At 41.9% G+C, this 72,089-nt stretch overlaps 1 protein-coding gene across 4 annotated transcripts; it reads left to right on the top strand.

The window, feature by feature from the left end:
* Positions 1-20,164: 20,164 nt before the first annotated feature.
* Positions 20,165-63,808, top strand: SFXN1 (sideroflexin 1). 4 transcript variants are annotated; one of them, XM_073651292.1, is made up of 11 exons: positions 20,165-20,310; positions 31,568-31,741; positions 38,581-38,751; positions 42,839-42,937; positions 44,384-44,459; positions 46,258-46,343; positions 51,397-51,524; positions 54,059-54,108; positions 54,201-54,250; positions 54,530-54,577; positions 56,086-63,808. In XM_073651292.1, the coding sequence occupies exons 2-11, from the start codon at positions 31,578-31,580 to the stop codon at positions 56,180-56,182; spliced, it is 969 nt and encodes a 322-aa protein (XP_073507393.1). In that variant the 5' UTR covers positions 20,165-20,310; positions 31,568-31,577; the 3' UTR covers positions 56,183-63,808. The 4 variants fall into 4 exon arrangements, with proteins under 4 accessions (XP_073507393.1, XP_073507394.1, XP_073507395.1 ...); XM_073651293.1 differs by lacking the exon at positions 20,165-20,310 and adding an exon at positions 22,212-22,442; XM_073651294.1 differs by lacking the exon at positions 20,165-20,310 and adding an exon at positions 22,600-22,760.
* The last annotated feature ends 8,281 nt before the right edge of the window (positions 63,809-72,089 follow it).

Genomic DNA, 72,089 nt, shown 5'->3' with positions numbered 1-72,089 from the left:
AGAATCAGGAAGTCCAAAAACAGAAAGTGCTCTTCTTGCCAGTAGCTTTTGCCTGAGGATTGTATCCATGAAACATGCTCAGATTGTCTACAAAGTAGGTCTGCATCTCTCCTGTCTGAAGCATTCTCTTTCTTAGGCTGGTTTAAAGATAAGCTTTTAGAGACTTTTCCAAGAATTCAGAAGTTCTTCCAACAAAAAGACTTGTTGGGTATTCTCATGTAAAATGCAGATTACTTCTAGCTTGTCATACTCCTCTAATGATGCAACCACCACTGATACAAATTATCTTTCTATAGACGATCTTTATCTGCACCACAGTGATAAGACTACAATCTCTATTAAAGGAAGTTAAGCATACTGCAGAGTCTGAAAGAGATACTGTAGACAAAACTAAAAAGCAGCGCCTCTTTTATTTTCCTCAAGTTTTTCGTAGACTTCCCATTCTCAACAAATGTCTTCATAAAGAGTGGTTGAAGCTGGATAGAAGACTGACCAGGGGTCTAAATTTAAAACTGTTTATACGTTAGATCCCTAAGATAATTCTGGTCAACCTGGTTGCTGCTAGATTATCTAATAAGCTCGTCTTTCCCTCAGAAAAGTTTATTCAGAAAACATATGGATGGAAAAGTGGGTTCTTTGCTTAAAAGTGTGTATTCTATGGCTGCTTTCACTTCTAACATTGCACTTTCTACAGTTCCGATAGCAAGATCTCTAAGGTTCTAGCTCAGTCAACTATCTTCTGACCTCCAGCAAGGTGTTCCAAGGGAACAGTTTCTTGAAAACCTACCTCTTCTTAAAGCAGCTTAAGATTTTCTGTGTGATTCTCCGGTAGACAGAATAATTTGCTTCCAGATCCTTGGCCGTATCTAATTAAAAGGGTTGTCCAGTACTTTTAAAAATATGCCAATGTATTTTAATGATAAATAGAAGCTTCTTTCTAATTACCTCCTGGTGCTGTTTCTGCCTGTGAGCGGCGCTATCGGTGGCCGCTCATTGGCAGCACGTGATCCCCCGCTGACGTCATGTCTAGTGAGGCCTGACTCAGCGCTGGGGTCCCCGCGGTGGCTGCTGGGTTGTCGGCGGGGTTATTCCCCGCGTCACACCCAGAATCCACCGCACACTTTTCCAATGAATGAGAACAGGCAGAGCGCGCGGTGGATGCCGGGTGTGACACGCGGGGTAACCCCTCCAACAACCCAGCAGCCACCGGTGGAACGCGGAAGACGGACCCTCGGCTGCAGCCTGGACTTGTCGTGACAGCAGCGGATGTCAGAGCCGGCGGCAGCCAGGGAACACGTGCTGCCTGTGAGCGGCCAGTGATAGTGCCGTTCATAGGCAGAAACAGCACCAGGAGGTAATTAGAAGAAGCTTCTATTCATCATTAAAACACATTGCCATATTTTTAAAAGTACTGGACAACCCATTTAAGCAAGAGAGACCCTGGGGCTCAAATAGTGGTCTGGGGACTTTTCGTCTAAGAATCATTTTTGTAGCCTTCCTTTTCAGCCCTCCAGTTTGTTAGGTGCCCAGCTATAATATATTTTAAAATCCATCAGTGAAGGGAAAGTCTACCCTTTCCTCAGACCAGAAGGCAACCTTTTAAATCCTTTCATCCACATTTCAAAAATTCTCCCAAATATTAGAAGCGCTTCTTAAATAGGCTTTCTCAGGTGTTGTCAAGCACATGTTCAGATAACTGGGTAATCTCTGTTATACAGAGGGGTTAATCTTTGGAATTCAGTTAATTTTCTCCACATAGATTCCTCATCAACACTGGTCAGAGCGCCAAAGTTTTCAAACTTGTTCAAGAGTTCATCTCAAAGGGTGCACTAGAACCTGTTCCTCTCCATCAGATGTTTTCAGGGGTGGATTCCTGCATGTTTGCAGTTTCCAAATCCTAGGGCAGAGATCATTTTACCATTGATCTGACTTTCCTAAACATGTTTTTCCTGAAGAAGAAATTCAAAATGGAAACAGGTTGTGTGGTGATCAAACATGTTTTTCCTGAAGAAGAAATTCAAAATGGAAACAGGTTGTGTGGTGATCTCTATCATTTAAGAAGGTGATGCTATGACCTCTATATATTTCTCCAAATGCATAAGTGTATGTCCCAATTCTTCTATCACACAAGAAGTTCCTCAGGGTAGTAGTTCTGATAAATTCTCTGCAGTATTACTTCCAGTTTATATTTCTTCCCTTCGGAATTTCAGTAGTGCCTCATGCCTTCATGAAAGTAGCAGTACTCCTGACAACAGGTCTCGGACTCCAGAATATTTATGTTGTTCCTTATCTGGATGACTGGCTCATCAAATCATTGACAGAGGAAGATCTTCGTCTGCATCTCCAAATTGCTTTGGATGTTCTCTATAGTCATGGATTTTTAACTAACAAAAAGAAGTCTCAGCTCGATCCCTGAAGAGAAATAACCTACAGTGGCGACCAAAAGTTATGCTTTTTTTTTTAAAGTGCTATTACTAGTAGTTGTGATGCCATTTCCCTGGTGATGAATTGAAAGTGCATGAAGTTGTCATCATGGAAGACCTTAATTTTAACCAAAATGCTTTTGACTATAGGTATGGTCATTTAATTAAAGAAAACTGACTGCCAAAAGTTTAACATACACTGTTTATTGATCACAACATAGAGAGTAATTCATTGTTTACAATTCCATAACTTATTATTTTGTTGCTTAACCTCTTGCTTTAATTACTGCACCACACCAACGGGGCATTGAAGCCACTAGGGTATTCAAGAAATATTGAGGGATCTTGCACCATTCCATTTGCAAATCTGCAAACAATTCACCTTTATTGCAATGAGTACAGGCCCCAACTCGTCCTAAAGGTGCTCTATATGGTTTAAATCAGGTGATTGGCTTGGCCATTGCAACAGGCCAACATTTTTCTTTGCTAACCAATTTTTTACTAAATTGGATGTGTGCTTAGGATCACTGTCTTGCTGGAATTTCCATCCATTGCCTACTTTGGTTTTACCATGTGTCGGCATTACATTCTCCAGTATATCCTTGTACATGGTAGCATTCATATTTCCATCAATTCTATGCAGAGGGCCAATGGCAGATTCAGAAAAGCAGCCCCAAACCATGACATTGCCACCACCATGTTTCACTATAGGTGTTTGGTACCTTGGATTCATCCGACCACAACACCTTAGATGAATCTTTCTCTTTCTATTGGCTGTGTTCTTTGGCAAACTCAAGTCGGAACTTTCGGTTCTTGGCAGAGATGAAAGGCTTCTTGACTGGAACTTGTGCATTCAACCCTACTGCTCTTAGCCATCACACCACAGTTTGGCGACTCACTTTGACTCCATATTCTTTGTTCATTTCATGCAAAATCTGTACAGCACTTTTATGGATATCAGATACTGACATTTTCTTAATAGTGTGATCAACTCTGGAGGAAGTTTTCCATGGTTGTCCACTTCTAGGTTTGCCAACTGTTCCATAACCTTCTTTTTCTTTCTTTAACATATGTGACACTTGACTCTGAGAACAGTTGAATTCCATAGCTACCTCTTTTTGGCTTTTGCCTGACTTCTCTCTCAGAATAATAAGCTTCCTGACATCTGGTGATAAATTTGTCTTTGTATTTGACATGTTTTAACCTAAAACACACACATAAAAAAATGTTTTAGGCAAAATTCGACTACCCATGACAAAATAGGCAAAACATTTGGCCCCACAAATGCTGAAAACTAACACATAAAGGGATAAAACAATGTCAAACACAATTTTCGTCCTTCTAGCTAACAATCATTTGCTTATGGTTTACTAAAATAACCAGGAAAATAGCATCACAACAAACAGACAAAAGTAATCACACTTTTAAAAAAAAAATCCAAAACTTTTGGTTGCCACTGTATCTGGGCTTTGTAATCAGCTCCCAAGATGTGTTCCTGAGGTTATCAGACAAAAAAAAATCACAAATTCCTGTTGATATCAGACTTCTGCTCTCCAGTAATCTAGTGATGGTCAGAACTGCGATAAGTCCTGGGCTCCTTGACGTCCTCGCTGGAAGAAGTACCTTAGGCAAGGGCCCACTTCAGAACCCTCTATTCAAATAACCTTTTGTTGTGGGACAGGAGTCCTTCTTCCCTGGATCAGATGATGATCTTACCAACTACACAACAGAGTCTAAAGTGGTGGCTGTCACCAGCTCATCTTTGGAAGGGCAAGTTTTTGAGGCCACAACATACTAAAGTCCTCATAAAAGATGTGTCAAACTCATGTTTGGGTACCCTTGTGGGAACATTTGGCTCCAGGGAAAATGGTCTCTTCTGGAGAAGAGACCATTTTATCCAAATTGTCAGGCTAGCCCTTCTTAACCTGTAGCATCAACCTTTAGCATTGAGACATTATAGTACAAACCAAGAACCTAGCGACTGTCTTCTACATAACAGGTAGGAACAAGGAGTCCATCACTAGCCAGGGAATGTCACCGGCTGTTTGCCTGGGCAGAACTATACAGTGGTGGCCAAAAGTATTGGCAACCCTGCAATTCTGTCAGATAATACTCAGTTTCTTCCTGAAAATGATTGCAATCACAAATTCTTTGGTATTATTATCTTCATTTAATTTGTCTTCAATGAAAAAACACAAAAAGAATTGTCCTAAAGCCAAATTGGATACAATTCCACACCAAGCCTAAAAAAGGGGGTGGACAAAAGTATTGGCACAGTTTGAAAAATCATGTGATGTTTCTCTAATTCGCGTAATTAACAGCACCTGTAACTTACCTGTGGCACCTAACAGATGTTGGCAATAACTAAATCGCACTTGCAGCCAGTTAACATGGATTAAAGTTGACTCAACCTCTGTTCTGTGTCCTTGTGTGTACCACATTGAGCATGGAGAAAAGAAAGAAGACCAAAGAACTGTCTGAGGACTTGAGAAACCAAATTGTGAGGAAGCATAAGCAACCTCAAGGCTACAAGTCCATCTCCAAAGACCTGAATGTTCCTGTGTCTTCCGTGTGCAGTGTCATCAAGAAGTTTAAAGCCCATGGCACTGTGGCTAACCTCCCTAGATGTGGACAGAAAAGAAAAATTGACGAGAGATTTCAATGCAAGATTGTACGGATGGTGGATAAAGAACCTCGACTAACATCCAAACAAGTTCAAGCTGCCCTGCAGTCTGAGGGTACAACAGTGTCTGAATGAAAAGGGACTGTATGGTAGGATACCCAGGAAGACCCCACTTCTTACCCCTAGACATAAAAAAGCCAGGCTGGAGTTTGCCAAAACTTACCTGAGAAAGCCTAAAACGTTTTGGAAGAATGTTCTCTGGTCAGATGAGACAAAAGTAGAGCTTTTTGGCAAAAAGCATCAACATAGAGTGTACAGGGAAAAAAAAGAGGCATTGAAAGAAAAGAACACGGTCCCTACAGTCAAACATGGCGGAGGTTCCCTGATGTTTTGGGGTTGCTTTGCTGCCTCTGGCACGGGACTGCTTGACCGTGTGCATGGCATTATGAAGTCTGAAGACTACCAACATATTTTGCAGCATAATGTAGGGCCCAGTGTGAGAAAGCTGGGTCTCCCTCAGAGGTCATGAGTCTTCCAGCAGGACAATGACCCAAAACACACTTCCAAAAGCACTATAAAATGGTTTGAGAGAAAGCACTGGAGACTTCTAAGGTGGCCAGCAATGAGTCCAGACCTAAATCTCATAGAACACCTGTGGAGAGATCTCAAAATGGCAGTTTGGAGAAGGCATCCTTCAAATATCAGGGACCTGGAGCAGTTTGCCAAAGAAGAATGGTCTACAATTCCAGCAGAGCATTGTAAGAAACTCACTGATGGTTACCGGAAGCGGTTGTTCGCAGTTATTTTGGCTAAAGGTTGTGCAACCAAGTATTAGGCTGAGGGTGCCAATACTTTTGTCTGGCCCATTTTTGGAGTTTTGTGTGAAATGATTAATGATTTGATTTTTGCTTCATTCTCTTTTGTGTTTTTCCTTGCAAGCAAATTAAATGAAGATAATAATACCAAAGAATTTGTGATTGCAATCATTTTCAGGAAGAAACTGAGTATTATCTGACAGAATTACAGGGGTGCCAATACTTTTGGCCACCACTGTATCTCAAGAACATCATAGCTGTCCATATTCAGGACAGCCTCAATATCAGAGCAGACTGGTTAAGTTGGAAGATTCTGGAACAGGAAATCTTTCAGGACAGCTGTACCCGGTTCGGAACTCCACAGATTGACGTGATGTCCACCAGGCAGAATGCGAAAATCCTCATTGTCTGCTCTCTCCAGAAAATACATAGTTTATGTCTCTCCTTCTCCAGTGATCTGGAAAGATCAAGTAGAAGCTATTGCAGTGATTCAATTCTGGTCACACATTGCATGGTTTCCGCTCATGTAGCGCCTATCGAAGGGCAGGTTATGGAACCTTCCTCTTTTTCCAAACATTCAGTCTCAAGGGGCAATTCTTCATTCAGACCTGCGCAATCTCTTCAGCTGACTGCCTGAAGACTGAGTGGCAAAACCTAAATAATCACAGCCTGCATGAAAGGTTAATTGCTCCATGATCAGGATTTATTCTAGAGTTTAGAAAATTTATAACAACTGATCTTCCAGTATTCACTTACTGGCTTCTTGTTTATCTGCAGTTCCTTCAGTCTGGGTTTGATAAAGGTCTCAAGCTTAATACTTTCAAGTCGCAGTTCTCTGCCATTTATTCCCATTTAAATAACTACTTAGCTGGTAACACTTTAATAAGGAGATTATTCAGAGCTGTGAAAATGACTGATCAAACCCAGTGCTGGCACTTGGTACATCATGGTGTGGCCAATCATTTAAATACACCTTCCCACCTGTTCGTTTTCTCTCTGTTTCCACACTCCCTTCTTCTCTAATTGACAGCTCCTACTTCATAGAGCCAGAGATGGGTGGATATAGAAGGAAATCAAGTAGGTGGGAAGGTGTATTTAAATGACTGGCCATGCCATGATGCACTGAGTGACTGTACTTCGCTTGAACAGCACAATGTCTCTTTAAGACTGTCGTTTTATGTACCAATCCCTTCCTGGGACCTTTACCTGGTTCGGCGGCGCTTAGAGCGCAAGCACCCCCCTGCTCTTAAAGTGGCATGTCAGGACTTTGAATATTTTTGATTACATTTTGGCCATTTTTTATCAACAAGAAGAAAAAAAAGAGGTCCAGTATGTTCGCAGTGATCACCCAAAATTCTAAAGATTCATTATAAATATATATATATTTTTATTTCATATCCACAATTGCTTAAGCACCCAAAACAAACCTGAAACACAAGTAAAAAACTCAGTGGCATGAGTCTCCCTGAGTAATGACCCTTTCACTGTACATTTCCTCCCATTTCATAAAGAACATGATGATTTATACCCAAGGGTTGTCTCTGATGGTCAATGCATTATAATCATTGTACAATGTTCCCAAAAAAACATGATTATATAAGAGTTAACATCTATTGCACTTCCCCTGAATACAATACATACTTTATTTAGACTTCCTTAATCTCTATTGCACATACCCTCAATACAATATGTAGTTTGTTTAGACCACCTATTGTCTCTTGCAATCTCTTGCAATCGTTGCAATTTAACAGAAATATTGTTATTATATAAGGATCAACGTCTATCAAACATACCCTCAGTTCAATGTCTCATTTGTTTAGATCCCCTATCTGTATATTAACCTGAGATCCCTTGGACCTGTCTGACATCTATTGCGCAGACCTCCAGTCTGCCGTCGTTGCTCGTGCCATGAGAACCCATGCATCAATGTCTAGGGAGGAAAAACCTTGGCTTGCTGCATAGAGGTTAGTGACCCATTTTTTGCCAAGAAAAAAATCCAGTGAATGGGCTATTCTTTTGGCCATTTTTCAAGATGACGCCTTTTGTCTCATGTGCCCCTTGTCTTCCTGCTTTATAACTCCACCCCAGCCTCTAGTCAGTGCTAGAGTATTCTGCCTGTGACCTGTTCCTAGTGGTTTCCTAGTTTCCTGCTTTCTCCTGCAAACCTGTGTGGATCTCCTGTTACCTGCTCTCAAAGATTCTGCAGCATTCCTCATTCTCCTGGCTACTCATGCTGCTTCCTCTGAGCCTCAGTCCTCACTTGCATTTTGCTAACAAGTAAGCTGGTTTCTGCTCTGACTCACCTTCATTATATAGTTGCAGAGCACGGGCCTGTGCTGCACTATCAGAGACTTCCTACCCAGGCCTCTCTGGATTATCTAATATATATTGCATTGACTATCGGGAACTCAATAAGGTAACCATACGGAATTGTTACCCTTTGCCTTTGATTCCCGAATTATTGGAAAGAGTCCGCCATGCCAAGGTGTTCTCTAAACTAGATCTTCGTGGAGCTTATAATTTGGTGCGTATTCGTTCCAGTGATGAATGGAAGACAGCATTCAGATGCCGGTATGGACACTTTGAATATCTTGTGATACCCTTCGGGCTTTATAATGCCTCTGCGACATTTCAACATCTGGCTAATGACATTTTTAGAGATTTATTGGATCAGTTTGTGGTGATCTACTTGGACGATATTCTAATTTTTTCTGACTCTCTACAGGAACATGAAGAACATGTCAAATCTGTTTTGAAACGTCTGAAAGAGAACCATCTGTATATTAAGCCGGAGAAGTGTGAGTTCCATCGTTCTGAGATACAGTTTTTAGGTTATGTCATCTCTCCTCAGGGGCTGAACATGGAATCTGGTAAGATTCAGGCAATCCTTAACTGGCCAGTACTCAAGAACGTTAAAGAGGTCCAACGTTTTATTGGTTTTGCAAATTTCTATAGACGGTTTATTTGAAATTTTTCTGACATTGTCCGTCCCATTACTTCCTTGACAAAGAAAGAAAGGCCCTTTAAGTGGTCATTAGTGTTGAGCGAGTATGTTCTATTAACCCTTTCGCCGAGTATGCTCGGGCCGAGCTCAGAGTATTTACAGCTGCTCGGTGATATGGTTGAATCGCTCCCGTGTTCATGATTTGCAACTGTTTGACAGTTTTAGTACATGTAAGGAATGTCTATTTCTTACATATTCCCCACATGTATTAAAACAGTCAAACAGTTGCAAATCATGCACACGAGAGCGATTCAAACACATCACCGAGCAGCTGTAAATACTCGGAGCTCGGCCCGAGCATACTCGGCGAAAGGGTTAACAGAACATACTCGCTCAACACTAGTGGTCATCACAGGCTCAAGAGGCTTTTGATTGGCTTAAGACCTGTTTCACCTCAGCACCGCTGTTGACCCACACTGACCCAGCACATCCTTTCATTGTGGAGTTGGACACTTCTGATGCTTTGGGGGCCATTCTCTCCCAAAGAACTGGAGAAGAGGGTCTGCTACATCCTTGTGCTTTCTTTTCCCGTAGACTTACATCAGCTGAGAAGAACTACGATGTGGGAGACAAGGAACTGCCAGCTATTATTGTAGCTTTCAAAGAATGGAGGCATCATCTGCAAGGAGCCACACAACAGATCGTAGTGCTGACTGACCATCGCAATTTAGAGTTCCTCAGATCCGCTAGATGTCTTTCTCCTCGGTAGGCTCATTGGAATCTATTTTTAAATCAATTTAATTTTGTTATTTCGTACCGTCCAGGTTCTCGTAATGGGAAGGCTGATGCTTTATCCCGAATCCATGCTGCGGATTTCGTACCTGGAACCCCGACCAAGACCATTCTATCTGATGCCAACTTCATCTGAGTTATCGATGATCAGGACTTGTGGAAGGAGTTCAAAGTGGCCTATGACGGTTATGTATTTTTGGCCAATCCACCTGTTGATATCAATCTTGTCCTTAAGGGTGGCATGTGGTTCAGAGATCGACGTATCTACGTCCCTGAGGCCGTCCGTCTGCAGATCCTCAAGTTGGTCCAATACTCCAAGGTGACTGGTCACAGGGGAGTACAGAAGACACAAGAGTTCCTAAGCCGATTTTTCTGGTGGCTGACTTGCCTGAAGGATACTAAGGACTATGTTCTCTCCTGCGAGGTATATGCTCGTTATAAGACTCCTCGTGTGTCACCTACGGGTCTTCTTCAACCATTACCTGTTCCGTCCCACCCATGGGGGTCTATCTCAATGGACTTCATTGTGGAGCTGCCTACATCAGGTGGCATGAATACGATCCTGGTGGTAGTGGATCGCCTGACTAAGGCCGCTCATTTTGTTCCTTGCCCCAGCCTCCCCTCAGCTAAGGATACAGTGAACTTGGTTATACAGAATGTTTTTCAGCTGCATGGGGTCCCGGATGAGATCATCTCTGAACGTGGAGTGCAGTTCACCTCAAGATTCTGGAAGGGGTTTTACTCTGCGCTCAATATTAATGTCTGTCTTGCTTTCGCTTACCACCCCCAGACGAACGGTCAAACCGAGCGTACTAATCAGACTTTGGAACAATATCTACGATGCTATGTCAGCCATCTTCAGGATGATTGGTTGGAGTTACTTCCTTTAGCTGAATTATCATATAATAATTCTCAGAGTGCCTCCACTAAGTTCACACCTTTCTTTGCCAATTTGGGTTACCATCCGAGTATCTTACCTAGGTCTCCAATTAATGCTCCGGTTCCGGCTGTAGAGGAAAGGCTGACTGCGATGAGGCAAAATTTGGAGGTTCTGAAGGAATCTCTGACCTCAGCTCAGGAACGTTACAAGAAATCGGCTGATAGATTCCGTAAACCGGCACCCATGTACAAGGTAGGAGATTCCGTGTGGTTATCCACTAAAAATCTGAAGTTGAACGTTTCTTCACAGAAACTTGGACAGAAATTCATCGGCCCTTTCAAGATCAACGATATTGTGAGCTCTGTGGCCTGCCGTCTGAAGTTGCCTAGGACTGTGAAGGTACACCCAGTTTTCCATGTTTCTTTACTAAAGTCTGTATCTCCTAATACCTTCCAGGGACGTGTTGTGCCATCTTCGCAACCTGTGGTGATTGATGGGCAAGAACAATTTTGTGGTGGAAGAAATTATTGATTCTAGGCTTTGCAGGAATCGGCTCCAATATCTGATAAGATCGCAGGGGTATCCCCCTGAAGAAGACTCTTGGGAACCTGTGGAAAACATCAATGCCCAACAGAAAATTTCTCGTTTTCATCAGAGATTCCCTGAGAAACCGAGTCCAGGATCGTCCTGAGGCCGCTTCTAAGGAGGGAGTAATGTCAGGACTTCGAATATTTTTTATTACATTTTGGCCATTTTTGCCTTTTTTCACAATGGCGTCTTTTGTCTCATGTGCCCCTTGTCTTCCTGCTTAACTCCACCCCAGCCTCTAGTCAGTGCTAGAGTATTCTGCCTGTGCCCTGTTCCTGGTGGTTTCCTAGTTTCCTGCTTTCTCCTGCAAACCTGTGTGGATCTCCTGTTACCTGCTCTCAGAGATTCTGCTGCATTAACTTGTTACCAGCCTTGCTCGTTCTCCTGGCTACTCGTACTGCTTCCTCTGAGCCTCAGTCCTCACCTGCATTTTGCTAACAAATAAGCTGGTTTCTGCTCTGACTCACCTTCATTAGATAGTTGCAGAGCACGGGCCTGTGCTGCACTATCAGAGACTTCCGACCCAGGCCTCCCTGGATTATCTAATATATATTGTATGGACTTAATTGCATCTATATATATATTTGTGTATGGACTTGATAAAGACTTACTTGTTTTCTAGCATTCTCTAGTGTGAACTGTGCTTTAGACTGCTCTGCTGATTGCATTTCCCCGTTTATGGACTTGAGTTTTCGTCTGCACTTGTTTGAAACACCGTGTGTTTATCATATAAACTTTGACACCTATAAACTGTGTTCTGTAGTATCTTTGTTCCACGCAAAGAGACTCCTGGGGTATCCATTATAATTAATACATGGCAGCTCACGCATATAGTAAATGCCCAAAGCTTGTAGCTGAGAGGCATTTAGTATAATGGTGCACTTGCAAGAATGCTCCCAGCCAATAGCTTCAGCGACCAGCAGCACCCTCTAAGACTTCACCGCTAGTCACTGAAGCTGCCACCTCATTGTGTCATGATTTGCAGCCTGGATGGTCATGCCACTGTTCAGGTTGTAAACCAAATATTGCAGAGATGGATTACAGCGTGGGACAGTATGTCAGACAGGTGAATGTCATGGTTGTTTTTTACTTTTGTTTTTTTACAGGGGACAAGGACTTCAACAGGTTTAGGTGTAAGGTGAGTATTTTTGTTTAATTTCTGTCTTTTACAAGGGACATGGGCTTCAGAGGAATAGGCATAAGGTGATTATGTGTTTTTTTGTTTTTAAATAAATGTGTAAAATAGTGTGGACTTTTATTTCAAATAAAGGATTTTATTCAGCCTCTGTGTTTCTTTCCCAATTTTTACTATGGGGTTAGTAATGGGGGCGTCTTATAGACGCCTCTCCATTACTAACCCCTGGGCTTCATGTCAGCGGCCAATACAAGGCTGACATGAACCCCAACCTTATTACCCCACTTGCCACCACACCAGGGCAAGTGGGATGAACTGAGGCTAAGCGCCAGATTAGGCGCACCTTATTGATGCACTATTTATGAGGTCGCTGAGGGTGATGTTTTTAGCCTCGGAGGGGGCCAGTATCCATGGCCCCTTCCCTGGTTATTAATATCAGCCCACAGCTATCTGTTTAGCCCTTGCTGGTTAGAACGTATAGGGGGACTCTACGTCAATCTTTTTCATGGGTCTCCCTGTAATCTAGCCAGTAAAAGCTAATGAAACCGCTGTGGGCTGATATTAATAGCCAGGGAACATGTTGGCCTAATGGCCCCTTCCCTGGCTAGTAAAATGGTCGGCTTTCCCTCTGCTGCTTATGAAAATTATGCGGGAGCTTACGCAGTTTTTTAATTTGTTTTCTTTATTTAGTAGATACATCAAAGTAGCGACAATAACACACACAAAGCACTGATTTATATAAATTTCAACAACATTTTTGTAGCTATCTTTGTCTCTCATATCTATCTTCTATCATCTGTTCTCCGTCCTGCAAGTCCTGTGTTGTTAAATTTCTTGCAATTAAACTTTATAAATAAATTGTTTAAATATCATGTTTTTCTCCTGGACAAAACACAGATGCTACATACGGACACACGGATGGCACATGGACAGCGCATGGATGTCACGCGAATTTCACATATGGACACACGGATGGCACACGGACATGGACCACGGTTCTCACCAGTACTGTTTTTTCCTGTACAGGAATCACCAGGACATGTGAAGGAGGCCTAATGGGAAAACTGTTATTTGGGTGGTGGTTGACCGATTCAGTAAACAGGCTCATTTTGTTCCTTTATCAGGGGTTACCTAATCCTGAAATACTTTCCAGGTTATTTATTAGTTATGATTGCATGGATTTCCTCTTAACCTTGTGTCTGATAGCGGAGTGCAATTTGATTCTAAATTCTGGATGGATTTTTGTAGTAAACTGGGGATTGATTTGTCATTTTCCTTTGTTTACCATCCTGAAACCAATAGTCAGACAAGGACAAATTAATAGTTGGAACAAATTTTAAGTTGTCTCGTTGCAGCCAAGCAGGAGGACTGGTCTGTATTTTTACCTCTGGCTGAGTTTGACTTTAACAGTCAGGTCAATCAGTCTACTGGAATTTTTTGTAATTATGGTTTTCATCTCCATTTTGGTGAATTCTCTAGGATAAGTTCTGGGTGTCCTGGAGTGGAGGTCGTCATACAAAAACTTGGGGATATCTGGAGGGAGGTTCAAAAGAATATTGGAGTGACTCAGCTTCGCCAAAAACAGAAAGCCGATAGGAAACGTTCAACAGATCCTGTCTTTAAAATAAGTGATAAGGGTTGGTTATCTTCCAAAAACATTAAACAAAGTACCGTCGGCGAATTTGAATCCTAAATTTATTGGCCTTTATGAGATTCTGGAAGTAGTCAATCCAGTGGCCTTTAGATTAAAACTTCCTCCATCTCTTCGCATTTCGAATGTCTTCCACAGATCCCTATTAAAAGTTTTTCCCTTATGTGTGGTCTCCCTCGTCCCCGCCTCCTCCAGTTTCTGTCGATGGAGGTTTGAAGTACAAGGTGCAAAGAATAGTAGATTCTCGGAAGGTCCAAAATTCTCTCCAATATCTGGTACATTGGAGGGAATACAATCCCGAGAGATTCTGGGTCCCAGCTCGATCCTTGACGACCGATTGTTTGGTCTGGGCCTTTCATTTAAGGTTTCCTGGGAAAGTAGTAGAAGAGGGGCTAATGTCACGATCCTGCCATCCACGAGGCCCTAGGGACGCAGTGAATAATAGCTCAAACACGCCATAAAATGCAGTGGCGTGCTGGACTGTCAGTTTTGTGAATGACAGTGAAGCCACCCAATTAGTGGCAGCGGCATGCTGGGTGTCACAGGGATACCACAACATAGAGGGGCCAGAAGACCATGGTGTCTGGTTTCACAAACTCCTCCACTGGTTAGAAGTACTTCACCATCATATTCAACAATGCAGTTTTTCTTTGCTAGCAGTGCAAGGGTTAATCTGTTCAGTTGAAGCTCCTGAAGCTTTCCTACTTGGATTGTCTCAGCTGTTCAGTGTTGGCCACTCCACTCTGCTATATATGCTTACTTCTGGTACTTAGGGATTGCCAGCGTTAGTTCTTACTGCCTGGTTTTGGAGTTAGAGGTGTAATCTGTGGTTGAAGTTGGTGTTTGGAGATTGTTCTTGAGATTGTTGCTCGGAATTTTGTCTGTGTGAACATCTGCATCCTCTATTAGGTTTCTCCTTCCTTTAACTCCATTGTGTCCCACTCTGTTTGGTGTGTGTATTTTGTATGGTTGGTATTTTCATTTATCCCTGTCCGTCTTCCCTTGTTTGTCTAGTTAGTGTGTTCCTATACACTTCAGCTTCCCACTACCCTGGGTGGAGGACAGATTAGGGTAGATATAAGAGCATAGCAAGGAACGAGAACCCGGCATCTCCACCTTCAGTAGTCCGGGGGGCAGGGATAGACTAGGATAGATTAGGGCGCCCCTAGTTATCGGGACCTGGTTAGTGCCCAAAGTCCCAATCCATCGTGACACTGGGTTGTCGGTATTGTGAATAACAGCCCTGTCACCCAATTCAGTGGTAGAGACGTGCTGGGTTGTCAGACAGCCCAGCCATCCATTTAGGTCTGGCCTGCTGGATTTCGTCCAGGTGTCTTCTGTTCTGAATGATTGCTTGGCTGTTTAGTTAGCTGACAATGGTTAGATCATTGCCAGTCATTGGTTTAGATCGGTGGTATGTGTGCTTTGTTCTCTAGTGCGGTTATTCGGATCTTTTGCAGCCAAACCTTGGACCTTGAGTTCGACCATCCATTTGCCTAGCCTCTTTGTCTTGATCCGATACTTCCCCGGAATTCTGACCTCGGACTGTGACCTATTTACTCCTTTGTCTTGCCCCTCTGCTTATGACGAACTCTCTTGGTAACTGACCCCTGACCTCTTGAATCCTCTGCCTCATGGCTTGTCCGTGAGAAGTGACATTTACAAGCATCGCATTATGTATATACACCAGTCCCACTGTATTCTATGTGATGTATTTACAACAGTCTCTGTGTCTCTTATGTGATTTATATATACCAATTCCAGTGTAGCCTGTGATGCATATAGCAATATTGGTGTTTCCTATGAAATATAAATAGGAGTCTCAGTGTCTCCCATGTGATGTATTCAACAGTCTGTTTATCCTATGTTATGTATATAGAACAAGTTTGGTGTATACTATGTGATGTGTACAGCAGTCTCAATGTCTCCTCTGTGATGTATATACAGCAGAGTCGCAGTCTTTTATGTGATGTAAACCAGTCTCAGTGTCTCCTATGTGATGTATATAAAGCAGTCTCTGTGTCTCCTATGTGATGTATACAGCAGTCTCTGTCTACATAATATATACCGCAGTCTCTATATCTCCTACCTGATGTATATACAGCAGTCTCGGTATCTTCTATGTGATGTCTACAGCAGTCTCAGTGTATTCTATGCTGTATATGCAGCAGTCTCGGTTTTTCAAATGTGAGAGAATACACTGAGACTGCTGTATACATGTTTATACAGCAGACCTCACACAGTTTGAGATTTATAAACGTTATGTGAACAGTGATAAATTTCCCACTTAGAGGAGACATGCAGTAAAATAAACATCCGTCTTCAGAAAACTTACTGTGGGAGCAGCTCTTTACAAAACAATGTCATGTGCGGCCGCTCCGGGACGCCGAGGTCAGCTGTCAGCCCCTGATTGGCCGGTGGCTGGTACTGGTATTGCGGTGTAGAGAGCTGGTCTCTGCGCCGTAATACATTTCAATTGAATGTGCATCCGAGGATGCACATTCAGTTGCTTAGAAGCGCTGACATTGGCAGCCCCTGACTCACTGGACGTGATTGTCTCATGGGCTCGAGGGCCGGCACAATGGAGCCTCACGGGCTAAATGCGGCCCCTGTGTTTGAGACCCCTGCCTTAGACCATACCCATAGTGGCAAATCTAAAAAAAAAAAAAAAAAAACAGATACAAAGGTGCGTCTCACTAAATTAGCATATCATCAAAAAGTTAATTTATTTCAGTTCTTCAATACAAAAAGTAAAACTCATATATTATATAGAGTCATTACAAACAGAGTGATCTATTTCAAGTGTTTATTTATGTTAATGTTGATGATTATGACTTACAGCCAATGAAAACACAAGCGTCATTATCTCAGTAAATTAGAATACTTTATAACACCAGCTTGAAAAATGTTTTTAAAATCCAAAATGTTGGCCTACTGAAATGTATGTTCAGTAAATGCACTCAATACTTGGTCGGGGCTCCTTTTGCATCAATTACTGCATCAATGCGGCGTGGCATGGAGGCGATCAGCCTGTGGCACTGCTGAGATGTTATGGAAGCCCAGGTTGATTTGATAGCAGCTTTCAGCTCATCTGCATTGTTGGGTCTGGTGTCTCTCATCTTCCTCTTGACAATACCCCATAGATTCTCTGTGGCCTTAAGTTCAGGCGAGTTTGCTGGCCAATCAAGCACAGTGATGCTGTTGTTTTTAAACCAGTTATTGGTACTCTTGGCAGTGTGCACAGGTGCCAAGTCCTGCTGGAGAATGAAATTTCCATCTCCAAAAAGCTTGACGGCAGAGGGAAGCATGAAGTGCTCTAAAATTTCCTGGTAGACGGCTGTGCTGACTTTGGTCTTGATAAAACACAGTGGACCTACACGAGCAGATGACATGATTCCCCAAACCATCACTGATTGTGGAAACTTCACACTAGACCTCAAGCAGCTTGGATTGTGTGCCTCTCCACTCTTCCTCCAGACTCTGGGACCTTGATTTCCAAATGAAAGCAGGAGGAGCCCACACTGAAACAGGACAGCAAGACGGAAGGAATTCCCGTGCTGCTGCTGTCCGCATGAACAGAGGAGATCGCAGAGGTATGAGCTGCGGTTACACCGGCTCCAGTATACATGACCACTGTCACCAGCATGAACAGAGGAGATCGCAGAGGTATGAGCTGCGGTTACACCGGCTCCAGTATACATGACCACTGTCACCAGCATGAACAGAGGAGATCGCAGAGGTATGAGCTGCGGTTACACCGGCTCCAGTATACATGACCACTGTCACCAGCATGAACAGAGGAGATCGCAGAGGTATGAGCTGCGGTTACACCGGCTCCAGTATACATGACCACTGTCACCAGCATGAACAGAGGAGATCGCAGAGGTATGAGCTGCGGTTACACCGGCTCCAGTATACACGACCACTGTCACCAGCATGAACAGAGGAGATCGCAGAGGTATGAGCTGCGGTTACACCGGCTCCGGTATACACGACCACTGTCACCAGCATGTACACAGGAGACCACAGAGGTATGAGCTGCGGTTACACCGGCTCCGGTATACACGGCCACTATCACCAGCATGTACACAGGAGACCGCAGAGGAATGAGCTGCGGTTACACCGGCTCCAGTATACACGACCACTATCACCAGCATGTACACAGGAGACCGCAGAGGTATGAGCTGGGGTTACACCGGCTCCGGTATACACGACCACTGTCACCAGCATGTACACAGGAGACCGCAGATGTATGAGCTGCGGTTACACCGGCTCCGGTATACACGACCACTGTCACCAGCATGTACACAGGAGACCGCAGAGGTATGAGCTGCGGTTACACCGGCTCCAGTATACACGGCCACTGTCACCAGCATGTACACAGGAGACCGCAGAGGTATGAGCTGCGGTTACACCGGCTCCGGTATACACGACCACTGTCACCAGCATGTACAGAGAAGATCGCAGAGGTATGAGCTGCAGTTACACCGGCTCCGGTATACACGACCACTGTCACCAGCATGTACACAGGAGACCGCAGAGGTATGAGCTGCGGTTACACCGGCTCCAGTATACACGGCCACTGTCACCAGCATGTACACAGGAGACCGCAGAGGTATGAGCTGCAGTTACACCGGCTCCGGTATACACGGCCATTGTCACCAGCATGTACACAGGAGACCGCAGAGGTATGAGCTGCGGTTACACCGGCTCCAGTATACATGACCACTGTCACCAGCATGTACACAGGAGACCGCAGAGGTATGAGCTGCGGTTACACCGGCTCCGGTATACATGACCACTTTCACCAGCATGTACACAGGAGATCGCGGAGGTATGAGCTGTGGTTACACCGGCTCCAGTATACACGACCACTATCACCAGCATGTACACAGGAGACCGCAGAGGAATGAGCTGTGGTTACACCGGCTCCGGTATACACGACCACTATCACCAGCATGTACACAGGAGACCGCAGAGGTATGAGCTGGGGTTACACCGGCTCCGGTATACACGACCACTGTCACCCGCATGTACACAGGAGACCGCAGAGGTATGAGCTGCGGTTACACCGGCTCCAGTATACACGGCCACTGTCACCAGCATGTACACAGGAGACCGCAGAGGTATGAGCTGCGGTTACACCGGCTCCGGTATAAACGACCACTGTCACCAGCATGTACAGAGAAGATCGCAGAGGTATGAGCTGCGGTTACACCGGCTCCGGTATACACAGCCACTGTCACCAGCATGTACACAGGAGACCGCAGAGGTATGAGCTGCGGTTACACCGGCTCCGGTATACATGATCACTGTCACCAGCATGTACACAGGAGACCACAGAGGTATGAGCTGCGGTTACACCGGCTCCGGTATACATGATCACTGTCACCAGCATGTACACAGGAGACCGCAGAGGTATGAGCTGCGGTTACACCGGCTCCGGTATACACGGCCACTGTCACCAGCATGTACACAGGAGACCGCAGAGGTATGAGCTGCGGTTACACCGGCTCCGGTATACACGGCCACTGTCACCAGCATGTACACAGGAGACCGCAGAGGTATGAGCTGTGGTTACACCGGCTCCGGTATACATGATCACTGTCACCAGCATGTACACAGGAGACCGCAGAGGTATGAGCTGCGGTTACACCGGCTCCGGTATACACGGCCACTGTCACCAGCATGTACACAGGAGACCGCAGAGGTATGAGCTGCGGTTACACCGGCTCCGGTATACATGATCACTGTCACCAGAATGTACATAGGAGACCGCAGAGGTATGAGCTGCGGTTACACCGGCTCCGGTATACACAGCCACTGTCACCAGCATGTACACAGGAGACCGCAGAGGTATGAGCTGCGGTTACACCGGCTCCGGTATACACAGCCACTGTCACCAGCATGTACACAGGAGACCGCAGAGGTATGAGCTGTGGTTACACCGGCTCCGGTATACACGGCCACTGTCACCAGCATGTACAGAGAAGACCGCAGAGGTATGAGCTGCGGTTACACCGGCTCCGGTATACACAGCCACTGTCACCAGCATGTACACAGGAGACCGCAGAGGTATGAGCTGCGGTTACACCGGCTCCGGTATACACAGCCACTGTCACCAGCATGTACACAGGAGACCGCAGAGGTATGAGCTGCGGTTACACCGGCTCCGGTATACACAGCCACTGTCACCAGCATGTACACAGGAGACCGCAGAGGTATGAGCTGCGGTTACACCGGCTCCGGTATACACGGCCACTGTCACCAGCAAGTCGCCCCGGTCATTTCTCCACCGCGTAATCGGCACAAAAATGTCCTGAACAGGTCCCCGTAGCCCCATGACGTCATCCTACCATGTGACTAGCAGCAGAGCCACCGCGGCAGAGGGGCTGGCAGTGCTGGGCAGAGAGGAGAAGCGGAGAGCATCTGCTGCGGGACTCATTGCACAACTATCGTGTGAGTGTGGAAGCCGGCATCTTATCTGCAGGCGGCCATTTCTGTCAGGCGGCATAGGCGCTGTGTGTGCACTACTCTGTATACACATGCTGGGGCAGCATATAGATATAGACACCTTGCGATCACCTGTGTACATATATGTGCCGCAGATATATCTGTCTATATATATATATATATATGGGTAGATACACACACACCATGTGATCACCTGCTTGTATATATATGTGTGTGGGATATACATATATATATAGTGATCATCTGTGTACATATATGTGCTGTATATAGATATATATATATATGTATAAATACATTGTGTGATCTTCTGTGTGTGTGTATATATATATATATATATATATATATATATGTGTGTGTGTGCAGAATATATATATATATATATATATATATATATATATATATATATATATATATATATATATATATACTCAATTATCTGTATTCACATACATGTGCAGAATATATATATTTCTCCAGTTTCTGTGGTGGTAATTTGCAGGAGTATCCATTTTTGGCCATTTTCGGCTGTATACCATGCACCCCCCCAGTCTCAGGGTTATAGCTGCACCTACCATGTATACAGTAACTCTTCTTTCTGTTCCTGCTATCATATAGTATGACATGCTCTGAATCGCTGAGGTTTTGCCATGAAATGTATGTGTTCCCCTCTCGGTTATTAGCAGTAGATTTCTGTTATTTGCTGGATGCTGGGACACTCTTCAGTCATTAAAAGGAGAATATTCGTAGCTGGGTCACTCTGGGGACATTCTAGTAGACGTGTGCATGGTGTGGTAGTTTCTAGTAAGTGTATACCATGCAGACCTGCCACTTGCAGCAATGCTCAGTGCTCCTCTCACTTGGTGTTGCATCATCTGCAGTTGTTGGACCTGGGCTTGTAGTGTAGGACTTGTGTAAGCCGTGATCACTATTTCTCTGGGATTTGCAGACTGATATTACTGTTCTGACCCCACGTGCTAAACTCTTCTACTGTGACAAAACACACACATGAATATGGGTTTTTCTTTGGAAGGAAACGCATGCCTTCATAGATCATAGTAGGGAAAGGCTATCATGCCATCTATGTTTTTATTAAATAAACGGATAATAATTTAGAAATGTTTGTGAACCCCATAAAGGGGTTAACTAGAGTTAGAAAAAAACATGGTAGTTATCTTCCTAAAACAGCGCTATTCCATGTTTTTCTTATCCTGGACAACACCTTTAAGAAGAACATACTGCATGTGGAACATTCACACAACTATTCTCTCTAGCTAACAATTCAGACCTTTAAACTAGCTGTCACTTGTAATCTTTGTATGGCATTGTTTCTTGTGCATAAAAATTACAAATACATCTGTCCCCTGCCGTCCAAGCTCCAGTACTTCACCGCTGCCTCTCATCTTTGTTGATATGTCTGCGGAGGTGAAATCACTATACCACTGCAGCCAGTCACTAGACTTCGTGCTCTGGTGTCTCTTACATTGGTATCAGCTCAAAGCCCAGTGATTGGCTGCAGGGGTCACGTGATGTCACTGCTGTCAACAAAGACCTCAGTCAACTGCGGAGAAGTATTGCTGGAGCGACATCTATTTGTATTTTTTATGTTCAAAAAGCCAATGGAATAAAAGAAAAAAATTAAACCCGAAAATTTAACTGCTATAATGAATGCACTGCAAAGAATAATGTGAGGTTTTTTTTCTTCTATAAATGGTAGTAATGATGATTTCTTACAAATGTTACCTCAGGGCTGGCGAGCAAAGGATATGAAGCATATGATCCGTTCATTTGTGAAGACTTGCACTTGTCAGCAAGTTGGCTGTGCGGTGCACTGACAAAACAAACCTTTGCCCTTATTGTCTCCGTAGTACAGTAAAATGTGCAACACGTTAGTCTCCTTCTGTAACTTAGCGGCCAATAGTCAGAATGGCCTCCCATGTCTTCTTACTCTGTTCCCGGACATCAGCTCATTATATTGATTAATGGCCACAATGACTACCTATAGATTGTCTGCACCCATGGGGAGAAGATATTACATTTAACCAAACATAAAGGGGTTGTGTAAGCAAAAGATCCCGTCTCTGAAGGAAGCGCCCCTAGTGATCAGCTGATGGCATCTGGTAAGGTTAGGGGTCACTAATTCCTGGGGTGCTAAGTTAGTGTAAGACTAACTTCTGGGTGGAGAAAAGACTGGAAAGTGGAAGGAAAGTGTTAATGCCACAGTTTTGTTCTCAGATCCTCTTTTTAAAGGGGTTTTCATACATTGAAGCAAAAGCGCTTTGACTTAATTCAGCTTTTCAGTTCAGCATGTGCGGCTTGTCTGTCCAGCCTGCAGTGTGGATATTCAGAACAGCATTGTCCTGTATCTTATTGCCCAAAGTCACCACTTGGAGACTGGACTTTTAAATTGAAAGAAGCTTTTTGTTGCCTAAACCTGTGTAAGTACAGAAATATACTCACCAATCGCTGTCTTCTGCGTTTCCAGAGCTGCTCCGGTCCTCTTCTGGGTCACCTCTTCTATTCTGACTTGCCGGCTCACACTGTTTCTGTGTGAGCCGGAAGTCTCTTTTGCAGTAAGGCCAAGTTCACGCGACTGTATTTTCGGTCCAAGTGCTGTCCATGACAAAAAGGACAGTATACAGACCAATGGTGTTCAATGAGGCAGTGCAGATGAGCATTTGTTTTGTTTTGTTTTTTTATGGACTAAATATGTGTATGAGACTGAGTGCGCAAAAAAATTACATTTCATACTGAAATACCACATAGCATCAGACTCTCTGGGGCATAACTAGAACGGAGGATCACAGAAGGAGTGAAACTGTTCCTCAATCACTGGAGCAGCACCAGTTGGAGGTGTAAGGGTTCACTCTCTCGGGTAGCCTCTTCGAACACAAAGCCACAGGGTTTTTTGTATCACACACGGAATAGTGTTTTGTTTCCATTGGTTGTACAGCACCCAAACAAAACCATAAAAATAAAATTCCGGCCTTGTCCAGGTGTTAACTAAATTACACAAACCCTGGCTGCTCAGACACGGTCGAGCTAGGCCCAGTCCAGTCACATGAAACAGCTGTCGTCCATAGCAACCACTGATACTTGCGGTTCTCTGCACACGGCCTGTGCAGACTCTTCTCAGAGAGGGATTCTGGCCTCTCTCTCTTCAGCTCAAAGACACATCCACTCTGCTCAGCTTCCCCAGCTGACTGACCATTGAACACATGGCCTGGTACTAGTCCTGGCTATCCAGATGCACCTAATCAGGGCCTGGAGTGCTAGGATTTATCCCTATCCTACCTGGCTTTGCTGCAAGAATGTACACTGGTGAATTAAAAAAATGTGGGTTTTTTTCTGTAAAAAAAAGTAAGACAAAAAATATTACAAATATTTAAACGTTTCCTATTTTTTTGTGATTATGTTGAATAAGCTTTATCTGCTGATCAGGGGAGACCCATTTATTAAGGCTGTGTAGTCCTTCTGTAGACAGTCACTGTTGCTGAGATTCAAGCCCCAGTGACAAAAAATATATATTTTCAGGACCCCCCTATTGTCTTGTCAGGGAGTTTAGTAAATATTTTTAAATGACTTTAGATCAGTGGTTCCCAAACTCCAGCCCTCACGTCCCCCAACAGATCATGTTTTTAAGATTTCCTTAGTATTACACGAGAGAGAGAACCTGTGACAATTTCTGATTACTTGATAATTATTTCATCACATGTGCAATACTAAGGAAATCCTGAAAACATGATCTGTTGGCAAGGGCCGTGATGACTGGAGTTTGGGAAACACTGCTTTAGATGGTCTTACCTGACCCCTACATTTACTTATCTCTTGTACTCAGTGCCAATAGTGTTTATAGGAGGACTCTCCGGGTATCACTTCCCTCTGTGGTAAGAAAGCAAAATTCAGGCGCCAAGTCATCATTTGCATTTTTTTAAGGGCATGTGCAGACTATCCGGATCCGGCTGCGGAGAAGCCGCCTCCGGCTTCCGCTCATTATGCAAATGAGCGCCGACCTTTTTTTTTTTTTTTTTCTCACATGTAGACTTTCCTCATAGAGGTTAGGTCTATGGGGAAAGCCCGCATGCTGACCCGCCGGAGAAATTGACATGCTGCAGTCTGGAAAGACGAAGGAGGGGAGAGTGAAGCGGCTGCTGATTGGCTGCAGTGATCGCCTGACAAAACAATGCCATGGGAGACCCAGTGCCGACACTACTGGAACAGCTCCTACATCGGAGGTGAGTATAAAGTGTTATTATCTTAAAAGGAGAGAACATGGTGATCGAGAAGGGGTTGTCAGAGTAGTGACAACTTCTTTATTGAATTTCGCAAAAATGTAAAAAAGTTGCGGAATCTTTGTCTTAAGTCCAAAAAAAAAATGTCAGCCTTTGTGCTTCACTGGGGTACTGGCGTTTTAACAGTTCAAAAAGTCGCATATGATTTTTTTGTTAAAACATCTAGATAACAAAAAAATATGCCCATTATGCCAAACAAGCCAAAGTTAAGTAAAGTTAAAGAAGTTGTCCACTATTTGGACAACTTCTTCTGATACCCCACTTGGCCCGATAAAATAAAAAAGCCTATACTCCCTTCCCTTGCTGGCTGCGTTTAAGTGGTGTTGGTCCCCCCCTCCCGAGGCTCCAATGCTGTTGTTGTGACGCCGGCACCAAATCAGCTCTGGCGTCACTGTCCCCACCTCCTGTCAAATTGAAAATGAAGTGGAAGCCAGAGATCAGCTGCAGCCTGGACTTCCTCTTCATGTTCGATTTGTCCGAAGGCGGGGACAGTGACACCAGCCCTGATTGGGCATCGGCATCAAGTGTCACGACAACAGCACGGCAGCCCAGAAGGTGAGTATAGGCTTTTTTATTTTATTGGGGCCAAACATTTAGATCATACATGGCCCATGGGCTAAATCTGTCTCACAGAGTGATTATATTTGGCCCTCAACACCAGAATTACCACCCTATGTGGGGCCATTATACTGTATGGAGGACTATGTGGGGGCCCATTATACTGTATGGATGACTATGTGGAGCCCATTATACTGTATGGATGACTATGTGGGGCCCATTATACTGTATGGATGACTATGTGGGGCCCATTATACTGTATGGAGGACTATGTGGGGGCCATTATACTGTATGGAGGACTATGTGGGGGCCATTATACTGTATGGAGGACTATGTGGGGCCCATTATACTGTATGGAGGACTATGTGGGGCCCATTATACTGTATGGAGGACTATGTGGGGCCCATTATACTGTATGGCGGACTATGTGGGGCCCATTATACTGTATGGAGGACTATGTGGGCTCATTATTCTGTATGGAGGACTATGTGGGGTCATTATTCTGTATGGAGGACTATGAGGGCCCCATTATTCTGTATGGAGGACTATGTGAGGCCCATTATACTGTATGGAGGACTATGTGGGGGCCCATTATACTGTATGGAGGACTATGTGGGGTCCCATTATACTGTATGGAGGACTATGTGGGGGCCCATTATACTGTATACTGGTTGGCCTGCGGCTTTTTCCAAGTTTTTCATTTTGGCCCTCTGTTTGTTTGAGTTTGACATCCCTGATTTAGATCAAGAAGGGGTTTCCAAGTACTGGATAACCCCTCAAAATAAGATAAAATAAAACAAAGAGCTACGAGACTGGTGACATGCCAGTGATGTCTGCGTTGTGTAGCCTGGCCGTCACATGACTTTGTTTGGTCACATGACATAATGTCACGTAACTGTCTGGAGACACAACGCCGACATCACTAGAGCGTCACCAGTCCAGTAGGTATGTGGTTTTTTTATCTGAGGCACTTTAGCTGTTAAGAAGAGGTTGTCCAGTAGTCGACAACCCCTTTATAAAAGGTGGAAATTAAATAATGAAGCACAAATAAAAAGACACCATTAGAACCATATTTACTCCAGAAAAAAAAGGCAAAAAGGAATGGCCCCATAGTCTGAAGTGTTGGCTTCATCATAACTACTGGTGTAATAAAATGTCAAAGCAATTTTGGAAGGAACACTATAAGCAAAGCATAAGGCCGTGTTCACACACTCAGTATTTGGTCAGTATTTTACATCAGTATGTGTAAGCCAAAACCAGGAGTCCTTTCCTCTGACTGTTCCACTCCTGGTTTTGGCTTACAAATGCTGAGGTTAAATACTGAACGTGACCTTACAATGACTAGTACATGACCACTACGAGCAGAGAATTGCTGTGTCTCGTCCCCCAGGTCTTGCACAGGCATAGCACAGTTTGTTTTCCCAGAGGGTTTACTACTAACTTATTTTTTTTTCTTACAAGATATAAAAGCAGAATAAAGTACGTTGACATTATGTTGCTGTTATTGTGCACTGAGTAGACCCGACATGGCGTTTCATGGTAAATTTAGGGGATTTGGGCCCTAACACTAAGCTATTTAGATATCCGCATCCCGAATGTTGCAGTATGACTCATCCACTTGCCTTCTTTCCACATGAGCTGCTTGTCGGTACCAGTCTCTGTACTGTGCTGGCCATGTCTCAGGGTTTATGCTGCACACTCGGTTTTTTAGGCTCTGAGCCTCATATGTTTGTAGTGTATTAGCTACTAACTGAACCTTGGAGGATCCTCAAATCTAGATAGGTAGCTAGCAATCTGCTGGTGACATTCAGATGTCCTTGTAATGGGGACACAACCACGTATAGATAACCCAGAGCAGCAGTTTATAGGTTCTAAAGGGTAGTTCACCTATATAAACCATGGGGCTGTGACCAGACCACCGGTTTGCACAGGAGCTGTATACATAAAATAGCAATATACGTGTAATTCATTTTTTGCATTGTTTCTTCATTCTTTTTTTTTTTTCACCCTGTCACCACCTTGGTTTTTTTTCGTTTTTGCATTTTCGTTTTTTGCTCCCCTTCTTCCCAGAGCCATAACTTTTTTTTATTTTTCGGTCAATATGGCCATGTGAGGGCTTGTTGTTTGCAGGACGAGTTGTACGTTTGAACGACACCATTGGTTTTACCATATCGTGTACTGGAAAACGGGAAAAAAATTCAAAGTGTAGTGAAATTGCAAAAGAAAGTGCAATTCCACAATTGTCTTTTGTTTTGTTTTTTTATACCATGTTTCAGTAAATGCTAAAACTGACCTGCCATTATGATTCTCCAGGTCTTTACGAGTTCGTAAATACCTAACATGTATGTGTTCTTTTTTATTTAAGTGGTAAAAAAAAATCCAAAGTTTGCAAAAAAAAAAAAGGTCGCCATCTTCCGAGACCCGTAGCGTCTCCATTTTTCGGGATCTGAGGCTGGGTGAGGGCTTATTTTTTGCACGCCAAGCTGATGTTTTTATTGATACCATTTTGGGGTAGATCCAATCTTTTGATCGCCTATTACAATGTTGCGGCGACCAAAAAAAGTAATTCTGGCTTTTAGATTTTTAATCTTTTTTTGCTCGCTACGCCGTTAACCAATCAGATTAATTCTTTTTATATATTGATAGATCGGGCGATTCTGAATGCGGTAATAACAAATATGTGGAAATTGTAATTTTTTTATTGTTTTATTTTGAATTGAGCGAAAGGGGGTGATTTCAACTATTATATTTTATTTTATATTTTTTAGAAACTTTTTTTTAACTTTTCAGTGGCTTCAATAGTCGCCATGGGAGATTAGAAGTTACAGATCGCCTGTGCTGAAGCCCTGCTGTGTGTAGCACAAGTGCTCATGACAACCGTAGGGGTCTCCTGCAAATTCTGGGTTGTCATGCAAACCCATTGGGAACCCGTGGTCATGTAACACAAATCTGTCAAGTCTCAAATCTGAGGTAAAATCTGTGTTCAGTGAAGACAAACTTTCCCATTATTGAGATAGGAGATGGCAGCTGCTATCTAGATAAGAGGGAGGAGCTCTGCCACCAGCTCCTCCCACCTACATAGAATTGTCTATAATAGATAAGTCTGTCTTCACTGTATACAGATTTTTACCTTACAAGTGAGAATATTGATAAGGACTGATCAATTCTGGCAGAAAAAAAAAACATTTTCCTGATAAGATATATTACAAAGTTGCTTATTTTCTCTTGATTTATGAAATAGGAATTAAAATGACGGTTCCACTTTAAATGCATCCGATAAGTAAAGAAACAGTGGGAATATGCACATAGCCTTTAATATTCAACTAGTAAAACTTGAATTACATACGTTGTTCACATACTGCTTTTAGTATGGTTTTGAGTTCGCCTTGAAGATGGGGACAGGAAATGGCCATTCTAGTTTATCCCTTAAGATGTAGGCAGGTAGCAAGATGTAGTTGACTGATTCTTGCTGCTCGCCTCAACTAGGCATTTATAGCGGAAAATGGTGCACACTGTAACTCTGTCTTCATCATTCTAGTCAATGGCCCTGTCAGCATATAAACCCGATCCCCGTTTTGCAGGGGTTCGGATGTAATCCTCGATGGAGCCACTGAACATAGTGGCAAACGCTATGTGAACATACCTTTAGGCTGCGTGCCCACTATGCGTTTTTCAAGCATTTTTGCTGCGGAATTTCCGCAGCGAAAACGCTTAAACGCTATTTTTTTTGTTTTACATACATTATGTGTTTTTGTAATCCAAAAAAGTTAATACTTTATTAAGTCAATGTAATAATGTACATTGCTGTGCTATAGGTTTATGAACTTTGTTAACTTTAACAGTGGCGTCAAATGACCACGAATAACAGCAATTGCCCATGTTTCCTCCTCTCTGCCATCAGGGGTTGGCTCTTAATTTATTTTTTACAAAATAATGAAATTGTCTTGTACAAGTTGACATGAGTGCAGTGATATAAATTATATATAGTTTTTTTTAAGGGACTTTTCATGCTTTTTATTGTTTTTTAGCCTCTGTTTTTGCTTGAGCATGTTCCCCTCATATAATACTTTACCATGTTTTTACATTGCGGTATATTTTGTCTGCCTGTGGAAAACTGGGAATGACATTAACCACTATCCCGCCTCAACATAATAGTAGTAAACTCTAAAGCTACTACAAAAAAAAAAAAATTCTGGTTCTGGCAATGCATTGATTTTGTATGACACTATTTACTTTTACACTATGGGATCTGCCATTCTGTTTCACAGGGATTGTTCAATTTTACACCTCCCTGGGCCATAGGTATTGTTCAATCTCACATGTAGCTTTGCCAATGTTTACACTGTATACATCACTATTTTAATTAAACTCTCCTAGTATAAACTACCATCTCAGTGACCAAGACAAGATGGTAAAATCACAAAAATAAATGAGTTTCACATACTGCTGTACTTGCTTATTTTCACTAAAAATGCAGCAAAACCTGATAGCTATGTTCACACATGTTTTTTTCACCACCCATTACTTCCTATGGGTGAAAAACGCTGAAAGAAGTGACATGCTCTATTTTCCAAAAACCCAACCAAGGCACAAAATACACAACAACAAAAAAAAACAAGATGTGTGAGCAGAGAATTCTGGTTTCTCATAGACTTTGCTGGTACTGCAAAAGGCATCTGAAAATTTGCATAAAAATCTGAAGCAAAAAACGCTGAAGAAACCCAACATATGGGAACATAACCCAAGACGTTGCATTTTTGACGCAGCGGAAATACGCACGAAGCCTTAAAGTGGTTGTCTGGTTCAAGAAGCAAAGTCTGCAGACTCTCTCTATGACTGCCAAATCGTGACTGTGTGTGATGTGCACACTATCACACTACCCCTGTATTCTCCATGTGATTTTGTACAGGAATTACTAGGGAATCGTGACAGTGTGCACATTACACAGTCACGATTTGGCAGTCACATAGTGACGGCAGACTTTGCTTCTTTAAGCGCCTTTTACTTCACTTAACTTGTTTTTACAGAACTAAAGGTCATAAGATCATGTTTGCATTGATTCCTCTTCTTGAAGACTTACACTCCAGCGAGTAATACAAGACGATCTCCCAGCGTTTTTTGCTTTTATCACATTCCTGTCGTTTACCACTGATCTCTGCACATGAAAGGTTGATCCTTGCATCTGACCTGCTTTTTAATATCCCTACAAAACAAAGAATACAAAATGATGGCGAGACTGAAAATGATTAAAAAGAGAATTTAATATGATGATTTGGTACAACCTGGACCAGAGCAATGCTCTTGAGATGTTGCATTCTACAATGTCCTTGGACTGACCTTGCTCAGAGCCTCTGCTTTATGACAAGCTTACTACGGCTCTGCATGTGACTGTATGTCATCTCTCTCAGACATTACTGTAAGCATAATAAATTCTCTGGAATGTGAGACTAGTAAGTCCATTGTTTTTCTCACCATAACTGAAGTCTTCATGTAGGAGCATAACTGTACTGGGTTTAGGGATTTCAGTGGCACCTAAAGGCTCCCAAACAGTCTTTTTAACTCATATGAGAGGACCAAGAATATTAAAGATCTTGGATATCTGAACCCCTTGATGGAGATTTTGCATTGGGCTTACAAGCTTCAAGTTACACCACTTGCTCCAGGCCTTATCCTTCAGTGCAGTGTCCTTTCCATCAGTCTCTGGAAAGGCCAGTGACATTTTAACTCCATTGCAGGTGGGTCAACAGCAGATACTCCAGAAAATCAAAGGGGGTTTCTGAACACAGATCCACTATGATTTTTAGAAGGTCCACATAAGATAACTCTTTTAACACTTGGTAGCTTTCAGCCACTTTGAATATGCTTGTTAATGGTAACGGGAATGTCCCCTTTCAGAAAATCTTGGTCCCCAGGTATAGTTTATTATAAAAAACACACAAACCGCTCTTTACTCACCATCCCAGAACCACCACTGAGTCACCGCCACTTCTCCCGGACTGGTGCCTGTTTTAGGTTGCGTCGTTGACGTCACATCAACAGCGTGGCAGCCAATCAGTAAGCTCGGTGCTCTGCCTGTGTAGATAGAGCGCCCTGGTCAGAGTTGCTGAGCTTAATGATTGGCTGTTGACGTGAAGTCATTGCCGCAGCCAATACCAGAATCATTTTTTAGCCCTTCCATGCGTGAGATTGGCGATAAACTACTAATGCGGCTGTACAATAAATGTTTCTTTATAATGGTCCTATTTCTAACTTTCCATGCCATGAATGTAATGAACGCTATTTCCTGATGTGCTAGGATGGTAAAAGATTTATCGCTTACTCCCCAGGTACCATGTACAATGAGATCTGATACTGGAAATGATTGATATTTTTTTTCTTTTTTTTTTCCCCCATAGTTTCAAAAAAATGTCAAGCGAATTATCCTTAAATATTAACATCAAGGAACCTCGCTGGGACCAGAGCACATTTGTTGGAAGAGCAAAGCATTTCTTTACAGTAACCGATCCAAGAAATATCCTCCTGTCAAATGAGCAGCTGGAGCATGCCAGACAGATTGTTCATGACTACAGGTATGGAGAATAAAGTAAAGCATTGCTATGCAGAAGTGGTGGGCCAGGCAGCCTCTATCCCTGCTGCTACCCAGCTGGGTGCACAGTAAATGACAGCTCAGCCATATAATCTGTTTTCTTACATGTGAGGTTTGTCTGTCACAACGGCCTGTCACTGGCATTGTCAAGAAAACAAGGAAAGGATTGTCCGCAATCAAAATACTATAAATACAACATCAATGTAATCAATGAACATGATAAAATTGGACCACAGTAAACTTCGTGTACAACAATTGCAGCAGGTATGTCAAAACCAATCTAGCAAATGTGACGGAGATGGCAGTACATGGTGCCCGATTGATGTATAAGGTGACAAAAAATATATATATAATAATAATGATAAATAATAAATACTTCAAGTGAATAAATTCTAATGTCACCAGGCACCATACACAACCAACTATAATAAATAATGATCAGTATCTGTCCTCCCACACGGATGTGCAATTATAAAGGGATAAATAGTAGCTATATAATGCTCATGCAATGTGAAGGGGGTGGAAGCCAAAGTGATTGACTATACCTAATTGCTGGGTCCAAAGAGGGAGATTGCGGCACAGCCCCGACGCGCGTTTCGGACGGAGAGTCCTTCGTTCCTCCCCCTGACGTCATAGTTACAGTACAGTACAGTACAGTACAGTTAAGTCATATGTTAGGTTCCTGACTGAACTCCGCCCCGGCTTTTAACATATTTAATGCCACGGTCAGTCTCTGACAGCTGCATTTAACAAGTTCCGGCTTGGGGGCATGTCATTACACACACCCATTGGCGCACACATGACCTAGTCACATGGCTTCGATGAGTTGCCATGACAGCCAGGAGTCTGCTGAAGGACGATTCTCCTGTGAAAGCCAGCGTTTAGCTGGCGTTAATAGGAGACCGTGATTTTCACTATGCATAGCAGTGCTGATGAATTGTTATGTATAGTACTAGTAATCAGACTATTGCAGGTTCAAGTCCCCTAAGGGGACTAACAAATACAGTGAAAAGTGAAAAAAAATGTTTTTAAGGGCTCTCTCACACTGGTGAGCAGCATCCGATGAGGCTCTCAAATGAAAGAATTGGATGCTATATACCAATATACCAAATGACCCTCGGCTCAAACTCTGCTGCAAGCGTGAACTAAGTGTCATTATACTGTGATCTGATTCTCTGACGTGAGGATCGTATGACAGGTGCGGAGAAGATGGAGAACTTATAGTCTCTATCTCCTCCATTTTGTGAGTCGGCGTGTATCAGACTGCACTGGAATGATATCCGATTGCAGTTCAATGTCTTACACACACCCATAGATTTGTGCGGGTGCATGCTGTCCGAGATACAGTGCCAATTGCAGCATGCAGCAATTTTTTTTGTCATGCTGTTCTATGAAAATGTCAAATTAATCCCAAACGGTGTAATGAAAAAAAAAGAAATCAAAACCCCAGAATTACTTTTTTTTGGCTGTCTGAACATCTACCATAAAATGCAATAAGAGACGATCAAAACATTGTATCTACCGCAAAATGGTATCATTAAAAATGTCAGCACAGGGCAAAAAAACAAGTCCTCACACAGCCATATATCCCAAAAATTATATATAATTATATTTTGCAATATTTTATAATATATATATATATATATATATAATTCAATTATATTATATTGTATACAAACATGTTTGGTCTCTGTGTAATCGTACTGACCTGGGTAATCATACTTCCAGGTCAGTTTTACCGTATAGTGAACATGGTAAATACTAATAAAAAAATAATAATTATGGAATTGTACTTTTTTTGCGATTACAACACACTTGGAATTTTTTCCTGCTTTAAAGGGCATTACATGATAAAATTAATGGTGTCATTCAAAAGTATATTTTGTAGACAAGTAACAAACCTTATGGCTATGTTGACGGAAAAAAAGAAAGTTATGGCTCTTGGAAGAAGGGGAAGAAAAAAATAAAACTAAAAAACGGAAAATAGCCCGGTCATGAGGGGGTTGGAGTCGGAGTCGGGGTGTCCATTTTCGTGGAGTCTGAGTTGGAATAAAATTCAGGGACATTGAGGAGTCGGAGTCGGTGGTTTGGCTTACCGACTCCACAGCCGTGGTTAGAGGAATCTGACTGAATGATCCTAAAGGTTTAGTCATGTTGCTCCCTGAAAGATAACGTCATCCCTGCCTATACCGATGAAATCTGTTGCTCTCTGATTGTAAAAAAGCTGTTTTAATTCACATGCAAATATGACTTAAGTGCTGTGGGCATGATCAGAGCCAGGACTGTGAAGTCGGTAAGCCAAACCTGCGACTCCGACTCCTCAATTTCCCTTACACCGACTCCGACTCCACAACTCCGACTCCCACATATATTGCTTATGTTTAAGTGAAAAATTTATTGTAGTACAATGTGAACATCAGACATTTAATCATTTTTATGATACAATAATCAAGATATTTAGATAGAATATAATGATGGATAGCTGGAGGGATAGATGAATGGGTAGATTGATAGATAGATAGAGGGATGGATGGAGGGATAGAGTGTGATAGACAGATGACAGCTACAGACAGCAAATAGTACATTGCACACATCGCACATATAGTACAGAGAGCACATAATAATCACCTACAATATTAGCATTAGTTACCTTCCTGTGACAGAGATGAGCAGTAGTACTTTCACTTTCTCCAGCTCGGGGCCCAGGAATCGGATCCTGTGCAGGGCAGGCACCCCTCCCCCTCCTCTCTCTGGTGAAGACGGCAGAAGACAGGACAGAGGAGGGGAGATTGCCCCCTGCAGTCTGGAGCCAGTGCAGGACGGGAGCACTGCAGCATACAAGTGAGTTTTGATAGGTGCGTGCCCCTGCTTCTAGGGAGGGGGGGCAGGTGCCCCTCGCTGGCTACGGCCATGATTCACACACAGCGTTTTTGCGGATCCGTTTTTTGCAGTAAAATGCAGTGAGTCTGGGTATCCCAGCAAAGTCAATGGGTTTCAAGATATGACATTCAGACACATCGTTTTGTGAGGGTCCGTTTTTGGGCTCAAAAACGGATCCTCACAAAGAATGAGCATGTCAGTTTGTTCGGCGTTTTTCTAATCTGCTTTTGCTATTGAAAACATTATCTATGAAGGTGATGCGTTTTTTTTTAAAAAGCTGATCTGCTTTTGCAGCTGAAAAACGTATCCTCAAAAAACGCAGCAAAAACGCTGTGTGTGAATGTAGCCATAGAACAGCCATTTATAGGACATTTCATAACTTTCCCAAATTCCTATGAAAAAATATTCCCCACAAACTGCATTGATCTACTGCACCCAATTTATTATATATTTTAGGAGTCGGAGTCGGTCCATTTTATACCGACTCCGACTCCATCAAAATGAGCACTGACTCCGACTCTGACTCCACGACTCCGACTCGACAGCCCTGATCAGAGCACTACCCAAGACTCTGCCTCCCCGGCTGTATTCTCCATCCAGTCGCACCTGCCTCTGCTTTACTGACAGTTTAATAGCTGTCAGAAGCACTTCCCAAGCTTCTTCCTCCCTGGTACTTTTCCCTACACTACAAACTAACTGTGCTGTCAAACCAGTGAGCTGTCAGTCATGCATAGGAAGGTGGTGGGCAGGGAATAGAGGCAGAAGCTTGGGAAGCTCTCTGATCACACCCAGAGCTCTTACATCTCATTTGCATGTTAATTAAACCAGTTTTTTCAGTCATGGAGCGACAGATTGTATAAATAAAACTATTAATGACATTATCTTTCAGAGAGCAACATCACCATATAAACATTTGTGCTGACAGATTCCCCTTAATTAATGTTAAAAAAAAATTGTCAAATCTCCCTTGTCATGTGATTCAGTGGGATCGTGTCATTTTTTATGTGGCGGTCAATCAGCATGTCAGAGAGTGTGCTAATCCATGCTATTTAGTTGAGGGCAGCTGAAAAACCGTATTCTTCTCAGAATGCTCCTCCCGAATGTCCTTTTCTGCAGAATGCTAAGGTTAATCAATTAATTTATTTTTATTTCTTTTGGTTTATTGTCCACAGTAGCATTACAGTACTGCAGAGAAGTGTGTTAAACACTACCTATAAAGCGATGTCAGTAATGGTTAATCGTTCTCCAGCGCTAGGTTTCTAGTGATAACCTTACTATCACAGTGTAAACACCAAGAAAACATGTTTGTCACATTTTCATTTGTTTGTTTTGTTACCTGGAATGAATACTCTGCCAACCCCATAGTTTATATGTTCAGGAGGGGCCTGGCCGGGGTGTTATTTACTGGTATTGGCTTTTACGTAGTCATTGTACTTTTATTCTTTTATACTTATATTCTTTTATTGATCGGGCGATTCTGAACGCGGCGATACCAAATATGTGTATGTGGGGTTTATTCTTTATTTTATTTTGAATGGGGCAAAAGGGGGGTGATTTAAACTTTTATATTTTTTTTTCACTTTTTGCTTGCTTCTATAGGCTCCATAGGAGACTAGAAGCAGCAACTATCCGATCGCCTCTGCTACATAGAGATGATCAGCAGATCACCTCTATGTAGCTGAAATGCTCCTGTCAGGACATGACAACCACTGGAGTCTGCTGCATACCCAGGGTTGTCATGCCCACTCATCGGTGACCCGCGATGATGTCACGGGGTCACCGATGGGTGGGGTAAGTGACTCCATTCCGGCACGGCGATGTTAAATGCCGCTGTCAGAGATTGACAGCGGCATTTAACATGTTAACAGCCGCGGGTGGATCGCAATTCTACCCACGGCTGTTGCAGGCACATGTCAGCTGTAAGAATCAGCAGACATGTGCTTGATTCAGTGCGGGCTCAGCGCCGGAGCCCTCACTGAACCGCGGGTGATGGCCTAGGGTGTACCAATACGCCCCGGGCCATTATGGGGTTAAAGAGATCTTATCACAAAATTTTTCATTTTGAACTGGACACATGAAGTAATAATGGCTGCATAGCAAAATAGCATATATATATATATATATATATATATATATATATATATATATATATATATATATATATATATAATATTTAATATATACAGCTCTGCCAAAAATTAAGAGACCACTGCAAAATTTACTTTTTCTCTGATTTTTCTCTTTATAGGTATATTTTTGAGTAAAATGTACATTGTTGTTTTATTCTATAAACTACTGACAACATGTCTCCGAAATGCAAAGCTAAAAATTTTGTATTTATTTGCAGCAAATGAGAAATCGTCAAAATAATAAAAAAGAAGCCGTGCTTTCAGACCTCAAATAATGCAAAGAAAACAAGTTCTTATCCATTTAGAAACAACAATACTCATGTTTTAACCCAGGAAGAGTTCATAAATCAATATTTAGTGGAATAACCATGATTTTTAATCCCAGCTCTCATGCGTCTTGCCATGCTTTCCACCAGTCTTTCACACTGCTTTTGGGTGACCTTATTCCACTCCTGGCACAAAATTGTAAGCAGTTTTTCTTTGATGGCTTGTGATTATCCATCTTCCTCTTGATTACATTCCAGAGGTTTTCAATGGGGTTCAGGTCTGGAGATTGATTGGGCGGGCCATGACAGGGTCTTGATGTGGTGCTCCATCATCCACACATTGATTGACCTAGCTGTGTGGCATGGGGCATTGTCCTGCTGGAAAAAAACAGTCCTCAGAGTTGGGGACCATTGCCTGAGCAGAAGGAAGCAAGTGTTTTTCAAGGATAACCTTGTATACGGCTTGATTTATACGTCCTTCACAAAGATTAACCTGCCCAATTCCAGCCCCAGATCATCACCGATCCTCCACCAAATTTCACAATGGGTGCAAGACACTGTGGCTTGTATGCCTCTCCAGGTCTCCGTCTAACCATTAGACGACCAGGTGTGTTGGGCAAAGCTGAAAATTAGACTCATCAGAGAAGATTACCTTACTCCAGTCCTCTATGGTCCAATCCTTATGGTCTTTGGCAAACTTCAGCCTGGCTCTCCTTTGCTTCTCATTGATGAAAGGCTTTTTTCTAGCTTTACATGACTTGAGGCCTGCCTCTAGGAGCCTGTTACTAACTGTTCTTGCCGTGCACTTCAGCCCAGCTGCCATTTGCCATTCCTTTTGTAGGTCACTTGATGTCATCCTGCAGTTGCTGAGTGACATTCAAATAAGATGATGGGGATTTAGGGGTTTTCTCATTTTCTCTTCTAGTTGCACTTCCTGGGGTTCTTGCAGAGGTACTCACATGGTTCTTGACTAGGCACTGACCACGTCACCAGCTGTCTGGCGACAGTGGGCCTGGGAAGGGCTCTGCCAAAGTCCCCCTTCCATTCACTGGGAGCTTGGTGAAAAGTATCGCCCGCCCTCAAGGGCTTGCCTAGCTCGGCATCTTGTGCCAAGTGCATCTGTGTCTGCGCCTTTGCTGGTTTGGTGCCAGTCTTGCTGAGTCTCTCTGCGTAGCGCATAACAGCATGTAAGAGGCGGTTCTCACGGCTCCCGTCCAGCGGTCTGAGAGTACTATCCTGGCCAATGGACCAGGTCGTGTGAATCGATGTGCCCAACGCTTAATTTAATATATGGGCAACGAATGGAAATTTTAATAAGCAGTAGACTGCAAACATTCTTGTATTTACAATCACTATCTGACAATACCCATTTATGAAGATGTGAATAATATTTTAAATAAACAATGACAGTGTAATTTGTCATATGTTGTTGCTCATCTTAGTTTGTATTTAGGTAATCTTAATGGGGTTGTCTGTGCAAAATGAAAATTTTCAGTAATAAAGGTACAGATCTTACAAAATTCCTGTTTCTTTTTTGACATTTGTAGAAATGGAGTTGTGCAACCTGGAGTCACAGAAGATGAATTATGGAGAGCAAAGTACGTGTATGATTCCGCCTTTCACCCAGATACTGGTGAAAAGATGATTCTTATTGGAAGGATGTCCGCTCAGGTACCAATGAACATGACCATCACAGGATGCATGATGACATTTTACAGGTACGGGTAAATTACTTATTTAAGAAAACTCCTTTTACTGTTGTAGATGTGGGAAAAGAGATTTTTTTTTCTATTATGCTCAAGAATTTTCAGCCTTTTTAAAAGGGGTTGTTCACCTTTAGGGACACATTTTTCTTCTTACTTAAATACATGTATTTTGGACAAAAAAACATTTTGGCAATTGGATTTTAATTAATAACTTTACACCATTTGCCTTCTAAAAGCACTGGGTTGCACTGTCTATTGCTGAGAATGTTTCAGTGAGCTCAATCTGACGGAAGAGTTTGTAAGTCTCATCTCTCTCTTTCTGAGCTCCTTTCTACTCATTCAACCTGCTAAAGCCCCCCTCTGTCATTTTGGTACTTTTATGAAGTCCAGCTTGAGGGTGGACTTCATAGAATATCTTTTTCACTATATAGTGCAATACTGTGGTGTCAGACCATCGAATGATAACTGGATCATGTTGCCTAAGGGAACTAAAAAATAGAGAAAAAAAATATATTTTATATATATATGAAAAAAAAAACTGAAATATAAAAAATTGCATCTTCTTCCTATATGGAATAATAAAAATATGAAAAAGATGAACATATTTGGTGTCTGAGAAAGTCCGGTTTATCAAAATCTAAAATGAATTAACCCTATTGGTAAAACGCAAAATGAGAGAAAAGTCTAAACACAGGAATTGTGGCTTTTTGGCAAAAAAATGCAATAAGAAGCTATAGTCATACTGACCTATACAATCATGATTCCAGGGCGTTTTTACACCAGAATGAACTCTGTAAAAACAAAATATGACAACACACAATAACTTGTGGAAAAACTTTTAGTATAATGAGTAGGTGATTCACTGAATCCTTGCTCATTCTGGGCTTAGTAGTCAAGTAGGCGGTCTTAATCCGTAATTGACAGTCTTACCCCTGTAGATGCGTCACAATAAGCTCCGCACTCCTCAGGTACATTTTCAGATCTTGTATTTATTCCTGGAGTGTGGGTGATTACTTTGATACAAGGTATAGTGGGAAGCAATCTATAGCACCTCCTTTGCAAAAGACCAAGTAACGTGATTATTATTTCAAATCCTCTGTACAAGCTTGTATACAGACATAGCTGTCAATCACCGAGTAGGACCACCCACCTGACAGCCAACCCTAGAATGAGCTGGAGCCCACTGTCCTATTTATCAAGCTCATCCTCTCCTGCCCTAAGATTGCTCCGCATGGACAATGTAAAGGTTCCCTTTATCGGTTTCTTTACAGAACGGTGTTAACTTTAAAAGGCATTTAATGATCTAGTTAGCGTGGGAGTTTTTTCTTTAATGTTTAGTTATTTTTTATAGACATGTCCTTGCTAGTCTATTGAAAACCAAGAAAAGCATGTCAGAATTGATATACCATTGTCTAGCCGCCCATCAAAAAACGACTTAGAGAGCATCACCGATCCTCAGCTTACAATCTTGTGTGATTGCATAGCTTTAACTCCCTGTGGCCTACTCTCTTCATGACTATGACAGTTAGGATATGGTCACACAGAATTTTTCACAGCATTTTTTTCCACATGAAAAACGCTAAGTGTCAGCAGGAAAAAAGCTTCATGTTTTTGGTTATTTTGTTCATGCTGTTTTTTTATGCATTTTGGTTGTGTTTTTTATGCACTCAATTGAATAGTTAAAATATCGCTGCAAAAATGCTGAAAGAATTGACATACTGCGGGTTTTAAAAAAAAAAAAAAATGCACTACAGATCAAACCGCAAGGGAAAAAGAACACCGCCTAAATGAGATTCTCTAAATCTCATTTACTTTGCTGCTACTGTAAACTGTTTTGTTTTTTTCCATACAAAAAAGTGTATGGAAAAAATGCAGTAAAAACAGTGTGAACAATTCCTTAGTTTCTTCCATTGCCATGCTTTTAATTTCTGTAATAATAGATTACAGAAGACTAATGCTCCAGTATCCATCAGGTTAGCAGTAACGCCATAACAAGGCTTTACCTAGATACAGCTCACATTCATGCTCCGTTTTAATTGGGGAGTAAAGTGAGTGGGCATGCAGAAATAGCTGCCAGTCAGTGAATAGGACTGCCTGCTGGACTCTTAAAGCTCCAAAATAGCAGAAATGTCTAGAAACATTTGACAAGTCTTGTCTATTAAAAACTGTATATCAATCTACTTCACTTCTTTTGCTTTATAATGTCTTGGCCAGAGATTGATCCAAATGTTCAAAGTGGCAGGTTCCCTTTAAAGCACCACTTCAGCTTGTTTTCTTTTTTTTAAAATTTTATTTGTGGAGTGGTGTCACTAATCTAAGTTCCCTGCTCCTGCTCCTATTGTTTTACTTAACAGCAGCCGTCTTCATCTGTTATTGGCGCCACTTCGGTAACGCGCCGCCATCTTGTGATTTGCTGGATCACTCCAGTGTTTGCTGGGTGAGGCAGAAGTCACAACTCAATGTACCATATATACTCGAGTATAAATCGACTTTTTCAGCCCATTTTATAGGCTGAAAAAGCCCCCTTCGGCTTATACTTGGGTATATACTTTATAGTATATACATTCCGGTGGTTGGAGGGTTGCGGCAGCGGAGGAGCGGGCACAGGCAGTAGCAGCTGCTGCAGTTACCACGTGTGCCCTCTGCTAAAGGAAAATGCGGGGGTCATGCATACCAGGATGAGGGATGGGGTGCCATGCATACCAGTATTGGGATGAGGGGTGCCATGCATACCAGGATTGGGGATGAGGGGGTCATGCATACAAGGATTGGGGATGAGGGGGCCATGCATGCCAGGATTGGGATGAGGGGTGTCATGCATACCAGGATTGGGGATGAGGGGTGTCATGCATACCAGGATTGGGGATGAGAGGTGTCATGCATACCAGCATTGGGGATGAGGGGTGTCATGCATACCAGCATTGGGGATGAGAGGTGTCATGCATACCAGCATTGGGGATGAGGGGTGTCATGCATACCAGGATTGGGGATGAGAGGTGTCATGCATACCAGGATTGGGGATGAGGGGTGTCATGCATACCAGGATTGGGGATGAGGGGTGTCATGCATACCAGGATTGGGGATGAGGGGTGTCATGCATACCAGGATTGGGGATGAGGGGGCCATGCATACCAGGATTGGGGATGAGCAGGCCATGCATACCAGGATTGGGGATGAGGGTGCCATGCATACCAGGATTGGGGATGAGGGGGCCATGCATACCAGGATTGGGGATGAGGAGGCCATGCATACCAGGATTGGGGATGAGGGGTGTCATGCATACTTGGATTGGGGATGAGGGTGCCATGCATACCAGAATTGGGGATCAGGGGGCCATGCATACCAGGATTGGAGATGAGGACATGCATACCAGGATTGGGGATGAGGGGGCCATACATACCAGGATTGGGGATGAGGGAGCCATGCATAACAGGATGGGGAAATTTACCAGTAGCTGCTGTATTTCCCACCCTAAGCTTATACTCAAGTCAATAAGTTTTCCCAGGTAAAATTAGGTGCCTCTGCTTATACTCTGGTCAGCTTATACTCGTGTATATACGGTAAGACAATGAGAGCCAGAACTAGGGTCTCATAGACATCCATTGAGAGCTTGTGACTGTTAACTCTAACTTCCCATCAGTCAGAAGTTGTGGTCACAAGATGGTGGAGTGGGACCGGAGAGGCCCCTGGAAGAGCTGAAGACTGCGTGTGGTGAGAATAATATTAGGATCAGGGAACTTACATTAGTGGCACCAAAAGGGAAATAGTTTTCCTTGATTTTTGCATGTACAGCTTCAGTGCAGTCAAACACAAATCTGAGTATTTCACATTAAAGTATTTCTTTCTTTTTAATGAATGGTCCTTGTGCACACAATTAAAATAGGTCTTAACAAATGAATTGTACGATTCTAATAGAGTCATGAGACGTCCCTTTCTCAGGTGCAGGAAGAGCAGCCAATACGCGTGCATCTGTCAGGAGAATAAGCGGAGTTCCATATATGAATGCAGCCGGCTCCCAGATGTTCACGTTTGGCCTTTAGATTTGCAGCCTGTAAGCCACGTCAAATAAAAGCTTAAAAATACTGTTTTCTATTTTTAGGACAACGCCCGCCGTGATCTTTTGGCAGTGGATTAACCAGTCGTTTAATGCCATCGTTAACTACACAAATCGGAGTGGAGATGCTCCCATCACTGGAAGGTAGGAGGATGTGTAACACATGGCTCCGCGCCAGCAGCCTCCGCTCCCACTGCTTCGTTACTGTGCCAGTGGAGGACTGGCGTGCGGCCATGTGCGGGAATGAAATGAATGACCTTGTGTCAGGAACACAACAGGCACACAGCGAGCAATACATAGTGTCTGATGGCACAGTGCTTTACCATCTAAAACATTGCGTCTGTGTGGGAAATGACGGAAGGCCTGCAATGGGTTAGGTTAGCTATGCTACGTGAAAGCTGAAAATCCTTCTTTATTGTATTAAATATGATGGTCTCTATGTTACAGCGGAGCCTTTTTACTCCCTGAATTGTGCTACCATGTTATAGACTATAGTAGGGCTTCACGAATACCTTTGGTGGGAGTACTTGTGGGCAAGCTTGAATTGTTGTTCACTTTTCATGATTAGGTAGAGAGCACATACCTGTCCCATATCTTTTTTTGGCAAATTTTCCTCTAGGCCAAAAAGTGAAGAATTGCCACTTTTTTGGCACCCTGACCCTTCTCTCTATTGAGACTGTTACTAGTAATGTACCCCAGATGCTTTCTGTTGGTATTCTGCATGTGTCTTACGGATTTCTCCATGAACGACACGTCTTGTGTTCCTTTATTCAGCATGTTCCTGAATTAGGGCTCATAACCTAGCCTGGAATAGCTAGTGTGTCCTGCAGAGAGGTGTCCATTGATCGTACTACTGCGTCTAACCATTTTCTAACACTGCCATTGAATCCTTGCTATTAATATTGTGCAGTCAGCAATGGGTTCCCTAGCTCCATACATCCTTCATTGCTGCTAAGATACCCTATAATACAGTAATATGGATGTTGTAATATTTATGCTTTAAGATTATTGTGTGGTTTGGTTAAGAGGACTTGTCACAAGGTCAAATGTGTTTTCCAAGATTTTTCTCTTATTCTATTCCCACTACTCCAGGCAAAAAAGTATTTTTTTATTTATTTTTTTATTTTTATTTATTAATCCACCATTTGGTTCCAGATATATGGATTTTTTTAGTGCTATGTTTTAACGGCATTACCAAAGGGGTGTGGCTCAGATTATATGGGGCGTGTCTTTAGCTTGCTCTGTATTATTACCCTGTGAGCCACTTGGTAATGACCATTAATATTAGCATTAAATATCTCTGAAACTGTATGGCACTGTAGAACAAAAACCAAATGACTTGGAAGCAGTGGGAATAAAATAAGAGAGCTGTGCTTTAATCCACGATCTAATGGCCATGTGCAATAAAGATTTTTTTAAAAATATAGGCCTTAAACCTATATCCATCTGCAGATGTGGGAGGCAGTAACTGCGTTAACATAGTGCCTATGCAATCTAAGTATCACCTTCACTTTCCTTATTGACATTTCTTGACATGGTTTCATGCTGTTCCCCTACATGTGCAAACACTTTTACCTCTTGTTGTTTTAGCCAACTGGGAACAGCTTATGTTTCTGCCACCACAGGTGCTGTTGCCACAGCTCTAGGACTTAACGCACTAACCAAGGTACTTCATGTGTTCCTACTTATATTATGGCTCGATTTACTAATGATCCATTTCATCACCACTCCTAACATTTCATGTCCAGCAGGTGATGCCTGATACAGGGAACCTGAAAATTGGTCTTGAGAACTGTTAAGATTCCCGAGTATATATGCAGCTTTGTTTAGGTGTAATGTCAATTTTTTTTCTTTTACCGTAGTTTCTTTTGTTTTTTCTTCAAAATGATGTGACTGTTGTTCCATTCTGTAGTATGACTTGGAAGAAGATCTACACCATTTCTTAAAGAGCGTCTAAACTTTTTGATATAGAATTATTGATCAGTCTTTGCAAAGTTATCAATCTTTGTAATATACTCTATTACCTAACATCTTGCTTCCTTTTCTGTTAAACTCCATGCTGAAAGTGATGTTTCAGCTGCCTTGTTCATGCACTTAGTAGCTGATTGGAACTGCAGATTTAGCAATTTTCTGTTCAATGTTATGCTAGAGTAGCAATTCACTCGGGATAATAGGTAAAGCTAAAAACTGCAACTGACCCTGCTGGTTCTTGTACAAACTAGAGATCTGGATCCTACTGTCCTTAGTGGTTCCTGCGTGAGCTGAGATAGCCCTAACTACAGACTAGAAGATGGCAACTCAAACCTATGCTGCCCGAAAGGCCGTCGAGCGCTCAATGTTCCTCGTAAAGTACTGGAGGGCAGAGCAGAGTGTGAATTGCCTACAGAAAGGAAAGTGTGCTAAAAAGCAAAAGATCCGAGAGTGAGTAAAATAAACCATGAAATACAAAGTAAAGAATAAAGTGCGTACTGTTATATAATATTCAGCCTACTTCCTAAAAAGAAACAGAAGATAGGTGCAGAGTACAGGACTGAAACAGCAAGGAGAAAAACCCTAGCTTGAATTTCACTAACTGGCTTTAAACTAAAGCAGCATGGCTGGACATCCAAAAGAGATTATCACCAGCCAGAAATGCCAGCAGGGAGAAAGAATATAAAGCCGCATCTGAAAGGTGATAGGGCAGACAAATGAAAACACCTGTGTAATGCTAAACAGACTGCTGCCAGAATAACAGAATCTAAACACCCAGAGAAAAGGTGTGTCTGCTGTGACTCGGCGGCCAGAGACACCAACCACAAAACACAGGCTCAAGGGTTCGAACCCAAGAGCATGACATACTGTTTGAGCTTCTTTGCTCCCTTCCCTTATGCTCAAAGAGGGAGGGTGTAAAGAGTATCTAAGCCGTGCGGAGGTGGAGAGAGAAGCTCACACTGGAGTACAGATAGATATGTGCTAGACCTGCAGGTGCATGAACAAGGCAGCTGAAACAGCACCTCCAGCTTGGAGTTTGGGAGAAAAAGAATCAACGCAAGATAATGGAGTATAACTCTGCAAAATACTGATAATGACCAGGAGAGACTAGTGTCCTTCTCTTCAGTCGGCAAGGAAGGCTTTGGATACTTTCATGTATGCCTCACAGGCTGTATCTTCTGTCTTCTAGTACGTTCTGCTGCCCCGAGGCTTTGCTTATGATGTGGGTTCACTATGTGACTGCTCACAATCTTACTTTGAACTATAAAACATCCTATTTCTGTTTCAAAATATAGGGTATGCATTTTGAATGTTTGGTTGCAAATCGAGTTTTCCATTGTAAGGATTATTTCAAACAATGTACTAAATATTTATAAGTGACACATTGCATTGTATATATCCACAGCAGTATAAAGAATGGGGGATTGGGACAAGCTATGGATCTTTTGAATCTGACATATGACAATATCTTCTTTTTTTTTCTGCATTTTTAGCACGTTTCACCGCTAATAGGAAGATTTGTTCCTTTTGCTGCTGTAGCTGCTGCTAATTGTATCAACATCCCATTAATGAGACAACGGTAAGAAGCATCATGTTTTCAGTAGGTAGATTAGGTCTTTGTTAGCAGGGCTGTAGTTTCCTTTAGGCTGATTAGTGATCACTTTGGTCAGCTTTAGGTCCCTCTCTTCCTGCTTAATCAATAGAAGATATTTTTGTAGGTCAGTTCTAACAGTACTTCATCAGTGAAGTGGTAGCTTCACACAAATACAGTCATTCAATCTGTAGATTGTCTGTGCCACAAATCTGTACGTTTAGTCGAACAAACGATCCCATCTGCAAGAAGTGGCATACTGGACACATAACTCCCATTTTTAAAGAAGCCCTTCCACAAAGAGTTTTTTTTAATGTATGTAATGTAGTGTATATGTGTTGTTATACTCACCTACCGCCACCTTCTCTGGGATGCAGCACCGTTCTGCTCCTCTTCTCAGTGACATCACTGCTCTTCAGACTATCCAGCTCACTCTTTGCTTGAGCCGGAAGTCTCTTTAATGCAAGCCTATAGAGCTTTGTTCAGACGTGCCATAGACAAAGATTCATAACTCAGCAAATACATTGTAAAAGCCACTTCCAAATCACACGGAATGTGGCGTGACCCGGAGAGTCTGCAGAGTGGTGATGTCACTGAGAAGAGGAGAAGAACAGCGCTGGACACCAGAGAAAGAGGCAATAGGTGAGTATATTAACACACACACACACTAAACTATATGCACATATGTACAGATTTATTAAAAAAAAAATCTTCAAAGCTTTTTTAAGGAATTTTCACAGGGTTAAGCCCCACATACACATTAGACTAATGTCCATAAAGTGGGTGCCAGCCGGCTGTGGATCGCTAATGTCCGATTTCGGACTGCCTATTGCATTGTTATCCCGGAGATAAACCACTGGCCAGTATGTCACCCATCGGCTTTCTTATAGAAAAAACAGGAGCGTTCGGTTGAGATGGCTAGCGGGCGAAAGATCGGCTGAAGCATCGTTTGGAGGACATCCATCTAATGTTTATAACTAGCTTGAATCTGTGAATGGTATTTCTTCAATCTCGCACAAGTAGGATCTATTAAGCGTCTGCTTATTAGATATTTTGCATTTTCAAAACTGTTATATAAAAGAATCACACTAGTTAGAGTATTGAAACATCAGAAAAAAACGCTCAAAATAAATCTCAACACTAAAATTGCAGAATCCCTATCATTATATACACTGTGTTCCAAATTATTATGCAAATAATATTTTCTCAGATTTTCCCAAATTACCTATATGAATTGCAGTCATTGTAATTTTCCAGTCAAATAACTATTAGAGTACAATTGAAAGGTTTTTGTACAAACTGCCTATGATAACAGTATATTTAAAAAAAAAATAAAAAACTCAAACTGCACTCAAAATGCATGTTCCAAATTATTATGCACAGCAGAGTTTTCAACATTTTCATTTTAATAAAGAACAAAAAAATGGTCATTTTTGAAATTATAAGCATTAGCAGGTTATTACAAACTGAAATCAAACAGTTTTCAACACAAAACTTTATTCTAGGTGATGTAACATTTGCACATAGGACCCCTTGTTCGAAAGGAGCTTTTGAACTCTCTCGTCCATTGAATTTGTCAGGTTTTGGATGGTTTCTGCTTCAATTGTTTTGCATGAGGACAGAATACCCTCCCAGAGCTGTTGCTTAGATGTGAACTGCCTCCCGCCATCATAGACACTCCTTTTGATGATGCTCCAGAGGTTCTCAATGGGGTTGAGGTCAGGGGAGCATGGGGGCCACACCATTAAGTTTGTCCCCTTTTATGCCAACAGCAGCCAGAGATGCAAATGTGTTATGTGCAGCATGAGACGGGGCATTATCATGCATGAAATGATCTCGATGGTCCAGATGGATGGAGTGGAGGATGGCTGGTTGATGGACACCCCATGCAAACACGGCTACGGCGCCAACAAGGAGGAGGTGGAGTAATGTTTTGGGCTGGAATCATGGGGAGAGAGATTGTCGGCCCTTTTAGGATCCCTGAAGGGGTAAAGATGAACTCCATAATGTATGTTGAGTTTCTCAAACAGCACTTCCTTCCATGGTTCAAGAAGAAGAACCGTGCATTCCGCAGCAAGATCATTTTCATGCATGATAATGCCCCGTCTCATGCTGCACATAACACATCTGCATCTCTGGCTGCTATGGGCATAAAAGGGGACAAACTTATGGTGTGGCCCCCATGCTCCCCTGACCTCAACCCCATTGAGAACCTCTGGAGCATCATCAAAAGGAGTGTCTATGATGGCGGGAGGCAGTTCACATCTAAGCAACAGCTCTGGGAGGGTATTCTGTCCTCATGCAAAACAATTGAAGCAGAAACCATCCAAAACCTGACAAATTCAATGGACGAGAGAGTTCAGAAGCTCCTTTCGAACAAGGGGTCCTATGTGCAAATGTAACATCACCTAGAATAAAGTTTTGTGTTGAAAACTGTTTGATTTCAGTTTGTAATAACCTGCTAATGCTTATAATTTCAAAAATGACCATTTTTTTGTTCTTTATTAAAATAAAAAGGTTGAAAACTCTGCTGTGCATAATAATTTGGAACATGCATTTTGAGTGCAGTTTGAGTGTTTTATTTTTTAAAAAATATACTGTTATCATAGGCAGTTTGTACAAAAACCTTTCAATTGTACTCTAATAGTTATTTGACTGGAAAATTACAATGACTGCAATTCATATAGGTAATTTGGGAAAATCTGAGAAAATATTATTTGCATAATAATTTGGAACACAGTGTAATTAGGAAGGTCCACTAATTACGTCTGCTCTGTCTTCTATCCTTGGGCTTATGAAATACCACAGTATATTGCTGTTTTTCTGCCTGTAGTTTATTAGTGCCCTGTAGTCATATATGTGGCCCAGAACTGACACCCTACACCAGGGGTCGGCAACCTTTTTATGCTGCTTGCTTTGGAATTATGCATAATGTTATTGTGCAGACTGTGTACTTGTGGCTATTTTGGCACTTGTGTTTGCAGCCTATGTAGTTGCCATTTCCTACACTTTATTTGGATACCTAAATGACATCAAGCTCCCTGATTTATTTAACATAAACCGGATTCGTCACCAGGGCAGACTAATATCTTTTAGCACTTAAATGTATTTACTTATAGTGCCTTGAAAAAGTATTCATACCCCATAAACATTTTCATATTTTTTCACGTTACGCTCACAAACTTATATGTATTTTATTGGGATTTTATGTGATATACTAACACAAAGTAGCAAGTATTTGTGAAGTGTAAAGGAAATCCTACATGGTTTCCTAACTATTTTAAAAATGTAAATCTGAAACTTGTGATGTGCATTTGTATTCAGCCCCTCCGAGTCAATACTTTGGTGGACCACTTTTCGCTGCAGTTACTGCTTCACGTCTTTGGGGTATGTCACTACCTGCTTTGCAGATCTAGAGGCTGAATGCTTTGCCCATTCTTCTGTGCAAACTAGCTCTGGCTCAGTGAGATTGGATTTCCACCACACAGAGCGCTTTGCATTTAGCCCAAAAAGTTCTATTTTGGTCTCATTTGACCAGAGCACCTTCTTCCACATGCTAGCTATGTCCCCTTCATGGTATGTGGAAGGAAGGTGCTATGATCAGATAAGACAAAAGTAGAACTTTTTGGGTTAAATGCAAACCACAATGATTGGGAGAAAACTAACACTGCACATCACCCTCAAAACACCATCCCCACCGACGAACATGGTGGTGGCAGCACAATGCTGTGGGGATGCTTTTCTTCAATAGGGACATGGAATCTGGTCAGAGCTGATGGGAAGATGGATGGTGCCAAATACAGGGCAATCCTGGAATAAAGGCTGCAAACGACTTGAGACTGGGGCATAGGTTCATTTTTCACAGGATAACGACCCTAAAGATACTGCAAAAACTACAATGGAATCGTTTAGATCAAAGCATTATTCATATATTTTAATGACTCAGTCAAAGTCCAGATCTAAATCCCATTGAGGATCTGTGGTAAGACTTGAAAATTGCTTCTCACAGACGCCTCCATCCAATCTCACTGAGCTAGAGCGCGTTTACAAAGAAGAATAGGCAAAAATTTCAGTCTCTAGATGTGCAAAGCTGGTAGAGATGTACCCAAAAATACATACAGCAGCAATTGCAGCAAAAGGTGGTCCAACAAAGTATTGACTCAGGGGGGTCTCTATACAAATGCATGTCACAATTTTTAGGTTTATATTTTTTTAAATATTTAGAATATCATGTCCCATTTCCTTTACACGTCACAAATACTTGCAACTTTGTGTTAGTATGTCAGATAAAATCCCAATAAAATACATTTAAGTTGTAGGTGTAACATGCAAACATTCATGAGGTATGAATACTTTTTTAAGGCACTGTGTTAACCAGTTCAAGACAAGGCCATTTTTTTCCGTACATGCAGTTTAAAGAGCTGTACATTTTTTTTTCTAATTATTTTTGCATCTTTTTTGGTGATACATTGGGTTGCATTTTTATGTTATTTTCATGCTCTTGCTTTTATTTTTTTGCCGATATCAGGAATTATTAGTGGGGAAAATAAGATATAAATGTCTGCTAGTGACAACCATTTGGATTGGTCGTGGCTTTTATTTTTTACTTGCTATTTATTTATTTTTCATCTATTTTACTCAATCTGTCCCCATAAGGTCATAAAAAACCTTTTGGGGGACATTTTGAAATTTTAAATATTTTTTTTTTATTTGATTTCAACTGTAACTGGGACTGTAATATTCGCCTGGGTCAGGAGGATCACTATGGGAGTACTTTTTTGGGCACTATGCTATACTGTTAAATACATGGTATGACTGTTGCTGCTGCATGAAGCCCACCCAACCATCACTCACATTCCCATTGTGTACCACATTTACCAGAGTTTGCTGACCCTTACTCTAGAGTCTGCTGACCCTTACTCTAGAGTCTGCAAAGCAGTCTGTCTGGTACCTGCGGCTCTGAACATAGGCTAACACTGGAGTATTTAAGATGGAATGGCCATATACAGTAACAACATTTTTTTTGTATTGCATGTCACAGGGAATTAAAGTATGGCATTCCTGTCACAGATGAAAATGGAAACCGGATTGGAGAATCTGCCAACGCTGCTAAACAAGCCATCACTCAGGTGGTCATCTCTAGGATCCTTATGGCTGCTCCAGGCATGGGTAAGTATTACATGAACATGCATTAATGCCACGGTTTTTGGTCCCAATTTCGTGTCATAGGGAGAGTGCTGAAAAGTAGTAGAGCCCTCTCACTATTACCAGTATTATTTGCAGGTTGCATGCAGGTGGGTAGAGAAAAAAGTCATGTCAGAAACGGGGCTAGGATTTGACAACTTCTTCTGTACGGCCCAGTAACATGCAACAGTAGTTGTCACTGCTTATAGGGTCATGTAGATATAGTATGTAGAGCACCTTCTCAACATTTAGGAGGCCAGAGTGAGACAAATAATAGCCGTTGTTGTTATATAACACTATTAGCTCCATTTTGCTTTTCATAGAAGATATGCTTTTTTTTTTTAAGACATTAACTATGTATTTAAAGGCGTATTCCCATTTCCAAGATCCTATCCCAGTATGTAGTAAGTGTAGCAATAATATTTCTACTTGGAGATATTTGCTGCTGTTCTTCTGATTCGCTATGTTGCTTGCCCCATGTTCAGGGCATAGCAGTAGCTTAGGTATCCATGGTTACGACCATTGATATAGTGACAGATAGTTAGTTGTTAGTGGTCGTAACCATGGATACCTAAGCTACTGCAATGCCCTGCACATGGGTTAAGCGACATAGCAAATCAGAAGAACTATACTACATTTCTAATTGGAGGCATTTGCTGTTAATAATAATAATAATATTATTACGCCCACTACATCTTGGGATAGGATTTTGGAGATAAGAATACCCCTTTAAGGGATTATCAGGAAACGAAAACCCATTGTCATATACAGGGCTGTGGAGTTGGTAAGCTAAACCTCCGACTCCTCAATTTCCCGGACTCCGACTCCCTCATACTTGGCTCATGTTTAAGTGATAAATTTACTGTAGTAAAATGGTAACATCAGGCTTTTCATCACCATTATGATACATAATTAAGCTATTTCCTGTTCACTCTAGCAGTTCTGAGATGAGTGCAGGCAATCCTTCCCAGTGTCTTTTTCCTCTGATCTGTAGAGCAGGAGCTTCACTACTGTGCATGTACATAAAGTGCAGCACAGATTCATCTCAACTAAAAGATTAGATCCTTACATCAGGAATAGAACAGACCTGTATAGGACATTTCATAACTTTCCCAAATTCTTATGAAAAAATATTCAGCACATACTGCATTGTACTACTGTACCAATTTATTATATATTTTTATACTGACTCCACTAAAATGGACACCAACTCCACGACTCCAACTACACAGCACTGGTCATATATCCCATAAGAATGCAGAGCCAGTTGAGCAGGGGTCCATTGCTCAGGCTCATCATCTTTATGCCAGGCTTGGAAGCATTAAAAATAGTGTCTTTTTTTTCTGAAGGGCCTGCTCTGTCCTCCATTGCTTTGAATCATTTTTCTATGTACTTCTCCATTTATCATGTGGGGGTGCTGCAGGAAAATTTAACACTTACTGTCAGGATTCCACACTCATTGCTGGAGGTCCCAATGGGAGATGGTTTCTCATTTGGGTTTATTACAGAGTATCACTGTAAGCACTGTGTGTAGAACAGCTTTATGCCACACAGTAGACCTAGCTATACATCTGTTATAAGGAATTTGCTGTATTTTCTGAGAGCACCATAATGTAGGAGCTGAGACCCTGATGACAGTGATGTCACATACTGGGCTGCCTTGTGCTGTTTTAATACAATCAGTGTTTTATCACCAGGAGATTATCACTAGAGGACAACTGGCCTCGTGCATCTCAGTCCAACCACACTCCCAGCGCTGATTATCAGCTGTCTGTCACTATACAATGTACATAGAAAGCTGTGGCGTGGATGAGCTTATACACAATTCAGTATTCTGAGATCTGCTAGATCTGCAGCAGAGAAAACTGGGATTCTTATCATATCTGCTGCACCCAGTAAGCTAAGTAATACATCACTGGAATCAGGGTCTTTATCCTTACATCATACTGTTGTCAGATTACATAGCAGAAACCTGTTGACAGATTCCCTTTTATCTATAAATGTTGGTAATCTTTGTAATAACGTATAGTATTAAAGCACCACTCCAGTGTTTTTTTATTGCAGCACTGGAGTGGTTCTTTAAATCTAAGTCTCCTGCCCCCTGTCTGATACCCTCCAGCGTCTTCATCTGTTACCACCACCGCTCCCATCGATCTTCCTCAGTTTGTGACCTGCCGGCTGCTACAGTATTTTATGGAGCTGCTCTGAGGTCACAACTCAATACAAGTCTATGAGAACCTTGTTCTGGCTCTCATAGATTTGCATTGAGAGCTTGTGCCATAGCTTCTGAGTTCTGGCCAGTCAGAAGCTGCGCTTACAAGGTGGCTCCACGAGATCAGAGTGGCACTACATGAAGGTGAAGATGCGAAGGGTGAGTATAAGACAAGGGGGCAGAGGACTTAGATTTAAAGCGCCACTCCAGCGCTGAAAAAAAAATGCTGGAGTGGTGCCGTAAACATGCGAAAGTGTAATCACAGAACCTACTGATATCCAAATGTTTCCTTTCTCCTCATTTACAGCAATTCCCCCATTTATAATGAACAGTTTGGAAAAGAAAGCTTTCCTCAAGGTAATAGTGCCAGCTTGTTCCATGTACATTAGTCGCGTCAAGTTTGCTAGCCTTCATATCTGATCCCAGTTTGCATTTCTTTTTGTATTTAGCGCTTTCCATGGATGAGTGCCCCTATACAAGTAGGATTAGTGGGATTCTGGTAAGTCGTTGTGGTATTTTGATCTCTGTATAATGGTCTCTTATGAATAGATATGTCAGGAGTCACAGCGGCATGAGTGGAAAATCCAGACCATAAAACAATGTTTTTTTTATTACATTTTGCAAGTTTCTCATATTTATTTCTTGTACATCTCTGAGTTTGTAAATTAATAGAATATAGTAATGTTAGAAATGCTTCTTGACAGTTCTAAGGTAACATGTTTAACATCTTTTTTTCCTCATTTTCCCCTTTCTCTCCTTTTTTTTTTATTATTTTTAGCTTGGTTTTTGCAACACCACTTTGCTGTGCATTATTTCCACAGAACAGGTAAGAGTCATTTTAGACACTTTCTTCTTCTTCAATACTATGTTGCATTTCATGGAGGCGATGCCACTGGTTCCTCTGGCCCACATGTATCAAAAATGGCATAATCTGCACCAAATCATAAGTGTACTTACTTTAACTCCGCCACTTCATATCTATCCAGTAGCCCATCCAAGCGATACATGTGGTGCCGATTCACTATATGGTAAAACTGACCTGGCTGTATGATTCTCTATACTGCCAAACATGCATATTTTTGGAAGGGTTTTTATTAGGTGGTGAAAAAAAACAACAGAAATTTATAAAAAATAAAATTTGCTTCTGTCGCCATATTCCAAGACCCATGACATTTTCAATTTTTGGTTGATGGGGCTGTGTGAGGGCTTATTTTTTTGTGCATTTGTACGTTTTTATTGGTACCATTTTGTGGTAGACACAATGTTTTGATCGCCTTTTATTGCCGTGGCCAAAAAACCGTAATTCAGCCATTTCAATCTATTTTCTCACTATGCCGTTTGCTGATCAGGTTAATACATTTTATATTTTGATATATCTGACGTTTGCGGACGTAGCAATACCAAATATGTTTTTTTTTTTTTTATTTCTATATTTTTAATGGAGGCAAAAAAGGGTGATTTTAACATTTTATGGGGGGGTTATATTTTTTAAAAACTTTTTTTTTACTTTCTACTCTGCTTGATTTCTTCTGCTGTACATAGCAATAGTACAGTATTGCTATGTATAGCGAAAATCATGGTCTCCTATGAAAGCAGGCTGGCTTTCACATGATCATCATCATGACAGACACAAAGGTCTTCGGCAGACCCCCGGCCATCATGACAACCCATCAGTGCCTCAAAATCGCACATAGAATTACAAGCCCCCCTGCCGCGCGCTGTAAATGCCGCTGTCAGAGATTGACAGCAGTGTTTAACAGATTAACTGCCACTGACGGAGCTCCGCTCCACCCATTCTAGAGGCACATGATGGCTGAATAACAGTCATCACCTGCCAGGGAAGATGCGGGCTTGCATATGTTTGGAAGGGTTACGGACGGTAGCACACGTCCCAATATTAGACAACAGCCTAAGTCTAATGCGTTACTTATCGCAATTATACATTATAAGTAGTGCACTTTCCAATGTTAGAAAGGGGGTATAGACCAGTGTGTCAAATGTTGCACAAAAGCTGTACAATTTTACACAAATTGACACTTTTTTTTTTTTTTTTTTCATTTTAAAGTTCGTTGCAATATAAAATACATTTTTTCGATACTGCTTTAAGACAGTTAGGACCTGAGTAAAATATATGCAAATTTTTTTTTTAATAGAAATACAATCATTATTACTAAAATTTAACTGCCCCCTTTTCTTAACTTTAAGTTTTGGCACAGGTATTTGCCATAGGTAATGTTCCACTACTGAGCTATTCAGTTGTCTCTGTGTCCCACTGCATCTGAATGATTACACTTCCCTTGTTAATAAATTATTCTTTTTTCTTTTTTTACATAGCTCAATGTCTGTGTCCCGGCTGGAGCCTGAACTGCAAGCACAGATTAAAGAGAACAGCCCGGGCCTGGAGAGAGTGTACTTCAATAAAGGGTTATAATCCCGAGCACACACAGTCCTACAACTCTTATGTATGCGGAACTCATAGGAGAAAGAAAGCAAGTCTTAAACCTGTTTAAAGATGAACACAAAGTATTTTTTATAGGTTTTCAAAAATGCTGGTTTTATTTTTAAGTATTATTTGACCATACAATAGAAAACATTCTGATTTTATTTTTGCAGTTCTACAGGGTTGTGCATCTCAATTAGACTTATTATGTAGTCGCCCTCATAAATATCAGGAAAAGCTGGGCATTAAAACAAATGGAAGCAGGTAGCCAGTAAGAAAAGGAAAAAAAATAATACATATACAATAAATATACTTTTTTTTTATGTTGGGCAGATTTCAGAAAGATCGTCCAGAACTTCTATTAATTTTTTTTTTTTTACGAAAGAGTACACATATGTAGTATATATAGTATTGCCTCTCTGTCACATTCATTCTAAAGGGATTGTTCACTACTAGGACAACCTTCTCACTGTTAACATTTGACCCCATTAACACAAAAACACCTAGACTCGCCTCCTGTGCCAGCGCCATTCCAGCATGAGTCCTGCGCCCAATCAGCGCTGGCGTCACTGTCTCTGCCTTCAGACATATTAGTAATTAAGAGGAAGTTAGTGGCCAGCCGAAGCCCTCACCTCCTCCCGATTACTTATACATTTGAAGGCAGGGACAGTGACACCAGCGCTGATTGGGCCCACGGCTCATGTGACATGAGCACATGAGCCCCAGGAACGCGAGTGCCAACACCGTTGGAATGGCGCCGGCACGGGAGGTGAGTATAGGTGTTTCTATTTTAACGGGGGCAAACATCCAGAGTGAGAAGGAGTTGTTCTAGTAGTAGACAAACCCTTTAATGAGGCTAAGTGGCAATATCAGACACAGCTCATTGACCGGTATGGTGCAGGGCAGCATCTTTATGGTAAAATCTGTGCTTTAGTTTCTCTTTTCAGCAAGAAAGGCCCTATTTTTGCAGGACCCATAAACTGTTGCACATATCCATACATAAGTTTACATCAGTGCAAACTTTCTCTTATTGCAAGCCTTGACTTTATGACTTACCTGCCAACAACTCAACGTAACTTTTCTGCATTTGCCTTTTAATTATGGTTTAATACCTCAGTTAATAAATAGCCAACTGGGAATCCTCATCCTGACTGCCAAAGGTCACGTACTTGTGACCCTTAAACATAAACCACTAAGTGCACAAAGGTTGACAACATAGGTGCCATAACCCGTAATACAGTGCAACATTCCAATATATTGTTAATAAAAAGTACAATGGCAAATCCATTGCCTCTTTTAGCACAGAAGGCACAAGATGTTTTTTCTTTCTATGCTAATCACCCCTATGACAGTATGCAGGATATCCATACTTATATTTAGGCTCTGACTTCCAGTGCCAAATAGTTTCATAATGGATCTTAATTATTTCTATGTACTAGATATGTCTATTCACAAGAGCATAACGGACACTCCTTAATAATGAAGATGAGTACACACACTGTTCTTAAAAGGCCTATTGGTGCTGCTCATCCAACCCTATTGTCTGCCATGCCTATTCTTGCCCATTAGATGAGCATTAAATTCCTTCTAAGCTTGAAACAAGGTTCTGATAAATCATCAGAGTTGTAGTTGTGCATTAAAGTATTGATGACCTATCTTTGGAATAGGCCATCAATATCAGCCTGGTGGGGATCTGGCACTTGGCAGCTGATCTTGGCAGTACCAGGAGCTGTTTAGTGTTTGGAGCCAGAATGCCAAGCTCTGTGCTCTATAGTGGCTGTTCTCGGGTTCTGCAGCTCCATATCGCATACAATACAATGGAAGCTGAGCTGCAGTATCTAAGAACAGTAGTAGACAGTTTTGTGATGTTCCAGGTCCATGCACTGTGATCTTCATATGGCCACAGTTCTAAGCATCAGCTGAGCAGTGTGAATGCCAGGTATCGAACCCCCACGATGTTATATTTGTGTAGGTCATCAATTTATTAGTCCCGAACAACCCCTAGATGGGTTTCATATATTTGTGCATTTTTCTAAATTCTGATAATTTTTGACTGAACCTATTTAAAGTGGTACAAGTTTTGACACCTAAGGCCCCCATACACATTAGATTAAAGTTGGCCAAACCCTGAATTGGCCAAGAATGTATGGGGCTTCCAGATTCACCTCTGAAACATGGTGTCAGGAAAGAGAAGGATCCAGCCTGTTGGTTTCAAACAGTTGATCCTTTTCTTCTACAGGAAACAAGCTGCTGCCAGAAGAGTATGGCGGCAGCTTTCTCATACAGACAGCTGTCGGCGCATTGCTATCTAATGTACAGGGAAGCTTTACCCCATAAGATTAAGGAGCAGAGCATCACTGCCTATTGAGTACTACGTGCACCTTCGGTGCCTGTGATCCAACTCTCGATGTGCTGCCTTTTCTTTAATCCTCTGCCTGCGCTGTTACATGTGCTGCTCCAGAGGTATCGTATTGCCCCCAACTATTTTCGTTAGTCAGTCATCTCAGCACAGTTTTTGCAGGACCGCCTGCATTGTTTATAAAATCTTGAAGATATTTTTTGCCTTTTCTATGTTTTGGATATTATTCTTATTATTGCTGCAGCATTTCACTAAAATATTTCAATGGAGAATACAGGGATGGTTTTAGTTAGTATAGTAAGCACTTTCGGGAGGCAAATGCCCCTTATTCACCAGCCAATATTGCTTTTCAAAACTCTCGGGTGCACAGCTTATTAAGAAACTATTTTGATACATAGTTTTACATAGAGCTTAGGTTATATATATTAATCACAATTTAGCTGGGAGAACTTGGCAGATTCTAGGGCACAATATGCATTAGGCCAGTTTCCCACATCCGCACTTCACAGTCCAAGTATGGCCCACGATGTACGGTCTGGCCACAGGTCTCCTGACACAAGCTCGACAGCTTTGGGCCGTGATTTGTGAGTATGTGAAACCAACCTTACATAGACTACAAAGGGCAAGCCAGGACATGTATGGTCATTGTATTCTGCTGTGGTGATTAGTTGGGTCCAAAATTACCTGTATCGCACAGGGACACTTAGTCACACACCTGGAGAGTTATTCCTATCTTCATAGATGGATGTTGTTGGATAGTTCTTGTAAAAAAATTTGCAGCTCATCTTGAGATATTGCTGCCTATGAGACCGACCACCACTGCTGTCTACAGTGTAAGCACTGTACTGAAGTTGGCCAGTGATGATATGATGAGCAGTGAAGCTATCAAGAAGGTGGTGTCCAGTAGTGGACAACCCTTTTAAGTAATAATTTTTTGTGTGTACCTTTTATCTGGGTTATCAGCCATTTTCTTCCCCTCTGATACGTCTTCACAAATATCTTTAGCTGCACGGGACAAAATACAGAGGGGCAGGGAGGGGTCTGAGACTTCCTAGGATGGACATGAAACACTGACATCCTGTCTACACAGTAACACAGTAACTGGACTTATCGTAGGACTGGCGATCACATGACTAAAACTCTTACAATGAATGGAGGTAAATCTTTAGGTGTAACTTAGGTTGGATGAAAGAAGTTAAATCAAGAATAGAATATTAATAGAGAGATAGCATTATATTGCAAAAAAATGCTAGTTTAAGAATTCTTAAAGGGAACCTGTCATGTGAAAAAACACTGTTAACCGGCAGCTGTGGAGTCAGTCTGCAGGTTATTAACGTTCTCAAGTTATGTGGACGCCGCACTGAAAGCCCCGCTTCCAGATGAAATGAACTTTATTCCTCCAGCAGCCTCTTGCTCTGTCATAGAGGAGTTGCTTCAGTCACCGCTCAGTACATAGTGAGCAGCAGCTGTAACCACAGCACTGACTGACAGCTAAGTGCTAAGTCGGCTGTCAGTCACTATGTACTGAGTGGTGACTGAAGCCGCACCCCTATGACTGAAAGCCCGAGGCTGCCAGGAGAAATAAAGTTAATTTCCTCCCGGCAGTGGGACTCTGTGCAGTTGCCGCACGGCTTCAGAACTTTTAACCTGCAGATGAATCCCGTCTCTGCTAGTTAATAGCATTTTTTCACATGACAGGTTCCCTTTAAGGATCTATCATTGACTTAACACATTCCAGCAACATCTAACAATAAGTCGGATACTCTGTTTTTTTTACTTCCAGTGCCAAACATGGTATATAAGAAAAATATTGAACTACCATGAATTTGTTTTAATATATATATTCTGTTCTCACCTTTTATGCATAGGTGCCCATAATGGGGCATGACATAATTGTTTTCTACTGCCATTTAGCCAATTATTTTTGAAATAATGAATTTATTGCTAACATCTAGGTGACGAAGAAAAATTCTTTCCATCTGTATTCTCTGCAGTCTCGTATTCTTATTAACCAGACATGTGAGTCAATGAGTCACAAATTAAAAACTTAGATCCTGGTAAAATAGTTCATTTTAGTAAATAGGCTACTGTGTGCAAGGTGTGAGGAAGATGGTTGATGTGATTGCCGGTAGCGTCGCCCAGCAATATGCATCTAGTAATCCTCTTCAATATTTTTGGTGCTTAATAGTGATGAACAAGAGTTAGGGGTAAAGGGTGGGGGGCAGAACATGTATTTTGAATGCTGTCATTTTCTGGCTGAAGGCGGTGAACTATCGGAGTGACCGAGGAATGGAAGTAGGGATAAGAAAAGCTGCCATCATAAAACCTTGTTGTTGTGATATTGCGTTCTGTGAGTAGTGCTATGAACAGAATAGCGTAATAAATAGATAAGAGTCAGTCTGACTGATCTAGACAAATATAAAATGATTGTCTTGAGTCTTTTCATGAAGCTTTGTGTGGAGAACACGTCATGTGCCATTGGTGTAAAGCAAGTTACTAACAGACCTGAAGATTCTGTCATCGCTGAATTTTTATTATTTTTTTGACTCTCTGAACCGTGCCAATCTCAAAACTCTTTGTTACAGTTACTCAATGATAAAGTACAAAAAGGGTTGGCTACTAAATTATTTCCTCTGATTGCTGACCCAGCTTATTTCAAAAGCTTTATATAAAACCATTTCTTTACATTGTAGTATCTATGGATGGCTGACTTTCTCCATTACATAATCAGCATTTTCCACTGCATTTCACTAGGTAATTTATAACTCAGGGTTTAAGCAGATAATGCAATAATACATTTGTCCAAGATTTAAGAGCCCCACTAATACAATTACCACCGGTCCAGCAGCTGCTTGGGCTGTCCGCCTGGGGAAACCAAAGTGTCCACATTGTACAGCCAGCGAGGCTTCATCAGGAGCTCTCACACTAGGCAAGATCATTACCCTTCTAACACCCACAGACTCTTCAGAATATGGTCATAGAGGTCTGTTCCAGCATCTACAGCTAGACATTTGGGGCTTGGTCCATGGAGAACCTGATGCCCAGTGGTTAACTAGTTTAAATCACTTACTTATTGCATCGTGGGCTATTCTTCATACTTTTCTCACTTTATTCTCTCTTTTGACATGAATGTGTTGGTAAAGGTAAAATTCATTTTAAAGTGTAGCTGTCATTTTGTAATAGTTTTTGTACATTTCAAGCGCTGCATAGTGTTGGTCTTGGCACCCAAACCACCATCGATCAGTCACAACACTGATCTGAAGTTGGAAAATTCTGCATGAGTGAGTGCTACAAGCTTAATAGTAAATCTATGCGTATGTACATTCACTCACACAGCGATGTATAGACACTTAGGCTTACTGTTGAGCCAGTACCTTTCCTTGTGCGTGTACCTCCTGAAGGAGCTGTGCACTTCAGAACGGTGTTTTGGCCGATCAGTGGCAATCCGTGGACCTGGACCCCCACCGATCAGCTAATCTATGCAGCACCTGTAATATATAAACAGGTTTTTTTACAATAGTTACTTTCAAAATCAGTTTACTTAGAAAAACAAAAATATGCTACAAAATCTGGTGTTTGAGGTTAAAGGGAATCTGTCAATACTATGTAATATGACCGTAGCATGAGGTAGGGACCGAGACCCTAATTTCAGCGATGCATCACTTAGTTTACTGGGTGCAGTAATTGTTGATAGAATCACAGGTTTCTCTGCAGCAGATCTAGCAGAGCTGAGATGTTGAGCCCTGTATAACCCGCCCACACCACTGATTGGCAGCTTCCTGTGTACATTGTACAGTGACAGAGAGATGCTAATTAGTGTTGGGGGCGTGGTTGGACTAGGAGGCACTTAGTCCTGTAGTGATAATCTGCTGCTGATAAAACACTGATTGTATTGAAACAGCAAAATACAGCAGAGTTAGTAAATCATCCCTCGAATCAGGTTCACTGCCCCTAAATGATGCTGCTCTCAGATTACATAGCAAAAACCTGCTGACAGATACCCTTTAAGCAATGTTACTGTAACGGTGCTATAAGGCCTTGGGCATATTACCGCTCTAGAATACTGCACCTGTTCCTTAGTATGCATCTGATTTCATACTTCTTCATCAGACGACATATTATGGACAAGGAACATCTCTTTAATACAGTGATGTAGTTCAGAGTAGACTTAGTTCTTAGCCAACTCTTCCTCTATATGGAATAGAGGTTTTGCAGTACAGACTCTATAAAAAAGAGAACCTATAAGGCTAAGTTTCCATGGTGCATAAATATTGTGTATTCATATGTGGAAAAACCGCTATGTATTACAGTTCCAATGAAGTGGATGAGATTTATATAGCTCTCATACCCACTGTGCAAAAATTGACCTGTGGTGCTATTTTAATAACTGAAAAAGACAAAATCCGCAGCTAAAAAATACACATATAAAAAAAACGCAAGTTACCTAAATCTTCTACCTGGTGCAAAAATGCTGCTTAAAATCCACATCAAAAACATGTCGTAGGAACGTAACCCTTTGCTGTTCAAAACCGAAATCTAGTTTTCAGGTAACAATGTTCTGAAAAGATGTTGTATAGTTCTATATAAATATACTTTTAGGAGATGTTTGAGATTAAAAAGAGCTCCACTCTTGTCCTGAGGCGGTGGCTGGTATTGCATTTCCATTCATGTGATGGCTGATATGTTGGAACTAGAAGTTTTGGCGTATGAACAGGCAACGACGTACCATATTTATTAACAGGCGTACTTACTCCTCTGAACATCTGTTTAAAACTGACAGAGATCACAAGTCTAGATAAATCCTCCTTTATGTGTGCTTTTGATTTTTAAGGTGTATTTCAATATCCCCATAAGACTTCTTTTAAACTCTTGCCAACATCTTTTTTTTTTTTTTCTGTACAAATCATGTATTTATTTACTTTGAACCAAAGAACATTGACTTTGAGACCGTCATACCCAAAGCTTCAGTCTTTTAATGTTTTTATCAGTTGTATTTTTGTAGCATCACGAAAGAACAAAGTGGAACCGTAACTCATGTGATTGTAAGATATTCTAGAGGGAGAAAACTCCACGTTATGTGCAATAAGATCTAAAACTGGGATGAGAAAAAGTGACTTTGTCTGCCGTGTTATCTAAATAATGTTAGACCGTGAACAACTGCATTTTATGTCCTGTATTAGTGATAAGAAAATGTTAGGAAACTCTTAAATGTTCTTAAATCTCAGTTTATATAGTGAAAATAAAATAAAACCAAGGCTGGACAAATCCAATATTTGTTTGCTTGTTATTTGAATGCAATATAAATTTCTACAAACGGCTCGTCATACTCATGAATGGAAAATATTGTGGGTACTGCATTACTAGAACGTGGAGGATTGATTTCTAAACTTGCCTTGGCAGCCATACATTTGGCTGCAGGGAAAATGAATGGCAAGGCTGGAATAACACTCCGATTCATCAAGACAAGCGTTGTTCACTCCGGTTTTAATAAGGGTGTGTGTTGGTGTCAGATGCTCCTTATTCACTAAGAGTCGTGTGTGCCCTGTACACCTCGCCACTAATCTTACTACAGTCATAGACTGGAGTAAGATTTCTGGCATAAGGAACGCCACAACCAGTCTTGAATTAGACAAGATGTGGCGTCACGCCACCATTCGGCTCCAGCTTCACCCAATTTCATAGAACTGAGTGAAACTGCCAAAATGCCCAAAGCTTTTACACCACACCGCGTTGTGCAAAATTTTTTCAACTTTTCAAAGGCGTAATTGCTTTGATGAATTGCATTTTTAGTTTTTGTGGCCCTTTCTTTTTGAGTCAACTCAATGATTTGGCTCAAAAAATGCATGTGTGATTGTAATATAATACATGACCTGGTCTGCCAGACCAAGGGGCACTTTTTTGTTTTTGCTGATCTTTGGCAAAAAGAGGGAAATAGAAGGAGCTGCGGATCCAACTTTATGATGTGTACAAACCTAATGTTATGTTCACACAGCCTAAACTTGGATTTTTGCAGCGTATTGCAAAAACAGATATGGAAGTGGATTAGCCCTGATCTCATTCAGTGGAGCTAACTTTTAGGTTTTCCATTCACAATACATAGCAATAATGAACATGCCATGGATTTTAAAGGCATTATCCAGCTTTAAGGTACAATGTGTCTGCAGTCACTCTTTGTGATTACAGATTTGAGAATCCTAACTGCCCACGCACTGAGCGCTGTGAGGGGGGCAGTCATGTGACCGCAAATATGTGATTTCCGGCCATATTCTTACTAGACATGTCCAACCTCATTCAATACACTTGCATTGAATGGGGTCATGCACGTCTAGTCGGCACCTGACCGCATGTATTCAACCTGCATACTTGTCATGTGCCCGCCACTGTTGGCATCGAAGAATCCTCACAGCGCGCAATGTGAAGGTTTACAAGTCTGCAGTTCGATAGAGTTATTGTAGACATGTACCCTAAGGCTGGACAACCCTTTTAAGTTTGCAGCGTGTTCATTATTCCATAATAATTTATTTTGGCACAGTATGAAAAAAGATACCCCATTTACTTGCAATGTCAGTAGCCTATTGTCAGGATTTGGGTGCGAAACATGGCCCATTTGGAGATTTTTGGTTTTCAAACATACTGAATGTTCCAAGAACAGTGTAAAACATCCATTTTTACCACTGTCTATCAGACTGGTTGGTCAATTATGTAAGATTGTATAAATTGGGTGAGACAAATATGGCTGCTTTCTTCCTTTGTGTCAGAGAATATATAGTTAGAAGATATGTCCGGGGACCTTAGCCAGAGACAATAGTAGTCCAGTGTCACCCCTGGCGAGAGACATGTCATATTACATGGAGTGGTGCTGGGAGAAGCTGATTGGGGCAGGCGCCACCATATTAGTCTCGTCTTTGGCTTTGGCTCCGGATCTTCTTACTGGCATTTCAGAGAAAGTATAGAGCGTTTCAGAGAATCATATACCTGACTGCAGTTGTGCAATCAGGCTCTGGTTCATGCTGCCCATTGTTTGGGCACCATTACTCAAGTGACATGCTCTTTTTAAAAAAATAGTGAAAGGTCCTCAATAAAACATTGCAGCTGAGTGTTCTGCAAAAAAAAAAATCTGTTGGAGATCCTGGGTTCTGACTGCTCTCTGCTCCACTCTCTCTTCTCTCTGTGTTAGAGATAGCAGCAGGAAGGGAGTTTTACACAGCAAGCAAGTATTAGGCCCCGTTCCCACGTTCAGTACTTGGTCAGTATTTTACATCACTATTTGTAAGCCAAAACCAGGAGTGGGTGATAAATACAGAAGTGGTGACGTGTTTCTATTATACTTTTCCTCTGATTGTTCCACTCCTGGCTTTGGCTTAAAAATGCTGATGTAAAATACTGATCAAATACTGAACGTGTGAACGTGGTCTCACTGTGAGGCACACTCGCACAAGTGAAAGATCTGAAACCTGGATCAGGCTATAAATTATGTATTAGGGGGACTGAAAATGAATAAAGGCTGAATCCTGAAATTTGGTGCAATTTTGTTAACTACAGTTAACCATTGACTTACAACCTTGTATGTAAACCTCATTATTTTCAATGTCAAATGTGTGCATAGCCTTTCCAAAATGGTACGTTATCACCTATCCACAGGATAGGTTATGAATGTTTCCGGTGAATACATTGGAGGATTTCCTGAACACCTATACAAAAACTGGTGGGGTCTACAATTAGTGAAAATTATTAACAGGAGATCTGTTAATTGATGGTGTTTGTGGTAAAGTTGGCACATCTCACCACACTGTGGTATGAACTTCTATGGGAAAAAAGCCCTAGGCCCCGATATATCAGGAACGGCAATGTTACCTCTGATCTTGATGAGGCGACGTGTTGAAGTTAGACGCTGATAATTCATTAAGAGGTGCATGTCCATGTGCGACTCCCACAAATCTTACTCCAATCAATGACAGGAACAAGATTTCTGATGTAAATTACACCACAGCTCGTCATGAATTAGACTAACTGTGGCATTAGGACCCAGCTCCACCCTTTTGTCAGCTAGGTGAAACTGGCGTGAAAACACCAAATGTCGCAAAATTTTTGCGCATTCCTATCTTAATTTAGTGACTTTCGTGATTTACCCCAGAATTTTGGCATAATCACTTTAACCCCTCTACGATATCCGCCGTACATGCAGAGCGCAAGTCGGAAGCGACTGTATGAAGCAGGCTCACGCAGCGAGCTCTCTCCATACCCTGCAGGGGAACGCTGTGCTTCACCCGCGATTGCTAACCTGTTAATTGCGACTATCAATTTCTGAAAGCGGCATTTAACATGCACTGGCATGCATGCGCGTCAATCTCTCACCCCATCGGCGCACCCTTGACTTAATCGCGGGTCGCCGATCGATTGTCATGACACCTGGAGGTCAGCTGATGACCCCTGTACCTGTCATTACGGAGCCCCTTTGAAACCCTGCCTCTGACCAGGCTTCGAAGGAGACCGTGATTCTTGCTATATGTAGCAATGCTGTGGCATCGCTGTATATAGCACAAGCGATTGGGTGCTCGCATCTAACAGTGAAAAGTAAAATAAAAAAAACAATAAAAATGTAAAAAATATAAAAAGAAGCTTAAATGTTCAAATCATACCCCTTTTCCCCCATTGAAAATAGAGATATTGATACACATATGTAGTATTGTCGAGTTCAGAAAAGTCCAATGTATCAAAATATAAAAACAGTTAACCCGAGCGGTAAACACCATAAGCTTAAAAAATTAAAGAACAGTAAAATTATGTTTTTTGGTTGCTGCAATTCTTCAAAAAAAGGCTGTAACAAGCAATCAAAATGTCATATCTATTCCAAAATGGTATTACTAAAAATGTTGTCTCGCTCCTCAAAAAATAAGCCGTCAAACAGCTCCATCAGCTGAAAGATAAAAATGTTACAGGTCTCGGAAAATGGCGACACAACCCCCAAAATTTTTTTTTGCCATCTTCTTTTTTTTCACCACTAAAATAATAAAAAAAAACTTCAAATGAGAATCATATTGCAAGGTCATTTTTACCACAAAATGTACACTGTAAAAACAATTCCCAAAAAACAATGTCAAAATTACGTTTTTTTTCACAATTTCACAGCACTTGAGAATTTTTTCCCATTTTCCTGTACACTATGTGGTAAAATGAACGGTGTCAATTCAAAAGTACAACTCGTCCCGTACAAAACAAGCCCTCATATGTCTATATGGACTGAAAAATAAGAGTTATGGCTCTGGGAAGAAGTTGAGGAAAAACTAAAACACAAAAACAGAAATTGGCCCCGTCATGAAGGGGTTAATGAATCGGAGCCCTGGAGTCTAGTCCTACTTCTGGTAATATGTACAGATGCCATGCATTGACATTTACCTTGAATATTTTCAAACACTGACAAGTAGAATCCAAACATCACAACTCTGGGCAGCGAGGACGCCAAATCTCTCTCACACCACCTACAAATGTACACACGTGGTCAAAATTGTTGGTACCCCTCGTTTAGTGGAAGGAAAACTCACAATGGTCACAGAAATAACTTGAATCTGGCAAAAGTAATAATACATTAAAAATCTATGAAAATAAACAAATGAAAGTCAGTAATTGCATTTCAACCCTGCTTTCACAGAATGTTTTAAAAAACTCATGAAATAGGCCTGAACAGAAATGATGGTACCCCTGAAAATAATCTGACAAAAGGGACACGTTAAATCAAGTTGTGTGCACTAATTAGCATCACAGGTGTCTACAATCTTGTAATCGGTCAGTGGGCCTGTATATAGGGCTACAGATACTCACTGTGCTGTTTGGTGACATGGTGTGTACCACACTCAACATGGACCAGAGGAAGCAAAGGAAAGAGTTGTCTCCGGAGATTACAAAGAAAATTATAGACAATCATGTTAAAGGTAAAGGTTATAAGACCATCTCCAAGCAGCTTGATGTTCCTGTGACTACAGTTGCACATATTATTCAGAAATTTAAGATCCATAGGACTGTAGCCAACCTCCCTGGACGTGGTCGCAGGAGGAAAATTGATGACAAAGAGACGGATAATACGAATGGTAACAAAAGAGCCCAGGAAAACTTCTAAAGAGATTAAAGGTGATCTTCAAGCTCAAGGAACATCAGTGTCAGATTGCACCATCCGTCGTTGTTTGGACTTCATGGGAGACGACCAAGGAGAACACCATTGTTGAAAAAAAATCATAAAAAAGCCAGACTGGAATTTGCCAAACTACATATTGACAAGCCACAAAGCTTCTGGGAGAATGTCCTATGGACAGATGAGACAAAAATGGAAGTTTTTGGCAAGGCACATCAGCTCTATGTTCACAGATGGAAAAATGAAGCATATCAAGAAAAGAACACTATCCCTACTGTGAAACATGGAGGAGGCTCTGTTATGTTCTGGGGCTGCTTTGATGCATCTGTCACAGGGTGTCTTGAATCTGTGCAGGGTACAATGAAATCTCAAGACTATCAAGGGATTCTAGAGAGAAATGTGCTGCCCGGAGTCCGAAAGCTTGGTCTCAGTCGCAGGTCATGGGTCTTGCAACAGGATAATGACCCAAAACACACAGCTAAAACACCCAAGAATGTCTAAGAGGAAAACATTGGACTATTCTGAAGTGGCCTTCTATGAGTCCTGACCTAAATCCCATTGAGCATCTTTGGAAAGAGCTGAAACATGCCGTCTGGAAAAGGCAACCTTCAAACACGAGACAACTGGAGCAGTTTGCTCAAGAGGAGTGGGCCAAAATACCTGTTGAGAGGTGCAGAAGTCTCATTAACAGTTACAGGAATCGTTTGATTGCAGTGATTGCCTCAAAAGGTTGTTCAACGAAATATTAAGTTAAGAGTACCATCATTTCTGTCCAGGCCTATTTCATGAGTTTAATTTTTTTTTAATTCTGCGGAAGCAGGGTTGAAAAGCAATGTCTGACTTTCATTTGTTCATTTTCATAGATTTTTAATTTATTATTACTTTTGTCAGATTCAAGTTATTTCTGTGATCATTGTGGGTTTTTCTTTCATTAAACGAGGGGTACCAACAATTTTGACCACGTGTGTATGTGGCACCCCAGGAGTCCGGTTGCCACAGTGGCATTGCCTCCCTCACAAGAGGTGATGCCATGCCTGGAAGCAAGCAGGGGTCCCCTAGTCAAGTTTTGCTAAGCATGCAACACTGTCCTGGCTCCAGACCAGCAAGGGGAGCTCCTCCCCTTGGCAACTGGGATCTGGGGGCGGGGTTAGTTAGACTTAGTGTGAGGAGTTTAAGTGAGGATGTCGAGGAGAGAGGAGCTGGGAGTGGAGCTGCGCGGCAGTTCACCCCAGAAGGAACCAACACAGAGGGATGGGACACGGGAGTCCGAGGCTGTGGGGCACTGAAGGCCCAGCAGCAGAAACCGGAGGGCAGGAGACTGCCCGGAGGCTCAGCAACACCGCAGGGCCCAGCACCGCCACGTGGGAGCGACACTTCAGCAAGGCCCGAGCTGCCTGCCAGACGGGTGAGCACAAAGACGTTGCACTCAGGGACGAGGGCCACCGCACAGCTACAAGCAGCAGGGCCAAAGAGATTAGTGGAAAGGGAAGGCCTCCAACTTCACCTGGTGAGGAGGATTCTTTACTTGCTTCCAGGCTGCCCGGACTTCCACTTCTAGCCAGTACCCTAGTCCCAGTTTGCCTAATCACCGCCAGTAAAGATAAGAGGAAACCGCCATTAAGTTGTGGGCTGATTATTGCTGCACCATCAACTCCTGCACTACAATGCCCAGCATCACCTATAACGTCTACACTGCCCTGGAGCTAAGCTCTACCTGTGGAGAGCCACACTATCCCTGCTGCAGTAACATCAGCTCCAGAGGACTGCTCCGTAGCGGCGGCTCCCTTTAGCCGTATACCACAGGTGGTGTCTCGAACTTCATACATAAAAACTATAAACTCACCTTTTGATTGACCGCCCTGGGTCACGGATCGGGTCACCGCCACTGTGACATCTCCCCTAACAACGACCGGCCCGGCACCGAGTACTCCACGGCCCAGGGGGTGCGTCAACTAAGTTCCACACTACATTGTTATTGCTCTATTGGGAAAGCCTATTCTGTTATTGGGCATTGTCCCATATACATTATAAGGCAATCATTGTCCTGGATGTGCATATTGTTTGGCCAGTACTGGACATGTTGGTTTCATTATACACATGTCCCCGCATCTTACAGCAGGCTCTTGCTTTTAACATTTGTGGTATTTATCATTTGTGTCTTATTATTTTATTGAATAAAGTTATACTTTTTTGGCTATAAAATACTCTTTTTCTGGGCTTTTGTTTCAGGCCTATGTTTTGAAGTTAGCCATAATTCTGGTAACATTTACAGATACCAAGGATTGAAACTTGCCTTCGATATCTATTCAAACGCTAACAAGTAGAATCCAAGCATCGACAACTAGGTGATGATTAATGAAATATCAAATGTGTCCACTAGATGGAGATGTATCAACTAAAGCAAATTAAAGGGAAACCTGTCAGGTCCCCAGTGCCCCCAGAACCACCTGCAGTTCTGTCTACCTATCTAAACACCCTGCCTAACAGTCCCTGTATTACATTAAACACATAAACAGATCTTCAGAAAAAGTATTTCTAAAGTCCGTTTATGATCTGTAAATGAGAGCTCTGACTGGTCGATGGGGCGTTGGTGTTCCCAAACTAGTCAGTCGACTGTGGGCGTGATAACATGACTTACAAGCACCGGCATCATCGCTAGCGCTGTACAAACATTGCGCATGCGCAGCTTCCTTCCCTCACTACACTGAGCCTCTGAAGCCGCGACGCGGACACCTGACCTCAGAGAGGCGCACTGCTCATGATCAGAGGTGCAGAAGTCAACGGCTTCATTTACATATCATATACGGACTTTAGAAATACTTGTGTGTAATGTAATACAGGGACTGATAGGCAGGGTGTTTTATATATGTAGATGCAACTATTTTTGTTGTATCTACAGTCATGGCCAAAAGTTTTGAGAATGACACCAAAATTATATTTTCACATGATCTGCTGGCCTCTGGTTTTTATTAGTGTTTGTCTGATGTTTATATCACATACAGAAATATAATTGCAATCATATTATGAGTACCAATAGGTTATATTGACAGTTAGAATGAGTTAATGCAGCAAGTCAATATTTGCAGTGTTGCCCGTTCTTTTTCAAGACCTCTGTAATTCTCCCTGGCATGCTCTCAATCAACTTTTGGACCAAATCCTGACTGATAGCAGTCCATTCTTGCATAATCAATGCTTGCATTTTGCCAGAATTTGTTGGTTTTTGTTTGTCCACCCGTCTCTTGATGATTGACCACAAGTTCTCAATGGGATTAAGATCTGGGGAGTTTCCAGGCCAAGGACCCAAAATCTCTATGTTTTGTTCCATGAGCTATTTTGTTATCACCTTTGCTTTATGGCAAGGTGCTCCATCATGCTGGAAAAGGCATTTTTGGGCGCCAAACTGCTCTTGGACG

This window comes from Phyllobates terribilis, unplaced genomic scaffold, assembly GCF_046119375.1.
Source record: "Phyllobates terribilis strain yellow unplaced genomic scaffold, ASM4611937v1 Scaffold_11__3_contigs__length_659146591, whole genome shotgun sequence".
Taxonomy (NCBI): Eukaryota; Metazoa; Chordata; class Amphibia; order Anura; family Dendrobatidae; genus Phyllobates; species Phyllobates terribilis.
This window is presented reverse-complemented; position numbering and strand designations above follow the sequence as displayed.

Bases quoted from the DNA above. Each gene is read 5' to 3' on its own strand.
- SFXN1 (XM_073651292.1), top strand. From the start codon at position 31,578: ATGTCAAGCGAATTATCCTTAAATATTAACATCAAGGAACCTCGCTGG. The intron at 42,938-44,383 runs GTAGGAGGATGT...TTGTTGTTTTAG, and splicing joins GATGCTCCCATCACTGGAAG to CCAACTGGGAACAGCTTATG. The intron at 54,578-56,085 runs GTAAGAGTCATT...TTTTTTACATAG, and splicing joins GCATTATTTCCACAGAACAG to CTCAATGTCTGTGTCCCGGC.